Source organism: Erigeron canadensis, chromosome 9 (genome assembly GCF_010389155.1).
Source record: "Erigeron canadensis isolate Cc75 chromosome 9, C_canadensis_v1, whole genome shotgun sequence".
NCBI lineage: Eukaryota > Viridiplantae > Streptophyta > Magnoliopsida > Asterales > Asteraceae > Erigeron > Erigeron canadensis.
Window position 1 is genome coordinate 12,586,092 of NC_057769.1, and position 53,997 is coordinate 12,640,088.

The 53,997-nt window shown below is 34.5% G+C and overlaps 1 protein-coding gene and 1 long non-coding RNA gene across 2 annotated transcripts; both read right to left on the reverse strand.

The window, feature by feature from the left end:
• Positions 1-2,705: 2,705 nt before the first annotated feature.
• LOC122583235 (secreted RxLR effector protein 161-like) lies at positions 2,706-3,224 on the reverse strand. Its single transcript, XM_043755660.1, has one exon. The coding sequence runs from the start codon at positions 3,222-3,224 to the stop codon at positions 2,706-2,708; it is 519 nt and encodes a 172-aa protein (XP_043611595.1).
• A 13,130-nt stretch (positions 3,225-16,354) lies between these two features.
• LOC122583839 lies at positions 16,355-44,971 on the reverse strand. Its single transcript, XR_006321328.1, has 2 exons — positions 44,627-44,971; positions 16,355-16,624 (listed from the first exon to the last, which is right to left on the reverse strand). It is a non-coding gene; the product is annotated as an uncharacterized LOC122583839 (long non-coding RNA).
• Positions 44,972-53,997: the final 9,026 nt, after the last annotated feature.

Genomic DNA, 53,997 nt, shown 5'->3' on the forward strand with positions numbered 1-53,997 from the left:
TAAAAATCTAAATATCAATAATATATTAATGAAAAAGGGTGCAGCATAATTTGAATTAAAACCATTTGCTAAAAACATGGAATTAACAATACTAAATAACATTGAAAACGGATTGATATACTGAGGCTATAACCGACGGTAAACAATATGCATCAACAATAGAGAATCATCAAAATCATCAAAAACAAGAAAAAAAAAAATTAATCCCATTAATTTATTCGATTGGACGGTAAAAGTGTGAAACGTAAGGAAACTCAATTCTTGTTTGTGTGATGGGATGTCAAACAATATGAAATCACCAAAAATGTGACCATTCCATGTTTGACCATTTCAATCCATATATAATTCCTTTTTGTTCTATTTTAGTTTGGGATTAGCTAGTAAAAGTCTGTGATGTCCACCGCCTACACGTTTTGTTTTTTGGTTTTTGTTTTTTTTATAAATAATATTGAGTTTAGTAATTTAATTATTTTTCAATGGGATTAATGGTTAAGCACATGTGTACTACGATGAATATATAGATGCAAACATTTTGTAAATGAATGTTTTATGGAATTAGTTGTTGATCACATGTGTACTATGGTGAGGATATGCATGCAACTATTTTGTAAATAAATGTTCATGAGATTAGTTGTTGACTTGTTGATTACATGCGCACAAACAATCTCGTATACAAGTTTATTATAAAAGAGTTGGTTTAAAGGATTAGCTATGGATCACATGTGTATTACGATGAGCATATGTATGCAGGTATATTGTAAATGAATTGTTCATGGGATTAGTCGTTGATCACATGTGCATGAACAATCTCGTATAGAAGTTTATTATAAAAGAGAGTTTCAAAGGATTATCTATTGATCACATGTATATTACGATGAGCATATGTATGCAGGTATATTGAAAATGAATTGTTCATAGGATTATTTGTTGATCACATATGCACGTATAGTCACATACACAAGTTTATTAAAGGAGTGTTTCAAAGGATTAGTTGTTGATCTCATGTATATTATGATGAGCATATGTATTCATTTATTTTGTCAATGAATGTTTAATGGGATTAGTTGTTGATCATATGTTGATGTGTCGTTTGTGTATAATTAAAAGCGGTCAAGTTTTAAATTTATAAAATCAAGGAAATACCAAACTAAACACACACTCATGGACAGTGGATCCGTTCGTTTGTAATATAGCTATTAGGTAAGACCAGGTTCGTTCACAGGGACTATGTTTAAGAACTAAGCGAGATCAAGTAATACTAAGATTGGGCGGGGGTTGATTTAATGACCAAATGTTAGTTTGATTTGAAAGCAGTTAGTAATTTAAGCAAGTTAGTAATTCCGAAGAATTAATCTGAAAGAGAGTTGTTTTAAACAATTAAATTAAAAGTTATCTATTTTGAATCAGATCCATGATATGTTTCAGGTTGCACTAGTCAATACAATAGTTGGGATCTAAATAATTCACTAGACTCGGTCACGTGGGTACCACCCTATCCGCTAACAAATCCGTATCTCCTACTCAAATCCCCTAACTGATTAGCTAAAAGTGTGAGTACCACCCTGTCCACCTATAGTTGCCTAACTAATTAGTTTGTTTAACTATTAAATAACAATCTTGTCTACCGAGTTACCAATCCGTTAACACACTTAATCCTATTACTATTGAATTCATCTTTACCAGTCCATGACATAAAGCCAATTATCTAAACCTTAGACAATCAAGATCATGTAGACATACAAATAATACCATTACAAGCATGCACACACAACCAATAATTCAACAATAAATAATAAAGAATAAATATGTTAAGATCACGACAAGACGTTAAGTGTATCTAGCATGCAACCATCACATAATCATGTCACATCATCTTAGTAGATGATTAAATATCTAGCTACTCATGGCAAAACAAATACTACTAACAATGATAAATAAATCCATAATAATAATTGTCAATAAAATAAGTCTTGCAAACAAGTATGCTAATAAAAATAATAAAAGTAAAAGAAAGATCAAACAAAGATTGTGATGCGGTAGATGTCGACGACCACGGCTGTTATCTCGGCCGATCCACTCACGAACCAAATACCCACACCTTCTGATTGATGATATGATGATGTTGTTGTTATGGATTTATGTTTGATTGGTTGGATGATTTGAGGGTGTTAGGAGGGTTTAGATATGGAGAAAATACCCTAGGAGCAGCTCCAAAGTCGTCTGGAATAAGTGTTTGTCCAATTTTAGGGTTCAGGGTTGGTATTTCCTGGTTTTCGAAAAGTCCAAATCTGGCCGACCTACTTCCAGCGGCGCTGGTGCACTCCCAGCGGTGCTGGTAAGGTTCTGGGTGAGGAGCGGCACTGGTAAGGTGTCAGCGGCGCTGGTTAGCTTCAGGATGACTTCCAGCGGCGCTAGAGAGAAATGAGCAGCGATGGAGGCTTCAGCTTCAACACGAAAGTTGTAGATCTTTCTCTCTCGGTTCCATGGACAACTTATGCGTCAGAAACGGAGTTCGTATGAAGAAGTTATGCCCAAAATATTAACACATGGTCATAGGCTTCACGTCAACACAAGTTTCTTCATCTTAAGTCTTGAATCTTGACCCGAATCTTCATCGAACCATCATTTATCTTCCTTTAAGTCCTTATGTCTATGTGCTTAGTCCTACTGTGCTTAACAGGATTATTGGTAATGGATATAGTTGATTAATTGTGTATCTTTATGAGAGTACAAAGGAAATTTTGACCGTAATCGCGCAGTTGTTGCTGAATCCATAGAACCTGTGAACAACATCTAACAGCTGCCATATATTCTGCCTCGCAAGACGAGATTGCAACCGAAGTTTGCTTCTTACATTGCCATGAAACCAATCTCCCCCTTAAGAACTGACATCCACCTGAAGTCGATTTCCTATCAAAGTTGCAGCCACCATAGTAAGTATCTATAGACGCTATGAACTTAAAGTCTCCCCCAATCGAATACCAAAGACCCAACACTGGTTTCCCTTTGAGGTAGCGAAGATATCGCTTAACTGCTTTCATATGGCTTTCTCTGGGACATGACTGATAACGTGCACACATACAAACCGCAAACATGATATTTGGTCTTGATGCTTTAAGATACATCAAGGAACCTATCATGGCCCTATAACGAGTAGGATCAGCTTCTGGATCATTAAAGGAAAACATCCCAAGTTGATGGTTCTTTTGTATAGGAGTATCCATCGGTGAAGTATCTTCCGTTCCAAATTGTTTGAAAATATCTTGTGCATACTTCGTCTGATGAATGAAGAATCTGTCCTTTTTCTGTTCAGCCTACACACCTAAAAAGAAGTTCATCTCTCCCATAGCACTCATTTCAAATGTGCTTTTCATAATCTGCTCAAACTGCTTGCACATCTTTTCGTCTGATGACCCGAAGTCATCCACGTAAACTTGTACAAGTAGGAAATCTTCTCCTTTCCATTTTGTAAACAACGTATTATTGATCAATCCTCTTAAAAATCCATTTTCAAGAAGATGCTTCGACAGCTTGTCGTACCATGCCCTAGGAGCTTGATGTAATCCATACAATGCCTTATTCAGTCGATAGACTCTATCAGGATAATCTAGATCTTCAAACCCTGGCGGTTGAGTAACATGCACCAATTCCTGGTGTAATTAACACAATTTCATCTCCTAATTCACATATTCAATGGTGGATTTTGTGTGTGCGTGTTCTTGGTGTTTTAGTGTGTGTTTCTAGAGAGAGAGAGAGGGGAAAGATTAAGATTAAGTGTGAGTAAATTTGTTACAGGAATGAAAGTTGTTGTTGTTAAAGTTATGATTTCTAAGGTGTTAAGGGACTATTTATAGTCTAACTATACAATTAAGCTAATTAACACATCTAGTCCCTCATCCTTAGAAATCATTTATCTATGACTTAACAACAAGTAAGTCCACTAACTTAAATTTCAATTTATCACTATTTTTGGATTTCTAACATTCTCCCCCTTAGTGATATATTGTAATGAATGAAGTACGTGTTAATCTTGTCTTGTAGGAATGAATTTGATGAGCCCGATGGTGAAGACAATTGGTTTGTTGAAACAAGTGTTTGGAGAACTTGATTCAATCTTGGTCTTGGACTTCTTGAAGTTAAATCATGAAGAGATTCTCAATGTTCTTTTTGAACAGAGAACAAGTGTGTGTTCTTTCTTGATTCTTTGAAGATTGTTGAACCATGAATCAGAGTTGTCTTTTGAGGTGCGGAAGGTATAAACTTGGCTTTGGTTCTTCAATCTTCGATTCTTGAGTGAAATTCATCTTCTTGGAATGAAGTATCATGAACTTGTACTCTCCTCCTTGATGTATGCATTGGAGCTTCTTGAACGAGTATAATTGTATGACTTGAAGCTCTTGAATGGAATATGTTGATGAAGACTCTTTTGAAGCTTTACTTCTATGTCAGACTATAAGTATGAAAGTGAGCATGTGTGTCCTTCTTGTGCTGTTGGGAAGATTAAACGAGCTTCTCATAAACCAAAGAAATCTCCTAATTCATTAGCACCTCTTCATTTGCTTCACATGGATCTTTGTGGACTGATGAAAGTACAAAGCCGAAATGGGAAGAGATACATCTTGGTTATTGTTGATGATTATTCAAGATATACTTGGGTCAAGTTTCTTGCCTCCAAAGATGAAACAACTCAAATTCTGATCGATTTCATCACTTCTACTCAAGTAAATCTTCAACTTCCAGTTCGTTACATTCGTTCAGAAATGCTGTGTTCAATGAATTTTGTAAATCCAAAGACATTACACACCAATTCTCTGCGGTTCGTACCCCACAACAAAATGGTATCGTTGAAAGGAGAAATCGAACGCTTGTGGAGGCTGCAAGAACCATGCTTGCTTATTCTAAGTTGCCTTCTAACATGTGGGCTGAAGCAGTTGACACTGCTTGTCACACTCATAATCGGTCCATTGTTAATCAGCGTTTTGAGAAGACTCCTTATGAGGTTGTTAACAAACGGAAACCCAACATCAACTATTTTCATATCTTTGGGTGTGTTTGTTATACTCTGAATGATCGGGAGAATCTTGGAAAGTTCGAGAAGAAAGGTGATGAAGGTTACTTTGTTGGTTATTCCAAGACATTGATTGCCTACCGAATCTACAATCGTCGAACAAATACAATTCAAGAAACCATGAATGTTTGGTTTGATGAGATGTCAGGCATGATCTTTGAGCAAGAAAGTTTGCTACCAACAAGTTATGATCCAAGTGATTCAAGTACTTCATCAAGAACTTCTACTTTGGCATCTAAATTCAAGAAGTTTCCAGCTCCAACATGTGATGAGTTAGATATTCTTTTTGAAGAATTCTACAATTCTAAACCGATTCATGATGAAGAACCTCAAGTCATCATTGAACCAATTCCGAACCATGATCCAGTTCCTGAGAACTATCATGAATCATCATCAAGTTCTTCTGAGCAAAAAGCTACTTCTTCAAGTAGTAGTTCTTCATCCTCTTCTAATGATTCTTCTTCTCAAACCTCTCTTGATAATTCTTCTCCAGTGAATGTTCAAGAACAACCTACCCAATATACCCAGACTATCAATCCGATGAACACTCCAAATGTATATGTGCCTCTTGATTTCGATCATCCATCCTACGAGGAAGCTGTTCTACCAAACTATGATTCCATCTCTCAGCAAAACTCTGGTTTTAATGATGATGATGTTGATGTCAATCAACAAGATCCTCTTCCTCATGATTGCAAATGGTCACGTATGCGAAAAGATCATCCTACAAATAAAATTATTGGAGATCCACAAGCCGGAGTAACTACTCGTACTTCAGTGAATGAGTGTCTTGTTGCACTTTCTCTTAGCAACATTGAACCCAAAACTGTTTCTGAAGCTCTTCGAGATCCAGAATGGGTTAAAGCTATGCAAGACGAACTCGCTCAGTTTGAAAGATTGAAAGTATGGAGATTAGTTCTAAATCCAAGAAAAGATGAACCTATTGGAACAAAGTGGATTTTCAAGAACAAGAAGGATGAGAATGGAGTGGTAGTAAGAAACAAAGCTCGATTAGTTGCAAAGGGTTATTGCCAGCAACCTGGTGTTGACTTCGATGAAACTTTTGCTCCAGTTGCAAGAATGGAAGCCATTCGGATTTTCTCAGCTTATGCCGCATTCAGAAACTTCACTGTGTTTCAAATGGATGTGAAGACAGCTTTCTTGAATGGTGATCTCAAAGAAGAAGTTTACGTTGAACAACCAGAAGGTTTTGTTGATCCCAAAAGACCAAACCATGTCTACAGGTTAGACAAGGCTCTCTACGGTCTTAAGCAAGCACCCCGAGCATGGTATGATTCCTTATCTACTTTCTTGATTAGAGGTGGCTTTACCAAAGGCACAATAGACCCTACCCTGTTCATTCCTAAACAAGGTAAACATGTTCTTCTTGTCCAAATATATGTTGATGACATTATCTTTGGGTCAACCAGTCAAACATTTTGTCGAAACTTTTCATCTCTAATGGTTAATCATTTTGAAATGAGCATGATTGGGGAAATGAACTATTTTTTGGGTCTTCAAATCAAACAACTACCAAATGGTATATTTATATCACAAGGTAAATATATTCATGACATGTTGAAAAAGTTTGATATGACTACTTGTTCTTCAATTTCAACTCCAATGGCTGCTCGTACAAATATTAATGCTGATAAAAATGGGAAACCATTTGACCAAAAGAGATATAGAAGTATGATTGGTTCATTGTTGTATCTTACAGCATCTCGCCCAGATATCCCTATCTATTGTGACTCTCAAAGTGCCATTGCTATTGCAGTCAACTCAGTAAACCACTCTCGATTAAAGCATATTGATGTGAGATATCATTTTCTCAAAGATCATATTGAGAAAGGTGACATCGAGCTCTACTTTGTGGGAACTGACTATCAGCTTGCAGATTTGGTCACCAAACCATTGGATGAGAAAAGGTTTAACTTTCTTATCTCTAAGCTTGGCATGTTAAATCTTGAACCTTAACTTATTTTGTTCTTGATACATTCTTGAAAAACAAAATACAAAATTTGAAAAGATAAAAATCAAATACAAAAATATAAAATTTTGGAAAAATAACAAAAAGATTTTCTTTATTTTTTTAAATGGCTTACATATGCTATGTATGTAACCCGGGCTTCATAGTTTTATTTATATCTTTGAGGTTTACATATACTCTGTATGTAACCCGTGCTGAAATGATTTATTTATTTCAAGATGGCTTATACATACTTTGTGTATAACCCGTTCTTTTACTCTCAATTGTTGATATGAGAAGCGACGGATTGAACACCTTTGTGTACTCCCTAGTTGTCTCATCTTTAACAATTGATTGAGTTAAATGTGCTTAAATGTTTTATTTGCATCCAACTTGTTGATGTAAGATGTGAAGGATTGAACGCCTTTGTGTACTCCTTAGTAGTCTTACTATGAACATTGTTGTTGACGCAAAACTTTGTGTTTCTTAAAATCCTGTTCACTTGTAGACTCTCAAATTTTTGTTTTCCATGTATATATCACAATAAAGATTTTACTCTTTTTGACTTCAAAAAAACCAATTTTTGCTCTATCTTTGTATGAAAAACTTTTAAGATCTACCTTTGCATAGATTAAGGGGGAGTTTGTGATTTCAAAAATTTTAAAACTTCAAAATGTGTTTTCAAATCATTTTCTTACACACATTTGATGATTTTCAAATGATTTTTCATCAATTGAAGTTCGGTGTTTAGTTTGCACATGAGCGATTCATTCACTCCATGAACTTCATCATCGCCGATGAATTCTAACCCCGGAGTATTCACTTCTATTTTGAGTGATGATCGTTTCGTGCAAATAGGATGGAGGGAGTAAAGTCGAAAAGTGAGAGGTTATGGTGATATGTTGTGAGAAAAGGGTTAAAAGTAATGACACCCTTCACTAAATTTCTCAAATCGCCGGGTATAACACATTTCTATCGGATGTCATTTGTTGATATCCTGATAAAGACTTCATGGACCCAGTGAAGTGATGCACATCTTTACCGAACCACTCAAGTGTTTCTTAACAAATACTTGTTTTATTTCTCACGAAGATTTTCGCATTTCTATTGACCCTTCATTTGGAAGATGTTGATATTGAATAAGGGCGACACTCTGCTCCGGTCCCCGACTTCATTTGCTCACGTTGTGTCTAGAGCTATCTTGTTTGATCATTAATTTGATCCTTATTCATTTTCTTAAGACACATTTGAGTCATATCTTTATGATATTATTGCATATCTATGTGATATAGCCGGAACATTTGTAGTGATATCTTAATTGATATTCCACAATGATCAAATGAAAATCCTACCAATGCTAACATCTTTTCCAACGTTGATCGTAGGTCTCATAATTACACTTGTGTAATTATCGAGTGAACGAGAAGTCTGTCAGTAACCTCGGATGTTACCTAAAAGTCTTTAAGGATAATAGATTGTGGTTATCGAACGCCTTAGGTGACATTGACCATGATTTCTATTCTTTGAAGCAATCTCGTAGTTGAAAAGCTACAAGACCAAACTATATTAGAATATTGCTTTGTGAATAATTCAATGATACATAGGAAATCCAAAAAATGTCATATATTTTTATCAGTCATTTCATTAATCTTTTTGATTTTTTGAACATGTTGAACGGATCATCCTTATCCGGTTTTTCCATTTTTCATTTCACAAACACATAAACCACCAACACCATACTATAACATTTGTACCAACAACTTCAACCTTACATTTTAGTTACCCTTAGGATTCTTTGGGTTGGGACTATTGAATTGGATTGATGTGTTGTTGTTTGATATTTCTCCATGCAAATCTAGTTTTAACTTGTGATATTTCTTTTCGTATTTTATCAATCAATGTTTGCATAATGACATTGGTTCCCAACTTTGTCATTATGAGGGGGAGAAAAAGATTATGATTGATTGAGAAAGAAAACCTTTGAGCTTGATTTGTGCAAACATGGAATTAGTAAGAAGGTTGTAGTGAGTGTATGGAGGTTACGGATAAAAGATAAGAGAGAATATTTAGTGTATGGGATTGATGGGAAAACTTGCAATTGATGGAATTTCAGTCAATTGAGCTCAGATTTTCAGATTTGAGTTGTTCATTTTTAGTCAACTAAGTTCTTGACTTGAAAAAGAAAATCAAGATGATTACAAAGATAAGAATGAGACTAATGATGAGAGGATATTATCTCAAGATGGAACAAATGTTCAAAGATGCTCCAAAATGTTTATACTCATGAATTGAGGGGGAGCATGATCACTTAATAAGAGATTTATCCAAATTTCATTCAAATATTTACTTTCCAAAGTGTTCAAGTTAAATGTAACAAAGATCAAAGCTACGAAAAGTTGAAAATTGATTGGAAGATTCAAGACCAAGAAGTAAAGCTTCAAAAGAGTCTTCATCAACAGATTTCATTCAAGATCTTCAAGTTGTTCATTTACACTTGTTCAAGAATGTTCCTATGCATACATCAAGGGGGAGAGTACAAGTTTTTGATACTTTATTCCAAGGAAACAAATTTTCATTCAAGAATCAAAGATTGAAGAACCAAAGCCAAGTTTATACCTTCCGCAATTCAAAAGACAACTCTGATTCATGGTTCAACAATTTTCAAAGATTCTAGACTCATTCATTTTATTCTCTGTTCAAAAAGAACTTTGAGAATTTCATCATGTTTTAACTTCGAGAAGTCCAAGAGCAAGATTGATTCAAGTTCTCCAGAGACGATGAGAAAGCTTTGAAGACTTGTTTCATCACACCAATTGTCTTCACCATCGGGCTCATCAACTTAATTTCTACAAGACAAAATAACACGTACTTCATTCCTTACAATATATCACTAAGGGGGAGAATGTTAGAAATCCAAAAATAGTGATAAATTGTAATTTAAGTTAGTAGACTTAGTTGTTGTTAAGACATGGTGAAATGATTTCTAAGGTTGAGGGACTAGGAGTGTTAATTAGCTTAATTGTAGATTTAGACTATAAATACCCTCAACTCCTTAGAAATCATAAGCCTTTAATCCATTTTTGACACACACTTAATACAGTTCGTTCCAATCTCTCTCTCTCTCAAGAAATCACACACACTAAACACACCAAGAACACACACACTTGATCTGCCATTGTTGAGATCAAATCCAGAGCAGAAATCGTGTTATGACATCTTCCAATTTAAAATTTGAAGACTCTTTTGTTTCGTAAGAAGCATTTAGAGCATCATAATTAACCAAAAATTCATCTTTTGGTTTCTCAACTTCATCGGTCTCAAATTCGTTATCCAATGGACGAATAAATTGTTGTACCATACCAAGTCGAAGAAATTTTTCATCATACAAAGGTTCTATTTCATCCTTGGCTTTTTGCAATGGTGTGATATTCTCAAATCTCAACCCGAGAAGAAGATCATCTTTTGCAATTTTTGACTTGTTAAAATAGGCAGTGAAATCCAAGAGAGGGTTTTGTTCAACTTTATATAACTTCTCTTGATAGAAAAGTATATTCTTTTTAAATTCCTCAACTTGTTTTTCAAGATTTTCAATTTCAACGCCTTTTAGAAAACAAGTATGATTTAAGTCAGAAATCTTCCTTTCGAGTTCATCATTGTTTGGTTTAGCTTCTTGAAGCTTTTTATTGAGAATATAAATATCCATTTGTCTAGCATTTGTCCGAAGCCATTCATTGGTCTTTTGAATTTCAAGATCTTGATTGACTTTTTCAAGATCTTGAATGGTCTTTTCAAGATTGTGACATTAATAACTTAGAATCAGGAGAGGCATCCAACTCACATTCTTTAATCTATTTATGCTCTTTCCACTTGTTGAATTGAAACTAAGAAGATTAGAACGAGGGGTTTTAAACACTTTCATCTTTTTGGTCTCTTTTGGAGGCAAGAAAACTTCTTGCTTCTTTGGTTTATCATGAGAAAACCATCCATATCTATCCCTATATCTAGTTGAACCATTCGATGTGTCCTTATTTAGCAACCCCGAGCTAGACTTAGACACCTTAGGTAAAGAACTAGATTGAGAGTTAGATGGAGAAGCATTGGGATTGTCTTTTGGAAGTTTCACTTTGGTGTACTTTGTTCTGGGAATGGTCTTAACTTGTTTAGTTTTGACATGATTATCCGGGGTAGGACACTTTGGTTTTAACTTATTGATTTTTGTGATAGTCTTTGGTTCAGTCTTGACGAGTTTGGAAATAACTCGTTTCTTTGAAAAATATGAAGTTGGAGCTTTGGGAAATGGGTTTTGAGATTCCTCATTTGTTTCAACTTTGATTTTGGTAGATTCAATTTTTTTCTCAGTTTTTGAATCAAAAACATATTCTCCCTCCATGAATTTATCAAAATCATCTTTTGTGAAGAATTTCTCCGGAGGTTGATTAGTTTTAAATTCTTTTGAAATTTTTGAAAAATGAGGAATCTTGGGATCCAACTTCACATCATGGGTAGTCTCAGAAATTAGGTCAACTTGAACTGACACATCTATGGTTTCACAAGAAATTTGAGTAGAAGTATCAACACCTATACTAGCACTAAGCTTAGGGTGAACAACTAACTCATCAAGAGTATCACAAGTGAAAAACCTATAGAAGTACCATATTAAAACTAAACTATGAGCAAGTTCGTCATTAGATAAATCAGATTGCACATAATCATCAGCTATAAAGGTAGCTGTATCTTGATAAGTACATCCAAGAGAATCAGTCAAGGTCTGAGTGGAGGAATTTGTAGATGAAACACAAGTAGCTTGGGTTGAATGTTCTACTAAATCAATTAGGTCAGTTTGAGTAGAAGCATTCTCACAAACTTTCTTAGCATGTACAACAACTAATTTATCCTCTGAATATGGACTTTGAGACTTGAGATGATCAATGACTTTTTGTTGAGAATCCACCTTTTGTTGTAAACCTTCTATTTGTTTTTCCAAAAATGTTGATGGAATATACATTTTAGTTGGTTTAGGTGGAGGACAGACAGATTCTTGGTTTTGAAAATTCGATGCAATTTCTTCCAATTTAAAAATTGAAGACTCTTTTGTTTTGTAAGAAGCATTTAGAGCATCATAATTAACCAAAAATTCATCTTTTGGTTTCTCAACTTCATCAGTCTCAAATTCGTTATCCAATGGACGAATAAATTGTTGTACCATACCAAGTCGAAAATTTTTTTCATCATACAAAGGTTCTATTTCATCCTTGGCTTTTTGCAATGGTGTGATATTCTCAAATCCAACCCGAGAAGAAGATCATCTTTTGCAATTTTTGACTTGTTAAAATAGGCAGTGAAATCCAAGAGAGGGTTTTGTTCAACTTTATATAACTTCTCTTGATAGAAAAGTATATTCTTTTTAAATTCCTCAACTTTTTTTTCAAGATTTTCAATCTCAACGCCTTTTAAAAAACAAGTATGATTTAAGTCAGAAATCTTCCTTTCGAGTTCATCATTGTTTGGTTTAGCTTCTTGAAGCTTCTTATTGAGAATATCAATATCCATTTGTCTAGCATTTGCCCGAAGGCATTCATTGGTCTTTTGAATTTCAAGATCTTGATTGGCTTTTTCAAGATCTTGAATGGTCTTTTCAAGATTATGACATTTTTGTAATAACTTAAAATCAGGAGAGGCATTCAACTCACATTCTTTAACCAACACTTGGTCTTTATATGATTGAAAGTCTTGTTTAATAGCATCATGTTCAAAAAGTAATTTTGAATGTTCTCCAAGAAGTTTTGAAAATTCACTTTTAGACAATGAATTACTATTTTGCAGCTTTTTGTTTTTGTTGGCTAAAGACTTAATATGAGTTATCAAGTTAGACAGAGCTAAATTAAGTGACTTTTTATCTCTAACTAATGAAAAAGTAGAGTTAAGATTTACCTCATCATCTGGGTACTCATCATCAGTGCTTTCAGCCTCAAAAGCCTTGTCCTTGGCCAACCTCGCCATAAAGCAAACATTAGCAGAAAGATCTTCATCTTCATCATCCGAGAGCAACAGCCATTTGTCATCTTCAGCAAGCAATGCATGACCGGCTTCCACTTGCTTGGCTAATAACATCTTCTGCTTGTAGTACTCATAGTTCCGCTTATGAGGTTGCTTGCAATCAATAGCAAAATGACCAGGAATTCCACAGTTGTAACACTTTTTGTCTGATGTTTTCCCCTTCTCAATAGCTAGTTTCTGAAATCCTTCTTTCTTCTCACCATGCTTTGATCCACTTCCTTCACCATGCGCATAACTCTTTGAATGATATTGTTCCTTCTTTGGAAATGCACTTGTAGAAGAGGTGCGGAGATTGTTGTTTGTTGGCCTCGCTTTGTAGAATTTCTTCTTGAAATGCTTAGTTACCACGGAAAGAGCTTGATATAGTTCATCTGAGACACCACCTCTTGTAGCCATCATATCATCTCCCTCCTCATCAGATGAAGAAACAACTACCATTTGCCTTTTAAGAGCTTCAGAAACCTTCTTTTCAACAATCAATGCCAAAGGATCAGAAGATACAACTTCTGGCATTTTGTTTGATGAAGCTTTGCTTAGAACTTGATGTTCATTGAGTTTGAAAGATTCATGAAGATTATGGATGGTAAACTTGGTCAGATTTTAATGTTGCTTAATCTGTGTTCCAAAATCTTCCTATTTTGGACCAAGAGCTTTGATGAATTTGATGTTTAACTCAATCTCTGACTTCTTGACATTGTTCTTCCTAAGTTCATTTATGACATTGCAGAATCTACAGTAGACAGCCTCTAGAGATTCATTTGGCAATTTGCTGAAGTTGTCAAACTCAGTCAACACATTTGTCAATCTTATTGTTGAAGTTACATCAGATCCTTCCATTTGTCTTGCCACCTCATCCCATATTTCCTTGGCTGTATCATAAGAATCAACATAGCCATAGATTTCATCTGGCAGTGCTTTGTACAAGCATGATCTAGCTCTGTTATTTGCAGCTGTTCGATCTTTTTGTTCAGCATTCAAAAGATCAAGAGAGAGTATTGCACCGGTAGTGGGATGGCGATGAACTGCAAGTCCATTAAGAATGGAATCTTTAAGTAGGTGAACATTTGGTTGACATTCCACATAGTCCATAAATCTTTTCTTCCATAGTCCATAGGAACCACGGTAGAGAACTGGAGGTCTTGTATCGGAACCCAATGCCAATGCTTCACGAGAAGCCATTTGAAAGAGATTTGATTTGTAACTTGAAATGAAATGAGAGTTGTAAAAATCAGGAAATGAAATGATCTTGGTGAAGATCGTTCTAGGTGAAGATCGTTTTGGAAGATCGTCCTAGATTTGAAGAAAGAAGTAAGACGATTTAATGAAATACTGTCTTGGAAGAAATTCAGTGGAATTTGTCTAAGTATGAAATGAAATTGAAATGGAGATATGTTTTTGGATTTTTTGGAAATGGGAATTGAAATTGAATTAAAGGAAATTGAAATGAAAATTGAAAAATGAGAGATTTGGAAATGAAACGATCTTGAAGGAAGATCGTCTTAGATTTTGTAAGAAAAATGAGACGGTCTTGATTTGAAGATCGTCCTGGTTGCTTTGAAATTTTGATGGAGAAAAAAAATCCTAAGTTTTTTGAGAACACTTGGACAGAGTTTCAGTATGAATTTGAAGGAATGAATTTGAGCAAAACCAATCTATGAGATTAGTTACCCAGGAAGTGTGTGATTCCCAATCACAACAACTTCGATTAAACAACCAAAACACAGCAACTTTCAACAAAGACACTGAGACGATCTTGGGTAAGATCTTCCTAGGGTTAGTGAGCTGAGACGATCTTGGCAAGATCATCTTAGCTTTCTGTCACAAAACTTACACTTTTCAAATATTTTTTTTTAAGTATTTGAATTGACCAAACCGATCCTTTCAGATTAGTTAGCCGCAACCAAACACTTCACACCACAACCACTTGCCAGAACGATCTTATGAAGATCGTCCTACAAGCCACAAAACTTATTAAACTGGAAAATGAAGGTTCAAAGGCTGAGATGATCTTGTGAAGATCGTCTTAGCCAAGATCGTCTTGTGGTCATCTTCTTCATCATCTCATCAACTTTTTTTGAAAACTCCATTGATGACTAAGAAAAACTTCAATAACTTTTGAATTACTGAGAGTTAGAACTTGAAATCACTTGTAAAACGTTTGTTTTCACCTCCGCAACAAATCCTTAAACAAAATTCAGCTAAAAACGCAACAGAATCAAATCCCAAATTTTAGCGCCAAAAACTCAAAATTCAATCTCGAGTAGTGGATCGAATTGGAACTTGAAACTTGACAGGAATGTGTTTCAAACTATCAGGAATCTAATTGTAAACAAAAATCTATGATTTTATGCGATTTTATCGATGAAAAATGAAGAACAAGTTACGGTTTGAAAAACGGTTTTGATTTTGAATTGTTGATGAAACTGTGATTGAATTCAGTAATGGATCGATATCAGAATGATGTTTTGCTCTGATACCACATGTAATTAACACGATTTCATCTCCGAATTCACAGATTCAATGGTGGATTTGTGTGTGTGTTCTTGGTGTTTTAGTGTGTGTTTCTAGAGAGAGAGGGGAAAGATTGGTATTAAGAGTGTGTAAAATTACAGGAATGAAATGGAATGGGGAAAAGGCTTAAGATTTCTAAGGTGTTGAGGGGTATTTATAGTCTAACTATACAATTATCCTAATTAACACATCTAGTCCCTCATCCTTAGAAATCATTTATCTATGACTTAAAAACAAGTAAGTCCACTAACTTAAATTACAATTTATCACTATTTTTGGATCTCTAACACATATATCGCATAATAAGGCGTAGTGGATAAAACTCAATCACAACACACCACACACTAATCAATTATACAAGTTTGTCAAATTCTGACCGGGAAAGTTGCACATTACCTTAGGAGATCATCTATCGTAGCAACAAAGACATTTATCGACGGAGGAAGCGAAAAATTAAGGAATAAGGCTAATTAACATGAACATAGATTAAGCATAAAACATAACATTAGCCTTAACCTAAACTCTCACTCATCCCAACCCGTCCTAAAGACATTTCATCATAAAGCTAAAGCATCACTACTTAAGCCTGCCATTTCTCATATGGTTTAAGTCCAAAATCCTAAGGTCTTGATCGAATTTTGGTTCACTTAAACCATTACTCTGATACCAACTTGTAACACCCTTCGTTTAAAAACCTGGATTTTTAAAAACTTTCGCCTAATGGCGTTTAATAATAGCAGAAAAGGATCTCATATAAATCTGCCCATCCGTAACCAGATGAAACATTTGAAAACATTTAGTGTTACTAGATCATCGAAATAATAAAAGAAAATCCAAGTCTTGGCACCAACATAAATGCCAAGCATTATTACATAGTATTTAATCATAATATCGTTAATGAAGTAGCCAAACAACAGGCTAAGGATAGTTTAAGCATCAGGAACATAAATGCTATCGTCTTTAATGTCTCTACCCATCCTCACCAAGCTATCCTTTCTCTAGCTCCAAACTCACCTAATCTGATGGCACAACATTTCAAAGAGCAAGTGTTAGCTAAGTAAGAATAACATATTTGAAAACATTTGTCGATTAGATATATTAACAAAATCATATCATCGTTATATGTTATTATCACATGAGCATCATATAGCATAACACATTAGGAACATCTGTAGGGTCCTACGGTTGCGCGGATCATAATAAGACGTGATTCGTTATGTCAAGAGTGCGGAATCCTCTTGAGATAACTAGATTGCTATTGCCTTTTGCTGATTAATGAGTAATTAATCAACCCAAGGAGATGCACAAGGCTTGTGGTTCGTGTAGGAGGTCACACGAAGGAACAATTAACCTTAATTCGTGTCTATTCCAAAAGATTCACCAAGATCTCTAATTATGTAGATTAGGTCTTGTATTTATACTAGAAGTGTTTTGATTCGTGTGGGCTTCGGCCTTAATTAAGTATTAAGCCCGATTAAGCAACCAATCGATCTCCCTCATGCTGACGTCAGTCGGTACCACCAAAACTAAGACAATTCTTCTAACAATCAATTTTATTGACTATCAAATTATCAATTGAACCTATGTGACAATAGTGTGGTACCACCAACCGATATCAATCACGTTGACAAAAGTAATCTTTTCTTAAAATGATATTCACTATCATACCATGAACTAGTGATAATTACTTATAGACAAGTAACCGTTTTAAAATCACATACACATTCAACTGGTACCACCAACGAAGAATCATATGCAACCAATATCAAAATTAATTAATGAAAAGAGTTAACATCATCAAGATCACAGAACAACGATAATTAAACAAACCCTTTTGAATTAAAAATATTGCAATCACATTATCCGTCTAGTTTCATCAAGGTGGATGATTATACGTTTAGCCACTCATGATCAATTCACAATAATAAATAAAATAGAAAAACATGATGTACCAATCGTTTGAAGAAAATAAAATGCAAGACAATAAGTAGATACGATCTAGATTGGTGCCCGTGAATCTTCAACGAATCCGCCTAAGAAATAATCTTGATTGGAGGAAGAAGAACCCTTGTAGAACAGCTCCTAGAAAGATTTTTGATAGCCAATTTTCGACCTAGGGTTTTCTATTTATACTCCTCCAAAATCTGATGCAAAAACAAGGCAAGTCTGATTCTCCCGTGCACCTACTGCGGCGCAGTGAGGTATTATTTGACTTTGACTTCGGATGACTGCGGCATAGTGGCTTGTGTGACCACCACTGCGGCGCAGTCCTTCTGTTGCCATCCCCACTGCGGCGCAGTAGGGCAAATCCCACTAAATTCCGTGGATCTGGGCTACGGCGCAGTGGGCTTGTGCATCCCTACTACGACGAAGTGAACACTTGTACAGAGCCACTTCTTTCGATCTCGATTACTCGTCAAACTTTGCCGTCTCTTCCACTCAATTCAACTCTCAACATCATATTGCACTTCCAAGCCAATAATCATCCGAAAATGTACCAAATGAACGCATATCCTGTTTAGAGCCTGTAAACACTAACAAACACCATAAACGCGCCAAATGCATACAAAAACGACTTAAAACATATAGTAAAATGGCCAATAACGATATGGGTAATGGGTATAAATTAGTCACATCAGAGCTTTTAGCAGGATCCAGTCTTCAGGAATAACATATCCTGGTTTCAATATAAGTACTTCTTTCTCAGTAAAATGGACATTGTTTCCCTTGTCACAAATCTGAGAAACACTTAATAAATTATGTGCTAACTGTTTCACATAGTTGACTTTCTCCAGCGTAATCTTCCCATTGACAACATCACCTTGGCCCGAGCTGTTGCCGCCATTGACAACATCACCTTCCCATTGAAATCAAATAAAACGAAATAACAAGTAGTTCGTGTGGCACGAAGTACACGAAATACACTCGTCACGACCTTAGTCACGAAGGGTAGTTCGTGTTGACGTGGCACGAAGTGGACACGAAGTACACTTGTCACCACGAAGAGCTATTCGTATTGACTTGACACGAAGTGAACACGAAGAACACTGGGTGACGTAAGCACGAATCAAGAAGATCACCTCGTGCTGACGAAAGCACGAGGTTGCACGAAGCACGAATTAAAAAACGAAATTCGAAAGGTTTTTGCAATCAATAGCAAATCAAATGATCTTAAACCTTCTGGTAATCAACCTTAGGGCTCTGATACCACTAGTAGGGTCCTACGGTTGCGCAGATCGTAATAAGACGTGATTCGTTATGTCAAGAGTGCGGAATCCTCTTGAGATAACTAGATTGCTATTGCCTTTTGCAGATTAATGAGTAACTAATCAACCCAAGGAGATGCACAAGGCTTGTGGTTCGTGTAGCAGGTCACACGATTCGTGTCTATTCCAAAAGATTTACCAAGATCTCTAATTCCGTAGATTAGGTCTTGTATTTATACTAGAAGTGTTTTGGTTCATGTGGGCTTCGGCCTTAATTAAGTATTAAGCCCGATTAAGTAACCAATCGATCTCCCTCGTGCTGACGTCAGCACGAGGTTCGACCCCTTAGTGCTTTGTTTGACTTCGTTTGGCTCGTACACAATATCCAACCATCGTTTAAGTATTCTAGGACACTTATAAACCTTGGTTCTATGTTCTAGTACCTGTAAAACAATATATAACACACAAACACAATACAAAATACAAACAGATATAATGTTGAAGTTCAACTATAATCATTAAATATCAACACAAGTTCTTATTTAAATGATTACAAAAATAGTTCTTAAAACATAAACGATAATCAAATCTATGTTGCGATTGTCACAATGAATCTGCATCTACAACGTCATAATCCTAAGTGTGCCTAACTTTCTTACGCAATTTTCTTTACTTCGTATCTTTAATTTGTTTCTTTCCCTAGACGTAGGCTAAGTGTCTTATGCCAGTTACATAGGGATGTGGGGTTGTGTGTAGGCGGTAATAGACCATACAGGGAGTCCTCACACCCGACATGATGGGTAACCAATAAGGGGTCCATCGGTATCGTTAAGGAAAGACAAAGTCATTACCAACTGAATGAACCGTTTATGCCTTTACGCATTGGTGGTTAGTTACTCCACCCGGAATAAACAAAAATAACTATGCTACAAGGAGCAACTCAAGTGACCACATACGTACTAGCTTTACAACTAGCACAGGTTAAGCTTAACACAACTTTAAATATGCTCGAGACTTCTTTATTACATTAGTTTAGGCTAGACATTCACCTAAACTAATCACTTTTATCGTTACTTTATATTAACGTAGGCTACACTTTCACCTAAGTTAATCACATATCATCTTTACTTTAGGGCCCTTAACGTGCACATGAACATGGCAATCCTAATCAAAGGACTAGTGACTAGGTGATAAAGCCACACATATAATCATATCATAAACATGTCACCATTATACGTTCACATATCAAAAGCATAACATTATATCATTATCATTTAGCTTAAGCATAACATCGTATCATGATCACATAACATAAACATGGCATCATATCATATTCACATTTCATAAGCATATCATCATTCCATAGAGTGGGAACTTACCTTTCCCTTTACTTTACTTTTATTCATACATAAATGTTTGGAAGGTTTTTACTTATGAAAAACGTGTTTTGTTGTACCACTAGGGGACAAAAGATGTTATCTTACCTTGGTACAACTTATGAACCTGTTATGAACTGATTATAGTGCTTGTTAAGTGCTCCCGCCTACCTATAATGAAGCACGAATGATCTAAGAATCGAATGACAAAACTTAGCAAAAATACACTAGGTGCCGCAACAGAACACAGCACCTCCCTTCCGGACAACTCAGTGCGCCGCACCTCCCACATGGGTGCGTCACACCTGCTGCTGGACGGGAAAAAACCCCTTTTTTCATTCTTGAACAATACCCAATCAAACCCTAAACGACTTTAACTCTTTAAATCGACTTGGGGACATAAAATTGACCCCTTTGACAACACTTTTAATAACTTTAATCCATCAATCAATCCTTTAATCCTTTACAACACGAATCAATCATTCAAACACCCGAATAACATGAATTCGGTAAACGTTTAATCAAATAACCCAGCCCAAACCTTATGGCCTGGATTGAATACTCATCTATGACTCATAAGATCAGATTTCAAAGAGAATATTACCTATATTACCTGTGGATGACTTAGGGGATTCAAGATCTTAACAAAACTTAATCAATATGGCACGAACAATGAAATCTTGGAGGGAACTTTGCTTTGGAGAGGGAAGGGATCGGCTGGGGGATTTCTCACGCACAAAAGCAGACGTTTTATGACAAGAAGAAGAAAAAAAGCCATAGAAAAATTGATGGTCCTGAAGGTGACCACACAGATTTTCTTAAAAACTTGAACCCTTCAGAACTACTTGCTCAATTATCTCCTGAAGCTCTTGACAAGATTCTCAGTCATCTTGATCTGTCTCTACCTGCTGGTGTTACAAATGCAAGAAGTGGGTTGTTCATCACTGAACCTGAGCATGGAATGTATTTTATGAATGCAAGGGGGAAATTGGTATTTCAAAGGAATGCTGAACTAAAACGGGTACCTCATATGCACCTATATACCTTGTACAGATTTTGTGCTTCTTTTAGTGAAAAAGGTAATGGGTATGAGCAGTTCTTTATTGATGAAGGTCTAGATAGAAAGTTGGATGTTAGAGTTGCCCCATCATATGAAGTGAAACAAGAAGCTGTAGAAATGATTAAGGAATAACTCTTTATGTTTGTAAAAAACTTCTTATTTCTCAATATATGCAAAGCATCTGTACAAAATTTCAGCCTTTTCTTGTGTACAGTTCATATCAGATTGAAAAGAGCGCAAAAGATTCAAAGGGTCACAAATTGTTAGTTGTATTTTACTTTATTCTTTGTAAGCTGATAGTTAGAAAGTGTGTTGGGTTTTGTCATCATCAAATAGGGGGAGATTGTTGAGTCCCAGTGATAATTGAAAATTTAATGATGACAAATATGATGTATAAACACTTAGAAATCTTTTAGTTCTTGTAATCTGATCTGGGTCAGATTGAGCTGACACAACTTGCGATCTGTAACTGACCCAGATCATGCTTCATACTCTGTAATTGTTGAAGAGGAGGATTGAAGATAGAAGACTAAACTGCTAGTGGAACTTGGGATTAGCAGTCAGCTTGGGAACACTTTGACAGATTTGTGCTTTGATAAATGGCCAATATGTGTCTTACAATCAAGTGAAGATAACCACCTGGATTTAAGATAAGGAAAAATGACGTGACTAGGAAGAATCCTAGGATCCAGGTTGGTATTTGGATTTACATATGCGTGTCCATACTCTTATTGGACGATGAAGAATGTGCAGTTGTACATGGGGGACCACAAGTACCATGAAAGGCACGATCTTATATTCCTTGATCGTCTAACAAAAGAAGAATATGTGGCTTAATTGGATACCAAGAGAATAAGGGCTTTCGCCTATAAAAGCCTCATTCCTTGATTGCATATGTGTGGCATTCCTTAGAATCATTCTTCATATAAGTTTCTCTGCTCTTACACACAACTTAGTCTGTTCATGATCAGCTTGGGCTGATCCTTTTGAGTAGAAACTTCTTGATTGTAATTTGTCATTTCAAAGGGTTGTTTAGATATCTGTAGGCTACCTTGTTTCCGCAACAACCCTGTAATTCTTTGTATAGATTATTTCTTAACAAAGAGTTACATTTGAAAATTACAATCTGAGTGCAAGAATGTTAGCTTTACTGTTTTGTTGATTCACTGTCTTTACTTGTTTAATATATGTAATCTGAGTCTATAAACGTTTTTGTTAAAAAGTTGGTAAAGATTAAGCAAAAGTTGTATTCACCCTCCCTACAACTGTTCTGTGCTCATAATACTTTGGTATATTGAGACAATTTGGGACATAATACATGCAAACACCAATTTTCTCGCAATTTCTTAGATCCCGAACCTGATATTGTTCCTTGATCAACGAAAACTTGAGAAAATGATCTTAGGAATGAGATATGTCTTATTTTGGAGTCAAGTTTGAACCTTTATTCCAAAACGCATCCGAAAACTCTTCTCTACCTAAGAACACGCAAAAGCGGGATATCCAAATGGTGATCGATCTCGAACCAAGGTTGTTAATAACCTATGGCTCTGATATCAGTTGTAAGTCCCCTGGGTCATACTGAACCGAGATTGACTTAAAGATATGTCGAGGTGCGGAGTTCCTCGAGATAACTCACGGTTACTATATCTACCTTTTATGATATATATATCACAATATGTATATATATATCTTTTGCGTGAATATAAACACCCGTATTTGGTTATATAGTGAAATGACTCTCTGGACAAACTTTACCAACCAACGTGGTAACCTAAGTCTACAAGGCGTCCAAACCGAGTGTGTGTTTGCGGTTCGTATGTGAGTCGAGAACCCACATGATCAAACCGTGCGTGTTCCTGGTTTTCTCTCTCTAGGTTTTGCTCGTCTCTCTCTCTACACTCTTATTGGAACACGCATACACACACCCTCTATTTATAGGCAAGTGACAAAAACTTTCAAATCCATTGGATTTGAGTGTTCTCATGTCAATCCCATTAGGGTATTGGTCTTGTTTGAGAGTTCTTGTGTACAAGCATACTTTTGCTTGTTTCCACAGAAACTCTTAAACCATTTGAGAGTTCTTATGCACAAGCAAACATTTGCTTGTTCCTCATAAACTCTCAAATGACCATTTGAGTGTTCTTTCCACAAGCAAACTTTTGCTCGTTCCTAAGAACCCTCAAATGACCTTTTGAGTGTTCTCTCCACAAGCAACTAATTGCTTGTTCCTGAGAACACTCAAATAACACTTAGGAATATTTGAGTTAATGTCTTTACTGCTGTCAAGACGCAGAACCGAAATTACACTCTGAGTTAATGTTTTTACTGTTGTCAAGACGCAGAACCGACATTAACTCAGCCAATGTTTCTACTGCTGTAAATATATGCAGAAACAACATTAGCTATGAAAACGTTCTCCTACTGCTGTAAATACGTAGCAACAACGTCGTCAATATTACATTGGAAGTATATATTTAAGATATTGTTTCTCCTAATGTAAATACGCAGAAACACAATTATCTTAACTTCCCTTTGGAAGTACATTAAGTTAATATTTCAACAGTTGTTAAACGCAGAAACAATATTAACTTAATGACTCTTTACATGTTATGTCTAGAACCTGCAAAATACAAATAATAAACAAACACATAAACATAAATGGATCCCAATATGATCAACAATATATGCCAAGGTAATATTATAGACAACCGGTAACTACAAGATAAATTACAAGACTTGGATATATATGAAAATATATGTATCACATCTAGAATGCTTTTGTCACCGAAAAACATGCACTAACAACTTCCATAAAGCAAAACACCACGTCATAAGACGACTGCCATAATACATCTGCGTCATAAGGCGACCATCATGAGACAACCACGTCATAAGGCGACTGCCATAAGACAATAACGTCACAAGGCGACTGCCATAAGACAATAACGAGAAATTCTACTAATGGGTTATTCGAAGATATCAAATGCGTGAACCTTTGAAACCTAATACCCTTATAGGGTAACTCCAGATATCATACGTTGAAACCATCACAAAGTAAAAAGGAGGATTCACAATAGCAGGAAGCGGAAACAATATTTAACAAAGTAGCAACCACGAATGTTAAAAGAAGCCAGTAAACAAGTTCCAAACAGTGAGAAAATCTATGCATTAGGAATTCGCATCAGTTGGGTAGGGGAAGCATCAGGATCTAATGAAAGAGCGCGAAGGTATAAAGAGTGCATATCTTCCAGCTCACTCATGGCTTTGTTCAAAGGACCCGCAGTATCTTTCACAAGCTCGGAACCATTAAGGGTTATGCGACCTTTCGCAGCAAGAACACGGATCAACTCTGACTCAGCATCCACCCTACTAGCATTACACAAATCCGAGATCCTCTTACCAACTTCAGGTACGTTCAAAAAAGACTTGCAAGCATCAGGAATCACATCAACAACAAGTCGCTTATACCCCTCCTTCAGATCCACAAGCAGAACGATTATGCCCCAACATCCCCTTTAGCCCAACTGTTGTCACGAACAGATTGAAGCTCTGCAGTCAAACTACCCAACTTAACTTCCAACTCAGACATCTTAAACTCCAGCGACAACTTCTCTGCTTTGAGCCAGTCAATCTGCTTAAGATCGCGCAACTTCGAATCCAATACATTCCCAATTATGGAAACACAAAAAGAAGACTGATTGAACAATTCGGAGAGCTTTGCCAAATCCATGCCCATCAACTTTGAATTCCATTCAGAAGGAGCAACAGACCCAATGCTGTGATGACAAGATTGACCATCTGGAGCTTGGAGAAAAGGGTTAAATTCTGCAAAAACACACATGTGAGAAGACAAAAAAAAAGGAAAAAATAGAGATCTGAAGAACGGACATCTAAATACATACGGGAACTATCCTCTACATCATCGGATCGTTTCACCTTCTTCTTGGACGAAGACACACCAGGCCTCTTTGTAGAAGTTTTCTTTCTTCTCCTAAGGCGGCCAGCAATAGGGCCTTGTTCATCAACAGGTTGATCGCAATTCTCCCCACTGGTAGGGCAGTCAAACACTTAATAACATGAAGACCATCTGTTTGATCAAATAATCGCACTATGACTCAACTGGAGGTGTGAGTGGGTTTGGAGTGTTTTGTTGGCGATTCCCTTCCGGTCAGAAGATCGAAGACCGCTTTACACCTATTGCTTGTTCCTAAGCCTATTCGTGTGACTTAGGATTTATTTATGAATTCGTAGATCAAATATGTGTTATAAGGGTTTTAGTATGTTGAATGGTGGCGAATGAATGTTCTATGTCGCATGGTATCTCCTCTTTATATAGAGGGTAAAGCCTTGGAGAGGAAGATAAAGATTTAGGGTAAATCTCTTCCTCTTTCGTGATATATTCTAAGCAAGGAAGGTATATCTTGGACTCTTAGATCGCGTCATAGCTTATAGGAGTTATTTGATTTTATTCCTTATGGGGAGGTTGCATGTATGTTCGTGAATATCTTGGGAGCTCCGATATTACGGAGGTATACATTGTAGCTTCGACTACGGATAGGTCTCCTTGGTACAATGTATTAGTACCTTTGCTGCTTATGAAGGGTCCTTCGTATCCAGTCTTCAGTACGGAGGTAAAGCTCCGTATATGGTATATCATCAAGCCTCCTAGTCTGCTGGGAGAGTCTATCTGTAGAGTATCGCATTAGACTTCAAAAAATAATAGTCGGTCCCCAGGTCATCCTTACGGTAGTCCTTCAGAAACAACGTATGCTAAATCAGACCGAAAATTGTGATATGCTTATCCCATACTTATCAATGGTTGAGATTTGTTTAGCGGCTTTTGGCTGAAATACTCTCGATATATATATCTGTTAGATATTATAGTCAAAATAAAAAATATTTTACCTTCTTCGGGTGATATCTTTCTTACCAATTTTATCCGCCGTCTGCCTTCTTCGGATATCGCCTTTTTTTGAAAAGGTATGTGATTCTTCTCGGATTTCTCTTTTTGTTGCTAGTAGGGTTACGTGTTGAGTCTGATAACTTGAAACGCTACCATGATCTTTGACCGATGATGGCCTTTAGATCCAGGTTTCTCTGTTATGCACACAACTTTATTTGCTAGTTATAGCAATTCCATTGTGTTGCCTCATTGTTGAATCATTCATCACTGTGCTCTGCCCCTTTTCATATTAAAATAGAGATGATGACATCACTAAGTAGTAGTTCTTCTTCCTCCCCCCCCCTTTTTTTGTCCTGTCCTGATGTTGATCTCACTAGGGTTTCATTTTTCCCCTTCATTGTCGCCTTTTTATATTTCCATCCTTTGTTTCTTGTAGAATGGCGTTCAAACAGATGATCAACAGACAATCATTTCTCACTCAGCTTGTCATCAAGGCTCCTCCATCTATTGCGGCTGCAGGTTCAGAGACTTCTGTCGGGGGTTCTGATGCGCAGGCCACAGATCGTGCTGGTTTGGAGGCTATTTTACACGGGGATGACCCGACTGGTCATCCTGTTATTGATGTGTCTGACTGCCCCACCAGTGGGGAGAATTGTGAGCAGCCTATTGACAATCAGGGTACTGTGGTTGGTCGCCTTACAAGTAGGAAGAAGACTTCTTCAAAAAGGCCCAACAATTCTTCTTCCCGTAAAAAGGCGAAGCGATCCACTGAAGCAGGGGGGTGCGGGTATGTGTACGGATTTTCTGAAAAAAACACTCTGTCTTTCTCTTCTCTTTTTTATGTATATATTTGTTTTTGCATAATTTAATCCTTTTTTCCAGGCTCCTAATGGTCAATTTTGTCATCATAGCATTGAGTCTGTTGCTCCTCCTGAGTGAGATTAGTTAGCTTAGGAAAGTTTTCCTTGGTCTTAGGTTCACTACTAGATTCTAATGGAGAATCAGTCAGCCAAGAAGAATCCAGACTGACCTCAGACTTGGTAGGGGTAGACTCAATAGTAGTGACACCATCAAACTAGGATTTTAGATTACCACCATAAACAAAACCAAGACCAGGATTTTTAGACTACTTTTTAAGAATCCTTTTGGTGTGAATAACTGTAGGAGGTATGGCTGATAACAAAGCTCCATTGCACATACTTCACTTATGGCAATAGCTTTGTCATAGTCACCATCAAATGTGGCCTGAATTTGTTAAGGTACTTGCTCATTGACACACTTAGCAGTTCTTTTAGAACCAATACACCTAGACTCAGTTATGTGCTTGATTTTCAAATACTTTTCATTAGATTCCTTAGCTTCTTGTAAAAGAGAAACATTTACTCTTTTTAAAACTTTGATTTCTCACTGAAGTTTTTCAATAGACAGAGTTTGTACTGAAATTTCATTTCATAAAGACACAATCTACATTTTATGTTAATTATTTAAATGTCTTTGTAAAAGAACTTCATCACCAAGTTTGTTCAGTTTAGCAAGTTTTTCTTCATTAGAAAGAGAAAGGAAAAGGGGATACCTATTGAACAGTGAAAGCAGAGTGAGCTGACTGATTTCTTCTCTCAGCTTGGTCATGCCATCAAGAAGCTTTTCAGTAGCATCTTTGGCTATCAAGCATCTTTCCTTGATTTCTTGACACTTGGATGACTACTCTGTGACTATGAAGCATTGAGCATCTTCATAAGTCTCATCTTTAGATGAAGTTGCACTCTCAGCCCAATCTTTTGCAACAAGACTCTTTTCACAAAGCTTGGCCACTTGTGCTTTTATTTTCTTATACTATAGCTTGCGTTTTGAGTATTTTGCACCACTTTTAGATTTAGAGTTATCAGCTTGTTGAGTGGGTTTAGATTTACAATCATTAGCCAAATGATTAGTTTTACCTCATTTGTAACAAGTTACTTTTGACATATCCAAAGGCTTTTTGGGTTTGTCATTTTTAAAGGTTCCTTTTCCATTTCCTTTAAATTTTGAAAAATTCCTTCTTTTCAATCTCTCAGCCAACATGGCAACCTCATTAGCTAAATTTTTAGTTTCATCACTTGAATCATATTCAGTTTCAGATTAACATGGTTTATCAGTTTCAACAACATCAATCACAAATTGACTCAGATTCATCACACGGTGAGCTGAGATGCTCAGTTAAAGATGCAACAAGTGCAGAGATAGAGTTTCCCATAGCATCACCCATGGCAATCAACTTTTCAGCTTCAGTGTATTCATAGTTGTGAAGCAACCCATAGAGACCTAACAAATCTAGTTCTTTGTACACTGGACTCAACTTGAAACTAGCAACATAAATATTCCATGTTAAATATAATGAATCTAGAAATTTTCTTTTTAAGTACATCATCATTTTTAATTATGTCAATAGCATTTAAGTCATTTACAAGTAAGTGTCAGTGAGGGATTCATTCTTGTGTGCAAAGAATCTCCCATACCTTCTAGTCAAGGTAGTCTTGATAGACTCCATAGAGTTTGCACGGCCCTCATACATAACAGTCAAAGTATCTCACATCTTCTTAGTATTAGGACAGTGTCTAATGGCTCTATAAATGTTCTTTGGTACAACTTGGACAATAAAGTTGCTAGCCTTTACATCCAAGTTGATCATTCTTCTATCCTCATCACTCCAATCAGCTTTGGGTTTGATAACAACTCTGACATCATGTGAACCAAACTCATCTCCATCAGTAGAAGTTGGCCTTGGTCTAATAACTGTATCCCTTGGAACATAAGGTCCATCAACAAGTATGTTAGGCATGTCATTATCAATTGATTCAAGAAAGAGAGACATTCTTCCTTTCCACCCACTGAAATCAGTCATACCAAACATGGGTGGTCTAGTGGAAGAACCGTTATCAGTATACATAGGTTCAAACATGTTTTAAACCAAAGATTAAATAAAATGAGAGGGGTTAAGTTAAGTGTATTATAAAACCCCTGCTCTCATACCACCTGATAGGTACTAAAAGAGATAACAGGATAATTTAAGATGTCTCATAGAGTTGTAGAGGGGTAAATACAACTTTTAAACTTAATACAACTCTAAAATACTTTTAATGCGGAATATAAATTATGTTAAAGTATTTGTTCATATTCAGCTTGAGATAATGTGTTAAAGAAACAGTAAAGATAAATAACAGAATATAAAGACTAAGTAAAGTGCAGTCCAAGAACAAAGTGCAAGCTAATTTCAACTTATTCTTTTATTGATCAATAAAAAGAATTACAAGTAGTTGTGGAATAGTTAGCCTACAAATCTAACTACTTGGTTGAATAGCAAGTGACAACTTTGTATATTAACTTTACTAGCCTAAGCTAAGTGCAATACGAATCCAAGCTAATAGCTTTATCGTTGTGAGTTAATGTAATGGATGCATACATTCTTGAGACTCTAAGGTTGGTTTGTATAAGCATCAACCATGCCCTGGATGCCATTCATTATCTTCTACGTGTCTTGATGTAATGGCTTATGTTTGATTATGTACCTGGTGATAGTGACATTGCCTTTTTTGTTCCCCATAGCCTTACCAAGGTTGATCGTGTAGTCACATGTATAATGAACACCTCATAGAATGTTTACAATCACCAACTAGCACTTTAGAATGTCCTTCCATGCTTATCCAGATGGGTGACATATATACAAAGTTAAATAACAACACTGGAGCACTTGCAATACTCTATGCTGAACTTGTACCTTCTAAGCTGACCGGAAGAACCAAGCTGATTTCCACCCATTAGCTTGGCCTTCTATCCTTGTTCTTTATCTTCGTTTTAGATCGAGTGCTTATCTTTAGTTTGATCGAGTGCTTATCTTTAGGCCTTGATCTTGAAGACAAACAGCCAATTTCATCAGTTGCCAAAAGAAGGAAAACTGGCGAAGGGCCATCTGTTTAAGTTTTCCTTCTATCTATCTGCTTGTAATTTTATTTACTTTCTTGTAACTTCATTGTAAAGTTGTGTATATACAAGTTGCCAGATTGTAATTCACAAGTTAGATATCTGATAAGATCTACAAACAATTAAAACTAAACCCAAGGCATTTGATGATCTATAAAAATGTCTTGGAAACTTAATAGGTTTTATCAAACTCAAGTATTTCAAACTTATACTTGTATAGAAACAAGTTTGAAAATACTTGGCAATATTTCAGGACAATTAGGGGGAATTTGTTAGGTCCAGTTTAAGCTATAAACTGGAGCTCTCCAGCGGCATCTGGAGAGCATGAAGAATTTTCCAAAATATTAGAAGTCTAGTTAGATTGTACAGTTTAAGCAACTGATGACTTCCTCCAGTTGAGATCTGAAGACTTAAATCTGAAGACCTTCTAGTTGAAGTCGAAGACAACAAGTGGAAGAAAGGAAATGTCAATGGCAGCGAAGCCCAGTTGACATTTCACCAGATCAATCAACTGGAGATCCTTCAGTGTAAATGCCTTTACAAAGCTTTACACTGATCACGAGGAGGACCTTTTACACTACATCCTTTTAACCAGACAATAATCTTGTCTGTGGATAAAAGTGCAAAGATATAGAGTGGTTGAATAAAGTAACCTTTTGTCTTACTTTATTTATCACACACAAAGGATTATTTAACAATACTTTTGTGTGCTGTCAACCATACTTACACGTCGAAGTTGAGATCCCAATGCTCATACTTCGACTATAAATAGAGGTCCTTGCACAAGCATTTTCACAACTTTGCAAATACATATATTCTGCAATATTGGTGAACTTGTGCAATATTCTCTCAATCGCAAAAAAGAACATTTCACAACTCTAAGTGTTTCGATTGTTTAGGAGAATTTCCAAGTTTAGATCAATTGTATTTCATAGGTTGTTAGGATATTTACATTCTTGTATTATCTTGGTTCCGCAACAACCTTGTATTTTATTTAAACAATTAATAAATAAAATACACTTGAAAAAATACATATTGTCTTACCAATTTATATACTTGTCATTTATATTATTGCATTGTATTTACTTATCCATATTGTCACTTTAATAAGTTTACATCCAGTTAACCTGGTACACAATCAATCTAAACTGGCCAAGTCCAGATTAATTGATTGTGTTGCAAAGTTCACTCACCATTGACATAGAGGTGTCTTCAGCACCCATCTAGCAATAGTTTGGGACTTACAAGTGGTATCAGAGCAGGCAGGTTGAATTGTTTCAATTCTATAACCCAGGTCTGCTTCGATGGCTGCTGAAGGTGAGAATGGTTCTGGTCTAAATGAATCTAATCCTAATGTTACAACTCCTTTAAATACTAACCCTCCTCCTCCTCCTCCTCCTCCTCCTACTCCTGGAGCAAACCATGTCCATGTACATTACTCCAACACTCCTGTTCCCAAATTCGATGGGAATGGTGAGACCTTTGGTACATGGAAAGCTAGAATGCTCTTGCATTTTGGTGGGATAGAGAGGTATATGTTGAAAATCCTTAAGGATGGACCATATATACCCATGTCCAGTGGTGTTAGCCCTCTTCTTGACCCTACTGGGAGAAGAGGTACCAGGGAAAAGTCTGAGGAACATTGGTCAGACGAGGATCGCAAACTGGTTGTTCTTGATACCAGACTGAAAAACATGATCCTTGCTGCTGTTCCTGAGGAACTAATTCCAATACTTGTGCTATTTCCCAGTGCTAAATCTATGTGGGATGAATTAGTTCTCCAGTTTGAAAGAGGAAATGACACCATTGTCACCAGAAAGGTTGCTCTTAACAAGAAGTATGAATCCTTCTTTGCTCTTCCCAATGAAAGCTTAACTGGTACTTACACCAGATTTACCGGCCTAATTAATCAACTTAGAGGCTTGGGAGTGGAGAAGGATAAGGATATTCTTCTTGAGAAATTCTGTGATGTCTTGCCATCCAAATGGGCACACATGGTTCTTGTCTTAAGACAAGGTAAGACCTTGCACAGCCATACTCTTGCTTCCCTTTATGGAGCCTTCAGATTCACTAAAGATAATGATGCTGCAAGAATATTGGCTGAGCAAGATGCTTTAAACCATGCTCAGAGTTCCAAGGTAGCCAACCTTACTAGGCAACCTTGTGCTGCTTTAATGTCTGCTGAGAATGTCCAGTTACATTCTATGAAGGAGATGTTAAACAACTTACTGAACTCTGGCCTAACCACAAATCTAAGTAATGGTTGTGAGGAAACTGACGATGATGATCTGGTAGCCATGATTGCTAAAACCTTTAATAGGTTCAAGCATAAATCTAATCGATTTAATGGGTCCAATAATGCTTCCAATTCAAATTCTCTGGATAAGGCCAATCTTATCTACTACAAATGTGGTAAGAAAGGTCATTTCATGAAGGAATGCAGATCTAGTCAGATGAACAACCAAACTGGTCCTGTTGTCCCAAATTTTGTTAAAACTGATGATTATAAGGCCAAATACAAGAAACTTAAGGCCCAGATTGCTCTCATGTCTCTTGAACAAGAAAAAGAAAAAGAAAAGAACAAGTGCATGATGGCTCAAACTGAAGGGAAATGGAAACTCTCTGATGATTCATCTGATGATGAGGAAGAGATTAGAGATGTGTGTTTCATGGCATTAGAAAATCAACAACCAGTGGTGAAAGATGATGTTGTTTCTGGAAGATGGGTGGACATCATTTTAAAGAAGGTAAGAGATTATGATGTTGAATTAGATACAGAACTAAAACTGGATATTGCTGAATCATTAAATGATGACCTGTTATTTGTTGCAACTATGAGAACTGACTGTGAAAGATACTTGGAAACTGTTTTAGTTGAATTTAACAACATGAAAGGTCAAATTAATGATTTGCAAAGTGTCCAGTTGGCTCTCAAAGAGTCAGATTTGAAAAATGACGCATTGGAAAGAGATAACCAAAAACTGAAATTTGATCTAGAAAAGGAACACATGGTTATCAATTCTTGGGTACAAGCATCTGGTAAAAATTATGACGCTTTTTCAAAAACCATTGATGCTCAAAAAACTGCCTGGAAATCTGGTGATCTCCAGATGGCAGCTGTTTTACCCACAATTCACCAGATGCCAGAATCGGTAAGAATTGAGACTCCCTATGACTCCTCTGACCATGTCAAGTTAGATTCTGTTGAGACCACCCCCGATGAGGTTCAAACTGGAGCCAAAAAGGCTAAAGCTCCAGTTAAGAAGGAATCTGGTGACATTCCTCTACCTCACAAGTCCAAAGAGTCCAAAACTCAAAAGATTAAAACCCCCGCTGAGCCCAAGTCCATGGGCCAGCAGCCTGATGAGAAAAACATTTTGTTAAAACTGGAGAATCAACTCCAAAATTTGTCAAGGCAGGTACAAAGTTGTACTGCCAGAATTAAAAATTTGGAAAGAGCTTCATCTTCTTCAGTTGAAAAACAAAATGTCAAAACCCCTCCTCAAAAACAAAAGACAAAACAATCTGCTCAGAAAGGAGCAAAATCTGAAAAGAAAAAGGAGGTTAAAATTCTAGTCAAACCAATTTTTTTTACTCCTGAAGTTGGAAAGAACCCTCCAGTTTCTTCATCCAGTTCTACACCAAGTCAAACTCCTGAGACTTCTCAGAAGGAGTCCAGTGGACCCATCAAGAAAAGATGGGTTCACAAAAATAACTAATTGTTTACTTGGGTGTGCAGGGCGATCGAAAGAAGAATATCTGGTATCTGGACAGCGCTGCTGGCCGGACTATGACCAGATGTAAGCCCCTGCTGGAAGAATTCACTGTCTGTGATGGACCAGCAGTGACATTTAGTAATGATGGAAATGGGAAAACTAAAGGATATGGTGTTGTTGACAATTGGCGGATCCAGTTCACAAGAGTTGCATTTGTTAATGGTTTGAAATATAACCTGATAAGCGTCAATCAACTTTGTGATGATGGATATAGGGTACTGTTCGATATTGCTCAAGGCACTGCTTTTAACAAAGATTGGAAGGTGGTGATGATTGCACCAAGAAAAGGGAATGTGTACATCATGGACATGGAGCCTACTCCAAAAGAGCATTGTTTCTATGTCAAGGCTGATGAGGATACCAACTGGCTGTGGCATAAACGGTTATCCCACCTTAATTTCAAAAATATCAACAAGTTGTCAAGAAAGCAACTGGTGGATGGGATACCTTTGTTTTCCTTTAAAAAGGAGAAGCCATGTCCAGGGTGTGAGATGGGCAAGAAGAAAAGAGCCAGTTTCAAAACCAGGCAGAATTTCAGTATCACTAAACCTCTTCACATGCTTCATATGGATCTTTTTGGTCCAGTGAATGTTCAAACTAAAGCTGATAAAAGATACACTTTAGTTGTTGTTGATGAATACACCAGGTATTGTTGGGTGGTATTTTGGAATCATTTTGCACTGACACTGGCATTTCTCAGAACTTCTCATCAGCTCGTTCTCCAGAGCAAAATGGTGTGGTTGAAAGAAAGAATCGCACATTAATTGAAGCTGCCAGAAGTATGTTATCTGAATCAGGTCTTCCCACCTGTTTTTGGGCTAAAGCTGTGGCAACTGCTTGCCATACCCAAAATCGGTCAGTTTATGTCAAGAGACATAGGAAGACTGCCTATGAAGTCCTTAGGAATCGCAAACCAAATATTGGATATTTCCATGTATTTGGTTGTCCAGTGTTTATCTTAAACGATTCCAGTCAGTTGGGAAAGTTTGATGCAAAGGCTGATAAGGGTGTTTTCGTGGGGTATTCAGATATTAGAAAAGCCTATAGAATTTATAATTATAGACTCCAAAAGGTACATGAGACAATTCATGTCACATTCGATGAATCTAATGAAGCAATCAATAAAAGACCAAGCCTTGATTTATCTCCAGTTGTCCCAGTTGATTTTGGTGTATCTGATCAAGTTCATCAATCAGTCAATACACCAAGAGATGTTTCCAGTCATCAGGACTTGGAACCAATTATACTAAAGAAAAGCTCCAGTGACACCTCATTCTATCCCTCCATCAGTTTCAATGTACCACAGAAACTGGTGATTGGACCAGTAAGAAGCAGACTTCGGTCTCAATGTCCACTGCTGAGGCAGAATAGATTTCTGCAGCCAATTGCTGTGCCCAGATTCTCTGGATCAAAAACCAGTTACTTGATTATGGTATGAAATACACAAGAACCCCAATTTTTTGTGACAATACCAGTGCAATTGCTATATCTCACAACCCAGTGATGCACTCAAAGACAAAGCATATTGACATCAGGTATCACTTCATTCGTGATCATGTTATGAAAGGAGACATTGAAATACATTTCATCCCCACTGATAAACAGTTAGCTGATGTCTTTACAAAACCTCTTGATGAGAAAACTTTTAAACATCTCATCAGTGAACTGGGTATGTTAAATCCTCATTAAACTGGAGAGGCCCTCCAGTTGAGGATGGTCCAGGTGATCCTTGATTGGTTGGAGATTGAACGCCTTGATGTACTCAAAGACTAGTCATTGATCAAATGGATCATATTTTTAGGGGGAAAAGACTCAAAATATTTTTCCAAATTAAAATTCGTTTTATTTTGAAAAATGCAACTGAGGGTCATCAGTTGAAATTGGCATATGGAAAATCTCTCCAGTATGCTAGTTTGGTCTTGTCTTAAACTGGTGGTCAACCAGATTTATGTTTTACTTGGTGGATACTTGTGACACGTGATGTTACTCGAGTGTTTTTCTCGCACTCACAAACGTCACCTGACATGTCTTACGTGTCAAGACTTTTTGCTGAAAATTACTGCACTTTTTTTATGGGAATTGTTGAAGTTAATGGGTGAGTGGGAATACCAGCCGTCATAGCATTAAATGTTTGATGGAAGGTATTAAATGTTTTTGAATTCTCAAAATTACTGAAAATCAATTTTTACAAACTATTTCAAAATTTGGGGATTAAAATATCTTTTCGTATATATTTTGGTAATATTTTATTACCTATATATACCCCCACTAAATACCTTTCTCATTTACTCCACTCAAAATTTCTTTCATTTACTCTTCCAATCATTCACAATTCGAGATCCCTTTCTCTCTTTCTTCTTTAAATCCAAAACCCTAAATCCAATATCACAAATGGCTCCTAAATCATCATCTTCTTCATCTCGTTTCGTGATGTGAATCTACTCACTGTTGAGTATACTCCATCAGAAAATGTTTCTCGTGCTGTTGGTGCTCCCATTAGTTCTAAATTGATAAAATAAAATCCAAATAATCCAATGGCATCTCTCCAAGGGCATCAGGCCGCTGACTCTTTTATTGGGAAAATCCAATCCTTTCTTCGGATTTCTCCCCTCAGCGATGCCTTTTCTCTGAACCCAAGCAAGCTGTTTCACGACTACTTGTGCGAGTTCTGGTACACAGCTTCTATTTCTGATGACTGCTCATCCATCTCCTTCTCTTTAAAGGATGGGTCAGTCCCGTGTACCATCACCACTGAGACATTGAGGGAGGCCCTTAACCTCAGTTACTGGAGACAAGATGAAAGTCCAGTGGTGATTTCCTCTAATATCAATTTCCGTCAGGTCTTCCTTGACATGGGGAATAAAGAAGTTTTGGAGGGAGATGCACTGAAGACCAAGGGATCAATCACTATGAGAGGGCTTTCACCATCCTGGAAGTACTTCATGGTCCATTTGGTGGAAAGTTTAGGTGGGAGTTCTGGTGGTTTGGACCAGATAAACTCTTTCCAGGCAGAGATGGCATAATGCCTGTGAAATGGACTGAGGTGGATTTCGCAAATATCCTGTTTAGAAGCCTGGTGTTTAAGTTGAAAGGCAACAGGGGTCCTTGTATCCCATTCTCACGATTTCTATCCCTTTGTTTCATTCTTATTCAGGGCAGAGAAGAGTACAACAACACGCAATCCTTATACTCTGTGCCAGAATTATTAAGAAATCTGGACAACCTTATGTCCACCTCTGATGAAGTCCAAATTTCCCCAAGAATGCTACTAGCATTCTCTAGAACTGATGCACCACTATCAGGTGAGTCAGAAAGACAACTGGGCGGGCCTCAAAATAATGAGGGACCCACTAGTTCGTCTGCAGGTGCTGTGACTGTTGCAGAAACCGGAGATCTCCCCTCAGGTATCCAGGCGGCTCCAAAAGCAAGAAGATCTACCAAAAATAGAAGAAGATCTAGATCAGGACTTGCTGTATCTGACTAGTCACAGCCTGTGATTGTGGTCCTTGAAGCAGTAGCCCATGATACTGCTTGAAAAAGGCTGTTTAAGTTCAAGGAAAACATTGAAGAACAAGGTTGAAAAAGGCTGGGAATATGTATTGCAAAATCTGATCAAGTTCAAGGAAAACATTGAAGAAAGATTGGGCCTTGATCTTGAAGACAAACAGCCAATTTCATCAGTTGCCAAAAGAAGGAAAACTGGCGAAGGGCCATCTGTTTAAGTTTTCCTTCTATCTATCTGCTTGTAATTTTATTTACTTTCTTGTAACTTCATTGTAAAGTTGTGTATATACAAGTTGCCAGATTGTAATTCACAAGTTAGATATCTGATAAGATCTACAAACAATTAAAACTAAACCCAAGGCATTTGATGATCTATAAAAATGTCTTGGAAACTTAATAGGTTTTATCAAACTCAAGTATTTCAAACTTATACTTGTATAGAAACAAGTTTGAAAATACTTGGCAATATTTCAGGACAATTAGGGGGAATTTGTTAGGTCCAGTTTAAGCTATAAACTGGAGCTCTCCAGCGGCATCTGGAGAGCATGAAGAATTGTCCAAAATATTAGAAGTCTAGTTAGATTGTACAGTTTAAGCAACTGATGACTTCCTCCAGTTGAGATCTGAAGACTTAAATCTGAAGACCTTCCAGTTGAAGTCGAAGACAACAAGTGGAAGAAAGGAAATGTCAATGGCAGCGAAGCCCAGTTGACATTTCACCAGATCAATCAACTGGAGATCCTTCAGTGTAAATGCCTTTACAAAGCTTTACACTGATCACGAGGAGGACCTTTTACACTACATCCTTTTAACCAGACAATAATCTTGTCTGTGGATAAAAGTGCAAAGATATAGAGTGGTTGAATAAAGTAACCTTTTGTCTTACTTTATTTATCACACACAAAGGATTATTTAACAATACTTTTGTGTGCTGTCAACCATACTTACACGTCGAAGTTGAGATCCCAATGCTCATACTTCGACTATAAATAGAGGTCCTTGCACAAGCTTTTTCACAACTTTGCAAATACATATATTCTGCAATATTGGTGAACTTGTGCAATATTCTCTCAATCGCAAAAAAGAACATTTCACAACTCTAAGTGTTTCGATTGTTTAGGAGAATTTCCAAGTTTAGATCAATTGTATTTCATAGGTTGTTAGGATATTTACATTCTTGTATTATCTTGGTTCCGCAACAACCTTGTATTTTATTTAAACAATTAATAAATAAAATACACTTGAAAAATACATATTGTCTCACCAATTTATATACTTGTCATTTATATTATTGCATTGTATTTACTTATTCATACTGTCACCTTAATAAGTTTACCTCCAGTTAACCTGGTACACAATCAATCTAAACTGGTCAAGTCCAGATTAATTGATTGTGTTGCAAAGTTCACTCACCACTGACATAGAGGTGTCTTCAGCACCCATCTAGCAATAGTTTGGGACTTACAAGCTCCATACCCAAAGACTTAAGTATTTCTTGAACTGTTTGTCATCTTTAAATCTCTTAATGTATGAGCAGCTTGACTCCAACAGTAAATTAACATAAATGAATAACATCATTGTATCTAATAGATATTACTAGATGGTTACCTGCGCAATGCGGCGACGATGGTCGTGGAGGCATCGTGATGATGGCGGTGAGTTGTATAGATTATTGATGTAAAAGAATAGAGTAGTTATTTTAGGAATTCATGAGTAGATATTGTAAACTAATTTCATTAAAGGTTTATTGGGTATTCAATAAGCTCATAAATATTGTTAGTTACATTATTAAAGGTATTTTAGATATTTTAAAGGTATAAAATTTGAAAGGGGAAAAAGAGTTTCTTTTATATACTAGTAAAGCAAATTGAATATCTATATCTATATCTATATATCTAATAAAACAGTAGTTATCCTAGCTTTCTAAAGTCATCCACCTAAGCTTAAACTATCTTCAGACTTTGCCACGTAGGATTTTTCCTACTGTGTCATCTCCATATTTTTTCCAACAATACTTATCTATTTTATCTATAAATCTAATAAAAGTAATAATAATAAAAAATTAAGTGATTTTGTTTCTATATTATCTTTTTCGGTACCTATAAATAAACTTATTATTCCAAAACAATAACTTAACAATTTGTTATATTAAACAAATCCCGTATTAAAAAGAAAGATTTTCAATTTATTTTGTTTCTATGTTATTTTTTACAATGAATACATTTATTGTTCCAAATCATGAACTTAACAAATTAGTGTTTCTACAATATTATATATGCAACATTATACTGTTGTATATTTCAAGTTTAATGTTTATGTGATATAATATGCACATTATATGATTCTATTGCCGATTTCAAAATATATTTCTTCGTCCTTTTTAATACATACATGTAGATACATGTTTTGTTTTAAATCAGTAACTTAACAATTTATTGTTTGTGTAAAGTTGTCGTCTAAGTTTAAAAAAAACATTGTATAAAGTTAAATCTGTTGTTGATATAGCGGAATGCTTATAGTAAAACATCTCAAATATAGTATCGAAAAGTCACCGATTAATTTACTGACCCAAATTCGTATGCTTATTAAACTTAACCATTAATTGTTATTTCGATATCTAATATAGGTCGTGGCCAACACCATATGCACTAGAAAATGGTAGATAAATTTCATGTTTTACTTATAGGCTTAATTATAGCTCTTAGGTTTGTTCCCACATATAAGCTACCATGCTTTGGTGAGCGAGATAAGATACCCATAGTGGCATCATTCATCTACATGAAAATTTTAATTTAACTACATAATATCTAATATATGTTTCTGTATGTGATTTTGGGTTTTAAAGATTCATGTAAGTTGATTTTCTTCATTGTTTTTTTATATATAATTTTCAAGACATGAGTTTAAAATAGCTTCAACTATTTCAAATATCTTGATATTTCTTTTCCAGACAGATGCAACATTAATTTGAATATAAGTATGTTCTTTGCAAATTATTGTAATATTAATTTGGTTTCTAATTATGTCACTCAATTACATTCTACCTAAAATTCTTATTCCATTCTTAATTCAAGAATACATGATAAAAAAAAAAATTTATATACGCATGACAAGGTATTTTTTACCTCAAATGTAAATATTGTTGTAATCATATGATATGTAGGTGTAAGTGTCTTCTTAACTATCTGCTTTCAGATAATAGATGTAACAAATTTGCTCTAAAATCGTTGAGGTTATATGTTTTAGGTTACAAGAATTTAATAAAAAACTAGTAAAGATGTTTTTATATTGGACTTTTATTGAATTATTTATTGTAAATTTATGTTAACCTTGTATTATATAAAGTCGTATATTGCACATGAATATTAACACTAGTAAAGTATATAACATATTAGAAAAAAGAAAAGGAAAAGTTAATTTTTATTTTAATTGTTTTTAACAACAGGCGAGAATGGAGTGAGGCACATGAAAAGCATTAAAGTTAAAGTTGGGAGAATGACTTGCAACTATTAAAGATTCATATTCTCTATTATTTTCCTTTTTAAATCCCATTTAGAATTTCACTCGATTAATATTACCATTATTTATGATACCAAGTATATATTATATCCAATTTTTCATCTACATTGTAATGGACTTTCCCCTTCAATAGTTCAGTGTCTTGATTGGAAGTGAAGCACTCCTTCATTATCAGGTTCTCTCTTACTGTCTCACACAAATACGACACAATGAATAGTAATAAATTGGAACTTTTTGGTATGTTGAGTTGTTGACTTTACCCAAATAACTTTTAGATATGTTGAATTGTAATTTATTTTACGGTAATTTGCATGCTTAACCTAGTATAAAAATGCATTTAGTTTATTTTGAAAATGTAGAAAAGATAATAATAATCTTTTTAAAGGAATGCAATTCTCAAATTTTAAGAATAATCATGTTACAATTTTTAATTTATGCTCTTATGGTACATACTAGAAAAATCCTTGATCTATTTATATGAAAAGATAACAGAATATAAATGATGCATGAGATTGAACACTTGTCAATAAAGGTAATATCGTTAATTTTTAACGTTAGACCTTCGTTAAATGCCAAGTCAGCTTGACACGTCACTAAAAAACTGACGTGGCCATACAACCGGTACTCTGGTAGTGCTTCTGTATGCAACATATTTATATATCTATCTAATCTAAATAAATACTATATAGCATGAAAATAAATCAAACACTTCCAAACAATCCAATTACAATATAACTTCAAAAATCAAATCAAAAGCCATATTTAAACTCAAATCTATACGCTCAAAAGCATGTTCTCAAGGAAGAAAGAAGCTATACATGACCAGGAAGCCTACTATCGGGATTTTTAACACATACGAAAATGTTAGATCTCGGTGGTGGTTCGTTTTACCGGCAACGTTTTCTGTCAAAGAAAACTAAGTTCAAGGTTTTCCACCGATCTTTGCCTTCGTTTTTGTGGAATCAAGTCCGGATGTCAACAAAGATGGTGGCAGTCGGAGGTGTTGCAACAACCACTGCCACCTCAGCTAGATGTAATTTTTGTATATCATTATATATAATTATAGATCTGTCTATATATACGTGGTGATGATTGTCGTCATTGGCCGAATCTGGTAGTGGTGATTGTCGGTCAGTGGTCGGATCTGGTGGTGGTTTCCGTTCACCTGATGTTGCTCTCCTCAAATGAGTTTTATTTTGTAGTAGTCGATTTTTTTGGTGTTGATATATTCGGATTTGTATTCCAACAATGATGGTGATGACGTTGGTTTTAATTTTGAATAAGGGGAACAAATATGAAAAAGATGACTGGATTTGTCACCGGAAAAGGGTGGCTGGACTTGTGGCTGGAAAATTCCCATCTCGGCTTGATACATAAATGAAAGATAGATTAGATACTCCGATCTTGGATTCTCGATGTTATACTTTTTATCAGTTTTCATATTGTTGTGATATGAGAATATCAATTCTCGAAAACTAAGGAATATTATTGTTCATTGTTGTGGATATGAAAGTATTTGAGAAATTTTTTTCCACACCTACGGTATATGTATACCAGTATATGTGGAGCTGTTCCATTTTCAATTTGTTGTTTTTTTCAATGATAGTGGTAAGTTGACATGGCATTTAACGGAGTTCTCACGTTAAAAACTAACGATATTACCTTTATTGAGAAATTTTCATAAATAGAATCATTTTAATAGACGAAAACTAAATAGGTTTCCTTTAATAAGAATTTTAATCCTAATTGTTATCTAATTATTATAGGACGGGTGATTGAAAATAACCATTCGTGTTATGGGCCCGTATTATGATCAAAGACATATACTTGAATATCAAGTGAAAGATAACAAGTATGTTTATATTTTAATTCTTAACAATCTTTCATAATAATATCACATTATGAGTACAACTGGTCCAAAAAATTTTATAATAGAGAAACTATTGTAGCATGTGCTTTGTGGAGTGACCACGACAAACAATTTCATCAATATGTCTCAGCTAATAATAATAGTGACAAACCTGTAATTATTGTATTACAATTTGCAAAGTATAACATTGAAACCGTATATATTCAAAATTATAAGTTTTTATGACTTAAATGTATGAAGATCTAATATTGATACTATCGTAAACCTCGTGTCCAGCGTTGTACACGGGTCTAAAATCTAGTATATATACTATAAGACAGTTGAACTAATGACTTATTAATCAATCAAATCGTTCAATTTTATCAAATTGACTATCGCTTATGTCATTATTTAGATTAACTATAAATTAAAAATCTTAATAATCATTATCCAAATATATTATTATATTAGTATTTATATTAATTTGTAGAAAAAGTCTCATTAATTTACACTTTTTTGTTTTCGATCAATAATTTACACTTTTTAACCCTAAATACTTATTTTATATTGATTTTTAACCAGCAATTTGAGAAGCTTTTTCTTAATTTTTTTAAAAAACGTTACAAAAAGTATTTATATTTAATTTTTTAAAGTTACAATTGTTACTCAAATCAAAAGTCCTAATTATTATCAAACAATATGAAAACAATCCTAATTGTTATCTAATTATCATAGGAGGATGGCTGAAAATAAACATATTCATGTTATGGGCCGTATCATGATCAAACACGTATACTTGAATATTGTCAAGTACGGGATCACAAGTATGTTTATATTTTAATTCTTAATAATCTTTCATAATAATATCACATAATGAGTACAATTGGTTTCAGAAAATTATATAATTGAAAAATTATTGTAGCATGTGCCTTGTGAAATGACTACGACAAACAATCCAATCAATATGTAACAGCTAATAATGACAGTAACGAAACATGTGGTTATTGTGCTACAACTTGCAAAGTATAACACTTAGAATCGTATATCTTCAAAATTATAAGTTTTTATGAATTAAATGTATGAAGATTTAATATTGATAATATCGTAAACCCCGTGTCCAGTGTCAAACACGAGTATAAAATCTAGTTCTTTTCTATTAAGTGATATCATTACCTAAATCAATAGTGATAATAGATCTTGATAAAAACCTTTTTGACACATTTTTGTAACTATTATGTTATTATTGAAGCGACCAAATATTTTTAAAAACATCAAGCAAAAAATTTTGGAACCGATTGATAACTATTATCCTATTTTTTTAACGTATTTACTTTTTTGCTTCATAAAAATTTTTTGGAATATATCCACCTATCGTAACTAGCAAAAATTCCTTTTTGCATCAAATGTGAGTGGATCGTGAATTTATTGTGAACACGAAAGTTGTTACACTTTTTACAAGGACATGAGATTTTTGATGACTCTTCTATGTTACGGTAGGCGAAATTAAGAAACTCTTTCACACCTAAAGAAACTCTTTCACACCTAACTCGTACCTCGGATCCTTTGTCCTATGAATCCAAGACTTGTCCATATTCTATAGAAGAATAATTTACATGACTACCACAGTAACAATAATACCATTAAAAAAAAACATATAAATCATGAAGTTAAAATGCATAACAAATTCCAAATAATGCAATTTCACAATAATAATATATTTAACATCAACTCTTCAGATTAAACTAAATTATAGTTGAAATTCATAAAAAAAAATTCAAAATAATAGCAAATTATGACTTAAAATCTAAAAGTAAATTAAAATTAAATAATAGCAAATTTCAAAAAAATAATATTAAAGAGAAATTAACCTTGAGAAACGAAAACGATGGTTGCGGAGGTTCCAATGCCAGCGTCAATGCGGTCGTTGAAGTGGTTTTAATGGCTGCTTCCGATGGCGACGGTTGCGGTGGTTCTAATGGTTGCTCCCGATGGCGTTTCTTGGATAAGATTATGTATTTGATTTTCGCCGATGCGTTTGGTGTTTCCAATGGCCGGTCACATCATGACAGTGGAGAAGGTACTGTATTTGATTTTTGGGTATTAGGTCGTTGGCACGAGGAATGTAATTTGTAAATAGATTTATAAGTTTGATGGCGTTTGGTTCTATATTTTTGTAAATTGAAGTTATGATGACTTTTTAACTTTGCCTATGATTCACTTAGAACTGTTAACCGATTATATAGTAACCAATTCTTTTTGGTTTTAACTTGGTGTCTAAGGGGCGAGAGTGTAGTGCTAAAACCTTAACAAATTGGTTAATTTGGCTAATTTTTGACGAATCACAACTCGCTACGTGACGTAGCCAAAAACTAGTCAAAACTAGACAAAAGACATGGTATAGCAAACAAAAGAAGCCAAAACTTGCCAATTTGAAAAAATAAAAGGTAACCGGAATATATAATCAAAGTTGTCGAAAAACATAAAACAGTGACCATTTTTTGTATAAGATACGCCTCGGATCATCCGAGTCCCATTTTTACGAACATTTGTATCATCATCGCCCATTTAACGTAACACCGGCAACCTAACTGTTCAATGATACCATCATCGGCTAAAACTAGTTTTTCCGGCTACCTATTGATTTAATGGAACAAAATCCGGCAAAGCTACCAAGGGAAAATCCGGCAACGCTACCGTTAAGTTAACACTACCAAGCTAATCACAAACATGCAATTAACGGCAATGTAAAAAGATAAATATACATATATATACATATAAGCAGCAGCAGTAACCGGAAAACTCAAGAAAGGGTTCGCCGGAAAATAAACCGTCGTAAGAAGCAGCAGCAGTTAACCATAAACCCAAGAAAGGGCTTGCCGGAAAACCACAGTCGTCGTAGCAGCAGCAGCAGTTTAACCGGAAATCACAAGAAAGGGCTCGCCGGAAAACCGATGCAACACGCAACAGCACCAGCAGTTCAACGAAAACCCAATAAAGGGCTCGCCGAAAAACCAAACCAATAAAGCAACAGGAACCATATCGATTAAACCGGAATCCCTAAAAAAAGGGTCGCCGGAAAATCGACCAAACAAGTAGTCAAATAGCCAACTACACCCTTGCACAAGTCAAACATAGTTTTGACCATTAAAAAAGTGAACGTTTATGGCCGGCAACCACCGGAAACCCCAAAAAGGGGTTTCCAATCTCACCGGAAAGGGTGATATATAATGTTAGGAGCATCGGCAAGTTTTATCGGCATGTATTCCGGCAATAGAATCCAAGAAAAACATAGATCTATCCTCAAAATCGAAAACCCCCAAATCATTTTTTTAGGTTTCCGGCGATACGAACAAGATTGGCACAAGAACAAAAAAAACGGTCACAAGTACACGCTCCCAACATTTACAAGGATCAGCCAAAATATGCCGATATATATAGCCAAAACATGCCGATTAAACTTGCCAAAACTAGCTGATGCATGTGTTATAGGTTTGCCAAAAAGCCGATGCAAGCCGATGCTTTTTGCCGATATAAATATCCGACTACACCCTTGCCCCTAACTAACCACTATTTTGTTTCATCTTTTAATTTAATGACCACTTTTTGGTCTTTAATCCCTTTTTTAGTGACAACCATTTTCTTGGACACTATTTTTATTTAATGACCAAAAATAGTGATTAAAAATTTTTAATGGTGACAAAATGATTTTTTTAATAACCAAATAAAAGTTCGTCGTTAAAAATGTGGTCACTAATAGACTTTTTTCTTGTATTGAATATATGTGATTGAGTATGTTAAGATTTTTCTTCCTATATTAAAAAAAAACAATCAAACGATATATATATATATATATAGTTAATTCGTACGTTGTATGGGTTTTAAGATTAGTTATAAATAAAAGAATATCCATTGCCGACGTCCATCCATTCGTAAAAACATTTATGAAAGACTCGGTGGGGTGTTATAAATGCTTGACGTTCGTTAAGTAAATGGTAAGGGCCATTTTAGATATAGGATACTAGGTGTGGCGGATTTTGCAACTTCAACCTTCCACCCCACCTCATTTCTCTCACTTTTCTTTCACAAAACACACACAACTTTATATAGTCCAATATTTCTCTACAACCTCACCCTTTCTTTAGAAAAATCACCTCCTTTCTTCAACCTTTTCCTCTAATTCGGTTTTAATTGATGAAAGACAACAAGGTGCCATCGCTTTCATCATCATTCAACTCGTTTTCACCATCGATACTTGTGGACGTTGATCGTACATGTGCGTGTTCGTTGGCCAGTTCGATTGAACTTATACTACTATTCAAGTAATCACTTTAATCGTGGCTAAATAAGTAGTAGAATATTTTACAATAATTAATCATCCCTAATTATTAATTAACAGGAAGCATAAAAGTCATTTATCCTGTGAATCAAAGTCAATCAAGAAATGCTAACTAGAGCTCATATCCCTAAATACTAATCTAACAAAACATGCATGAGTTTTTCAAGGGTACCGGTTTTAGGATTATTTTTCAGTCAAACTATCCATGTGTAATTAAATCAACTAGATTTACGCTTTTTTCTATTCAAAAGGTTTTTTGATTTTTTGATTGATTTCTTTTTTAAATTTATTTTTATAATGATTTGTACATTTGTTTGTATAATTCAAAACTTATATTTTCTTTAATAACTAAATTTTAGATCCGTGTCCAACACTGGATACGGAGTTTACGATATTATCAATATTAGATCTTCATACATTAAAGTCATAAAAGCTTATAATTTTGAAGATATACAGTATCAAGTGTTACATTTTGCAAGTTGTAGTACAATAATCATAGGTTCGTCACTATCATTATTAACTGAGACATAGTGATGAAATTGTTTGTCGTAGTCATTCCACAAGGCACCTGCTATAATAATTTTCTCTATTATTGAATTTTTTGAAACTAGGTGTACTCATAATATGATATTATTATGAAAAATAATTAAGAATTAAAATATAAACATATTTGTGATCCCGTACTTGATATTTAAGCATACGTATTTGATCATAATGTGGGCCCTTAACACGAATAGTTTTATTCTCAATCACATATCCTATAATATTTATTGATGGCTAAAAATAAATATAAATGAAGTATTTAGGGCAAAAAGGTGTAAACTATTAACAGAAAACAGTACATAAGCAGGAGTCAATTTGATGAAATTGAGCAATTTGATTGATTAATAAGTCATTAGGTTTTGAAATAAGTTTTTGTAGACAATAATTCATATGTTGAAATTGTTTTAATGTAAATTTTAAAACATTCTCTTAAGTCGATGTTAAAAACTAGTATAAATAAGTATTCAGGGCTAAAAAGTGTAAATTATTTATGTAAAACAAAAAAGTGTAAATTAATGATAACTTTTTTACAAATTAATAATAAATACTAATATAATACTCGTAATATATTTGGATAATGATTATTAAAATTTTTAGCTTTTAGTTATTCTAAATAATAACATAAGCGAAAGTCAATTTGATAAAATTGAACGATTTAATTGGTTAATAAGTCATTAGTTCAACTGTCTTATAAGTACATATTAAAATTTAGATTAAGATAACTATTTGTATTATTTTTGAATTGATTGTAACTGTAATTTCACGATTATCTTTAGATTTTATCAAGTTTACTAGCATGTTTTAGGGTTCACATATTTTTGAAAATCATCGTCAAACAGTTCAATCTTCTCTACGTAATTAGATCCATTTATTTTACTTCTTGTCATTTCTCAATATTTTACTATACCTATAATATATCTTAGGTCTTAATATATATATATATATATATATATATATATAGGGAGACATTCTAATGAGAAGTGAATTAAAATAAGAATAAATGTGAGAAGAGATCTGGGCCATCTATTGCATAATCCAACGGTTGATAAATTTAATAGATTTTTTCATTTAAATATCTATTCAAAAGGGCAAACTTGGAAATAAAAATTACGGTTTCTAACTTTCTATATGGTTGTCATTATCTTGTCCAACTAATGAAAATCACTTTTTTCCATTTAATTCCTCATGACACACAAACATGGAAACATTACTACATTTGTTTTATAGTTTTCTGACCGAAGCATGTATTAGTAAAATTGGATGCATTTATTACTTTTTTGTTCATCAACATCTCAAAGTTGCTAACTGAAATCAAATATTTATTTTACTTTTGTTTGCATATCATGAGATTTACAAAGCGTCGGTTTGCTTTTATTTTCTTGATTTCTTCCCCTTTTTAATATCACATTACGTATCTTATTTTTTTTATGCATCTTGGAGTTGTTTTAATATTGCATCTTAGAGTTGTGTTAAATTGTGTATCCCGAAAGTTAGGTTAATTGTGCATCCTGTTATGTTAATTTAAACATTTTAAATATATTTTGCACATCCTGGAACTATAAAATTAAATTATTTCATCCGTATGCTTATATCGTATCTTCTAAAAAAAATTTCATCCATTTTTCATTAATTGGATGCACTATATATACATATCTATTGGATGCACTATATAAAATCAAATTATTTCATCCGTATGCTCATATTTTATTATAAACCATACATGTACATCAATTGGATGCACTATATATACGTATCTATTAGATGCGTTTTGTTTGGATGAAGTTTTTTCCAGGATGCATAAACATTTGGTTTGTACATCCATATATCTTTTATAATAAATTTTGAATTAAGTAAAATAAAAAGTTACAAATAATAGTATACTATCTTTGGTCAAAGATATTCAACATTCTGGATATGGATTCAAAAATTGTAAATGTTGAATTCTTATCCATATTGAACGTGCAATTCATTAAAAGCAGTTACGAATAAATTTTAAAAAACTAAAAACTTCCATTACATAGTTAAAATTACTATTTTGTCCCCTATTCTTACTATTCTTATTTTAAAGTTATTCTCACTGGAAAGTTATATATATATATATATATAAGGACATGTTATTTAGAGTCCATCTTATTTTGAGTCCAAAATGGGATCCATATAACTTACACATGTGTAAGTCCTGGTGGCGATGGTTGCTGGAGCCGGAAAATCATGGTGGTGGTCGGAGATGATAATGGTGGTGCTTACACATTTGTAAGTTAACTTACACATGTGTAATTCGTGGTGGTCGCCGTCACCGAAAAATCATGGTGGTGGTCGAAGATGATGGTGGTGGTGGTGGTGGTAGGAGGTGGTTGGAATTTGAGGAGATAAAAGAAAATCAATGGACTCTTTTTTGACTCAAAATAAGGTGGATTCAAAATAACTTTTCCATATATATATATATATCTTATATGAATAAAATAAGATTTATATGATATCATTATTTTCTAACCAATGCTTATTTGTTATTATTAGATTTTTTTTATACTAATTATTTCCTTTTTATTGTCTTGATTTATGACATCATTTTTATATAAAATTTATACCATTTTCTAATTAATTTATGATTTATTTATTTTATAGCCTAAGTCTCATGTAAATTAAAATATAATTATCTAATTTATGATTTATTTCAATTTTATTTTTGTTAAATATTTATATTTATTTGTAACATAAGGTATATACTATTCTGAAGTTATGAGTAATATGTTTATGTTTGTTGTTTACGCATATTAAGTATACAAAAAAATGTTTTAGTTAACTATAAGATAGATATTTAGGGATAGGCTTAATCAATTTCAAGTTGTGAAAATATGTTTTTACAAAACTTTTATTATGTCCGGGTTGAACCCAGGTTAATTAGCTAGTATATATATATATATATATATATATATGTTATATTAGGAACCCAAAAATTGCAGTAACCCTCAGGAACCTTCTATATAACTATCAATATACATTTGATCATCACCAATTACATGAAAACATTAATTTATAAATTATTTACATACATATCATCGATCTGCATACATGTGATCATAACAGTATTCGTACACATGTGATCATAAAATTCATGTCCCCAAAAATTGTATAATGGATGATAATCCATGTCTCTGCATAATTGGAAAATTCAAAATTGCACTTGAAAAACTTAAAAACAATAATAATAATAAAAATAATAATAATAATAATAATAAAAGAAAACAATTATTATGTAAATAAATAATCAATGATTAAGCTTGATTTAAACTTTTTCTAAAAGTTTTTGCAATTTTTTAAGTTCCTAAAATAATATATATATATATATATATATATAAAGAGAGAGAGGGAAAGAGAGAGAGAGTAGATTAAGACATTAAGCAAAAAAATTTTCTCCAAAATACCCTCACCTTATTTCTAAAGTTCCAAACTTACCCTTCTATATCTATATCTATACTCTATACCCCTTATAATACAAACTATTAATTTATTTTTAGAAATTTAAGTAATTTTTTCAATATCCCAAAAATGCCCTCAAATACCTATCTATATCTATATTTATACTATATTATAAAGAAAAATCTACTTTTGATTTTCAACATTCAACTTAAAATTTCAATATTATTTTTAAGTTATCACAAGGTACACATTCTAATGCATGATGTACCATAAATCATAGTCACATTACATCAATAACTTTGACTACTCATCAACGCCACCGCCGCCACCACCACCACCGCCGCCGCCGTTACTGCTGCTCGTCACCATCACCCGTCACCTCCACCATCGCCGCCGCCATTATATCACCACCATCACCTGTAACGCGCGAGTACCTTTCTCTCGTATTAATTTTAATTTTTTAAGGGCTTAGTTTGGATGCAGCTAGCTACATTATTTTTGGATGAAGTTTTTTTAAAAATTAGGGGCATTTTTATAATATATAAAACATCTATATGACATCTATGTAACTGCATCTACAAATTTTGGAGTCAACTGCATCAGTCGACTACCAAGTGAATTTTCATATCATATATTATTTATATTTATCAATATATATATATATATATCATATTATACAGCAAATTTATTTTTTGATATTCAATATTGAACTTAAAATTTCAATATTGATTTTAAGTTTCAACAATGTACACAATATAATGCATGATGTACCATACATCATAACCACATTATATCAATAACTTCCACTACTCACCGACGCCACCACCACCACCACCAATCTCCTTCAGAGCCACCGACGCCGCCATCACCCATCATTACTACCACCGCCGCCGCCATTACATCACCACCACCGTAATCACCTCTATCACCGCCACAACGCGCAGGTATATATCTCTAATATAAATATAAAAGTGAGGATAGATGATTCATACATAGCACTCATCCAGTTATACACCTATGCATTATATTTGTCATCATTTGTTGTAGTTTTTTTTTTACTTATTGTCATTTTTCAGTTTCTTTCATTATGATTGATTCATTCGTATATATATAATATATATTTTCCTTATATTAATACAATAGAGTGTTAATAGTTATTAACCTAAAAGAAAAAAGATATATATTAATTTCCAAATTATTTAATAATAGAATTTTGGAGGAGTTGGTATTTGGTAAGCATGTCGCTTTGTATGAGATGTTTAGGGTGTGCTTAATTGGGAAAACACTTTTTGTTTTTCTTGAAAAAATAGGAAACGAAATACGCGTTCAAGTCATAGTTTTTAAAAAATATTTTCCATGAAAATAGAAAACACTCTTTTCCACTTTTTTATGGGAATTTATAAAACACTTTTTTATTTTCTTTAACTTTTCATTTTCCATTTTCTAACTTTTGAATAACTCAAATTGTTTTACATTTTCTAATTTTGAATACGTTTTCAAAATTTTCATTTGTTTTTTAAAGATGGAAAACTCTATTAATTTTAAGAAAATCAAAAAATGAAAAATGAAAAATTATTTTCCACAACAAAACGTGTGCTTAGCGTTTCAAAACCTAGCTCTCCCTTCTATAAATTTTTAAGTTTCATATTTTATAGGATTTTGACATTACATTTTTCTTTTTTCTTGTTTCTTTTTTTTCCAAGTTTTTTTTTTAGATTTTGAAAATGACATTTCACTACCTTTGTTATTCTTCTTTAACATTTTCAATTTTTTTTTTACTTGGCTAACATTTTTAGCTATGCATTTTGCTGTATTTTTTGGTTTTCCTTTAACTTATGGCTTTTGTTTTATTAGTTCAATATTTTTTTAGCTTTGTCTTTATTTTGGATAACTTTCTATCCTTTTATATATTCTTTGTAACACGCCGCTTTCAATCTTGTCTGCCTACATCATTTAAATTATATTATAAGTCATTAAATTATACAACCACCACATCATCGTTGTATTGCGCCGAATATCATTCTATCTTCTAAAATACATTCGCCACCACCTTTACATCAGTTTCATTTACCAATAGTCGCCACCATCAACATCAGTTGTCGACACTATCAGTCCGACATCATAGCCACCACCACCGTATTACGCGAGTACCATGTTGCTACATATGAAAAATTGAGAGCTGATTGCAAGGCTGAAGTTTAGTTTTATTTTATTTTTCAATCGATATGCCTATAACGAAAAGAACAGTTTTGAATTTAAAAATTTTACGACTTTGATAAATTTAAACTCTCACAAAATCAAACTGTTTTGTTTATGTCTTTTGGTGTTGCTAATTATCATCAAATTTGTTATTAAACTTTTCGTTTGTTTTTTCCAATAATTTTTCGGTAACATCTTTTTTCATTTATATCTTTTTTGGAATTCTTTACTACCTTTGGTTTTGGACAATTTTATTCTTGTTTGTTTTCCTGTTTTTGTTGTGTTTTTCTTTTTTTCTTTTTTCTTTTTGTTATTTTTTGGTTTCTTTTACCGGTTTTTTTTATAACGAAATTATTAATGTGGAAGTAAACACATTTATAATGTTATATTTGTGGTATTGTCTTCAGGGAACAAAATGCGCAAAAAAAACGATTACGGCCTCGCAACACGGGCTCGAAACTATCTAGTTATTACTTTTACAACGTCTATGCGTGTAGTATTTTATATAATTATGAAAGAGTTTGAAAAACGCTCTACGTACCTAAATCAAGGAACATTCATATTCGCTGGTTAAGGATATAGGGTTTAGGTGGGTCTCGAACGGGGATTGACAATTTTAAGATGTGTTGTGGGGTAGTCATGACAATGGGGATGGCAGTGAGGACGGTGATAGAGTGTCGATGGTGGTGAATTTAAAAATAATGGGTAGTGATATTTCTACAACAGAATTTGGTCATCTAC

Coding starts and splice junctions, on each gene's coding strand:
- LOC122583235 (XM_043755660.1), bottom strand. CDS start 3,224: ATGGATACTCCTATACAAAAGAACCATCAACTTGGGATGTTTTCCTTT.